At 41.7% G+C, this 72089-nt stretch overlaps 1 protein-coding gene across 1 annotated transcript; it reads right to left on the bottom strand.

Moving 5' to 3' along the window:
• Positions 1-40960: 40960 nt before the first annotated feature.
• On the bottom strand, positions 40961-47217 carry LOC144586620 (uncharacterized). Its single transcript, XM_078385104.1, has 5 exons — positions 45745-47217; positions 44804-44894; positions 44391-44481; positions 42504-42714; positions 40961-41273 (listed from the first exon to the last, which is right to left on the bottom strand). Exons 1-4 carry the CDS (start codon positions 45747-45749, stop codon positions 42572-42574), a joined length of 330 nt encoding a protein of 109 aa, XP_078241230.1. The 5' UTR covers positions 45750-47217; the 3' UTR covers positions 40961-41273; positions 42504-42571.
• Positions 47218-72089: the final 24872 nt, after the last annotated feature.

The following is a 72089-nucleotide window of genomic DNA, read 5'->3' as shown; positions in this document are numbered from 1 at the left end:
TTGAACAATTAATAAATAATGATCACATCTGTATTGATTGTAGAAAATATACTGCATAGATTTTAAAATTTTATCTATTTTAAAGAATAGCTTGCTGTCTCCCTTGAGGTCTGGGTCTAGTCCCAGCAAAGAGACAGTTTTTCGATTTAAGAATGGTCTCATTAATGGACAATTAAGTGAGGTCAGAGATGATGGGCCAGTAAGAGGTAGGGGAGTAAGAAAAGGTAAAAATGAAGGAAATGAACTGAACTTGGAGACTTTGAATGTTACTGAATGTCATTGATACCAGCACAATATTTTCCTATGTGTAGTCTATTATTGTTATGTTCTGTAGCATATCTGGATAGATGGAAGAGAAGGCCAGTTAATCCTAAAACACAATGCAATCCTATAACACTTGAAGTGATAAAGAGACTTGAGTGAGGAATCTAACACTCACAAAACCATTGCTTTCTTCAGACTGTTCGGCAGGAAGAAAATGCCTTCAGGTTATTTAGCTTGAGCAGGGTGGCAGGGAGTAGATAGATTACCACAGACAGCATCTGAAGTCCTCCACAATGCTTTCGACCTACATTCCTGTCAGCACAGCCAGCCTTAGTAACAGTGAGGAATTGTGGTAGCTGTAGTCCAAAAAAGTCTGAAGGGCCACAGTTGCCCAACTATGTAACATAAGTTTGTATGTTAACATGATGTATTACATGGAAGAAATGAGCTGCTCAGTGAAACTGAGGGCACAATTACACAATAAAAATGTATCAGCAGATGGATTGGGGTTTTTTAAAAGTCAGTTTAAAGTCATGTGGTAGTGACATAGTTTTTGGGTTGATGTGTGTGTCCTCTTGGGGACATTTGAATCCATTTTTACACTCTGTTATGTATTATTTGAGCAGGCTACACAGATTTTTAAAATCATTTCATTTGACACTTTCTCCAGTGTCTACCCTCCCTTGTGCTCACTGCCTCTCATACCCATTATCCACTGCTGCTGGTGCCATTTTTAGTACGTTTAAATATATTTTTTTTAATTTTAGTTTCTTGCAATCTGGTATAGTGCTAGTTCAATATGACAAATGGGGAAAAAATAAAACAGATAGGACCAAAGGTTTTCCCTGCAGCCAGACACATGTATGTGGAGAGGGTCACTCACAGAGGAGTAGACGGTGCTTGCAAGAGGTAAAGCACACCAGCAAGTGGCAAAGAGAAACTGGCCTGAGAAATTGACAAGATAGGTAACTTCTAGATTTGTGAAGGAAGGAGTGCTTTTCCCCACCCAACATTTCTCTTTCTGATGGATCTCTTTTCAGATCAGACTGCAAGACTTACCTGCAGCCCAAAACCTCTGATCCCATTACTTGGCAAACTCCACAGTTACAATTTACATCAACACAGGCATTCACATATGCCAAAATGATTCAAAATAAATCAGTTTCACAGGCAATTTAAATAAATGGCTCTCTTGAGGCTGAGTACAATACCCCATTTTCCAACCAAAAACATTCTTCCCGGACCAAAAATAAAAATAAAAATCCACGCTTCCCTGTGCATTATGTAGGCAGAATTTTTAAAATCAATTTCAAACATGCTAAAGCTAATTTAAAAACAGATTTCCCCACACATATACATTTAACTAAGTCCTGATTTGCACTCAGTTGCAGTTGCAGTATACGATAAATTGATGGAATTAATTGAAATCAATTGATTCCTTAGTTATGGACATAGGCTTGGATAGCTTTGGAATTAGATTAAATCAGCACACAGAGGATAGTCCGGTCAACACGTATTCACACCAACAGCTAAATCAAATCTGGGCAAATCTTGTGGTTATTGCCTCCATCCACAGCTGTGTGCTTGTGTGCTTTCTGATGGCATCTAGATGAAGAATCTTTGTTTTTAACCAGAGAGATACCTTTGTTATATTGTAACAAAGAGTGGTGCAATTGGAGGGAGGGAGAGGATTCACGGGATCCAGGGGCTGAACAGGTACATAGCTACTCACCTCCGTGTGCATCACACATACACACACACACACCACATAATTCAGCAAAAGGGATAGAAAAGTGTAACCCCTTTCTCTGTACTCACTAAGATTTAAGAGGAAAGGGATGAGGGCCCCTGCCATCCATCAGTGATCAGTGCTGAATTCACTGCTATTAACAGCCAAAATGTTGTTGTTCCATCCTGTCAAGTTGCCTCCAACTTATAATGACCCTATAAATGAATGACCTCCAAAAAGCCCTGCTCAGTTCTTGTAAACATAAACATGTGGCTTCCTTTAGGGAGACAATCCATCTTATATTTGGCCTTCCTTTTTTCCTGTTTTGTTTAAGTTTGCCCAGTGTTATTGTCTTTTCCATAGAATTTTGCCTTCTCATGATGTACGCAAAGTAGGACAACCTTAGTTTTAACGTTTTGACTCCAGGGACAGTTTAGCCAAAAAAAAAAAAAAAAAAAAAAAAACCTGCAAAAATGGATGGAGATACACCAGCTTCAGAGCAATGGCACACAGGGAGCTGCATTAGGCTGGAGGGTCGCATCTTATGGACCCACTTGTTGTGCACCATCAGAATATTAAAGAATTTTAAAAAGTGTTTAATAGTTTAATCCAATTTACTTCAAAATCTTTCTGTTTACCTGAATGGCCGTTATGTTCATAGTGCCCACTCCAGAGGGAATAAAAGATGTAGCAGAACTTAACATGCTAGACTATGTTGTGGAGGTTTCATAAGCAATGTTCCTTCTACTTTTCTAGCTCACTGCATGGGGGCCTCGCCCAGAGCACATGAGGGCGGGGCTTCATCCTAAATAGGAAGCAAACAAACCGGCTGCCAGCTGTTTATGTGCTCTGGGCATGCATATATAGTATATCACATAAGTGAGTACACCACTTCACATTTCATAAATATTTTAGTATATCTTTTCATGTGACAACACTGAAGAAATGACACTTGGCTACAATGTAAAGCAGTGGTTCTTAACCTTTTTGAAAGAAACGCCCCCTTGAGCCATTGAGAAAGTTATCACCGCCCCCCTCCCCACGGTGATGATATCTTTCTTATTTATTTATTTATTTATTTATTTATTTATTTATTTATTTATTTATTTATTTATTTATTTATTTATTTATTTATTTATTTATTTATGACACTTAAATCCAATGACCCCTGAAAACAAAATTCAATTCCAAGAAAATAAAATGCCCCAAAAACATTTAATGATTTAGTTGCAAGCGAATTTTAAGACGCAAAAAGAAATATAAAAAGGGCATAAAAACAAACCACAATGCAGGAACTAAACATTTCAAGACAAAAAAATCTGAAACTAAATTAAGATTGGAGGAAAATATATATTCATGCACACTGTAAAAAGGCTGCAGCCATCTTAACAGGTTTGGCTTGCTCCAGGGCCCCCCTACCGCCCACCTTCTGCTCCAGCACCCCCACACCGCCCCTTTTCGTTCTATCGCCCCCCTGAAAAATGAAATCGCCCCCTGGGGGGCATTATCGCCCACGTTAAGAACCACTGATGTAAAGCAGTCAGTATAGAGCTTGTATAACAGTAGAAATGTGCTGCCCCCTCAAAATAATGCAACACACAGCCATTAATGTCTAAACCGCTGGCAACAAAAGTGAGTACACAGCTATTGTGGTATAGAATCTGTCAGTGCTGGGATGTGGCACACAATGACAATAAATCAGTCACATCCACATCTTTGGCTCCTAAACATCCTTGGCTCCTTATTTGACATGTACAGAGAATCTGTACTCAAGAGGATAGAGAATCAGGGAAGCAAGAAACTTACACAGTTCTTCCATACCTCCCATTGGTTACACTTCAGCTGGTGGTTGGATCTGTGAGCAAATGTGTCTGAAAAGGTTCAGGTCCTGATTTATACATGTGCAGCTTTGATTCCCCCATTCCCCTGCGACAATTCACTCCATTTCATAGGGCCCCTCAAACTGTCAGGACTGAATTAGCTGTTATGAGAAGGAAGGAGGGACAGGAATTCCTTCTTTACCAGTACATTTCTCCTTTTCTGTTGTTGGATCCAGTCCATCTGGAGGAACAGAGGGGAAAACAAACTCAGACATCACTTTTTAAAGTTAAGTAGCACTTCTTACAGCAACATGTTACCCTTTTGGTCTGCAACTTCCCAAATCCCCCAGCCATTGGGAACTGCCCAGTCCTTAGTGCTTCATCCCTTCCTAGCCTCTTTGTAGGCTGATGGCCACACCCACCAAGGTACATCCTCCTTCCTTAACTCTTGCCTTTTGTATCCCACTTTGGGAATTGTCAGTAGCTAGTTGCCTCACCATGCTTTCTATTGAGATATCTGAGGTGATTCCCACTCTGGAATTATTTGAAATAGTTATTTAAAATATTTCTGTCCCACCTTTCTCCTTTAAAAGGATGCAGGCGATTCCCACTCTGCATGACACATTCTATTAAAAAGGAAAGTTCTTCGTCTCCATCTGAAGTGTAACATCCTGCTGAGGCATAGAAGAATCTGTCCTCCATCAGCTATTCGGATGGTGTTCTGTGCTTCGGAAAGAACTTAATAACATGGGTGTGTGTGATTTACAGCTCTTTCAATGTTACAGTGAATGGGAAACAAGCATTTAATAAAAGGACATAACTCACCAGCCTAGGAAGCAGGCAACTTTTGTTCTCCAGTAAATTCTCCTGATTATCTCCAAAACAGAGAAGTCAATATTTCTTTCTGTTTGGAAGGTAAATAAGGGTGCGCTCTATTTCACTTGACAGAGTGTACCCCAGATACAGGGTGTCCTTCCATGCACAATGCCTGAAAAACTTGACTTTGTGACAGCACAACTTTTGTGTGCTGGCAATTATATTGTGGACATCCTGTCCAATTATGACATTTAAACAAGATAAATAACACGTATGCTTTTGCTGTAGTGTCTGTCTGTACATTTCTTTCACTTTCAGATATACCGGCAGAATGCCATAGACATTCATGTAGGATTGATGTAACCTGTTGAGACTAATTGCAGCTTCTTGAAGAGGTTCTGAGGGGCACCTTGGTTATGTAATTGGTTGCATAAATAGGCACCCCAGCACCTCATCAATTAACCATAATTAGCCAAGGCAAGTTATGCAAAATTTATTCAAAGACCAAAGGTATTCTGGCTCCATGTATCATTATACTTCTTTTTTTTTTTTAACACAAGCTACTATGCAGACTTATGGGTCTTCCAGATTGACAGACCAGATGGGAGGGGGCTCAATTCTCAAATATTTTGCAGATTTTTTTGAGTTCCCTTAATATAACACTTGATTATCTCCTTCCCTCCATTGTTTACAAACAAGTTCTCTTTATTTTGTACTGGAAAGAGACTGGCCCTTTAAAAAAAGGGCCTTCTTCTTTCAGGGCAACAGAAGATGAGTTGTGGGGAATCACAGAATTCAGTTTAGGATCTACAGGCTAGGTTTAATGATATGGCCAAGCATTTCAGTGACTTTCTGTTGTAAATGGGTCACAACCCCCTATTTAGTCTCTTGAGCTCCAATTAACTGCCAAGGATTCAACAGTATAGGATTCGGCTCATGTGTGGTCTTACTGCACAGTTTTTGATGACCCATCAGATAATCTTGCTATGCAGATACCCTCTCCAAGAGATTGTGCTCAGGAGCAACTCCTGTCGGAAGCATTTGCAGATTCAGTCAATACTTTCCTGACCTTATACCATGTCATGTTATTGTTATGTCCTGTCAAGTTACATCTGACCTACAGTGACCCTAGTAAGGTTTTCAAAGTATATGAGATATCTAAGGAGTGGTTTAACCATTGCCATCCCAAAGAATTTCCAGAAATCAACCCCAGGTCTACTGAGTCTCAGTTTGTTGGTCTGTTCACTACACCTTACTAGTTTTCATATGACACCACATCCTACTCCCCTATCAAGATGGATGGGCAATGGGCAGACTGATAGACTTCTGGAAATATTAGAAAGCCAATGCACCCAAAACCAAACTAATCATTGCTCCCTTCTTCTATTGTTTGTTGCGGGAGAAATAGGATATCTAACTTTGAACCAAAGCCTGTTCCTATAAGTGCCTAGACTTATCTCCAAGTCATCGCTACAAGACGTTCTTGACAAATTATATGAGGAACAATGGTGCTTCATCAAATATAGAAGGAGGGCACAACAGTCCAAGTGATGACCTAGATTGCGCAAACACTTTCAACAGACAATTGGGAACTGTGGCCCCTGTGCTAGCATGATAACAAAGCCATCTGAGCCACTGAAACCATCTGTCCCTCCAAGCCATTCTTGGCAGAACGTTGGCACCAACCTATTATACTTAAGTTACAAATTCTACCTTCTGGTGGCTCACTGTTTTTCAAATTGTTTTGAAATTGAGTGAGCTGCATCGTACAACATTAGGGGCAGTTATCATTACAGTAAACACTGCCACCTCTCTCTCTTTGGCTAGGTTTGGAGTTTCAGAGGTTTTTCATTTCAGATGTTGTTGTTGTTATGTGCTATCAAGTCAAAAATGACATAGCAACCCTAACAGGGCTTTCTAGGTAAGTATGGCATTTAAGGAGCAGTTTTATCAGTTCTACTCCCCTAGTGAATTTCCATGGTTGAGCGGGGAATCGAACCCTGTTCTCCAGAGTCCAAGTCTGTCAATCTATCCACTGTACCACACTGGGTACAGACAGTGATCCACAATTTTTCTATAACTGTTTAAGGTGATTTGCAGAGGCCTCAAGGGCATTGTTCTCCCAGAATAATGGGGAACCAGAAAGTATAGTCAAGTGTTTAAAGCAGCCACACTGGCTTGGAGATTTGATGACCTGCCATTCAAAAAGTAACTTTTTTAGTTTTTATTGTTACACTCCACTACCGGTGTTCTTAAAATCGGGTATTAATTGCAATGTGGTCAAAATAATGTCTCTGCCCATTTACAATCCTTTTTGAAACTGAAAGGAGGAAATGTCCATTGCAATCTTCAAGTGTACAAGTTTCAGAGTATTTGTCATTAAGGCTACAGTGCTACACAGAGTAAGTTCCACTGAACTGCTAAGTAGGCAGGCCTAAAACTACACTCTAGTACTTTTTTCTTTAAAAGTTCTTTTCAAACTTTTGGAAACATTCTAGCCTACTTTACAGTTCCAGATTTAACAGACTGATCGCCGATTCAGGAATGATTAATGTACTGACACCAGCAATCAGCTCAGGTTTTCCAGGACACCTCAAAATAGTATAAACGTTCTGGGAAGACTCGAAAAACACTTGTTAGTTGGAGGATGTTATCCTTTCTAGTTAAAATGTCACGTTACATCATAACACTGAATCCAAGGCCAACTTTCCCAAATACATGATAGAGGGCAAGCAAAATATACAGAGATGAGAATGGGGATGATGAAGGAAGACATACAGCAAGTGAATTCAAGAAGTATTATCTATATTCTACATATGAACAGCAAAAGCGCTATTCCAGTGCTACAGCTTAAGAGCTAGTAAGATGTAGTCCTGTTGGGGGCGATACACATAACACCCAACATACCCCCACAACATACCCCTGTGAATAACCATCAGGCCCTTATAGGCTCAGCAGGTTTGAAGAGTGACAGGTTTGAGCTAAACCTGAAGGAATTGTTAAATAAAGTTTTGTACATAGCAATAAGTATTTATCAGAATCAGTACTGTAGAAAGAAGCAAGGCAAGAATTTATACAGCTGAGTAAATTGTAACAGCTGAGAGAGCAATCCCAGGATTGGCTAACCCTGGGATAAAGCTAGCAGACCTAGCACACAGATTCTGTGGGTTGTTGGTGATGTGGGTTGCTGTCATCGTGGTATCCTGGAAGTAGCTGTGTCTTCGTGCTGTATATTGGAAGAAAAACTCTGGCTACTGGACTGAACATATGGTATATGACTGCTGAACTAATTTACAAGGACTTTGATTCTGATTTATGCATTGAACTCTGTGAAAACTGCTGTGTATGACTTCGGGACTAGAAATAAGGACTAAGCTGTACATGTATGTATATATCCTGTAAATAATACAACTATTCTGCTATCAACACTGCCTTAGTGCTTGACGTCTTCATCTCTCAGGGAAGTTCTTTTGGTTAGCGCCACCTGGTGCATCCTGGTAATACCGCAACTCTGAATGTGCACACAAGAGCCTCTTCCAGGCTTCAGGATTAACATACAGTGGTCTGATTAATTAACCTCTGGAGGGAAACATATGTGGGGTTTATTTGTGGGACACTTTCCCCGACTGCACAGTTCCAGTCCTACTTGCTTTCAGCTGTAACCCCTGAACACAGCTAACCTTATTCTCCAGGTGCAGATGCTTTTCAGCTAAGTGTCAGTGTCTCTGCAAAAGAGGAAAGTATATCGACATACCTGGGAAAACACAGAGATTAGCAAAGCCCTAAACAGTTTAGGACCTCAATACTAGGCGGAATGCCTCCTCCCACCTAGATCTACTTGTATCACCCGATCTAGCCAGGAGGGGTGACTGAGGAGCCAAACGCTGAGGGAGACCCAGGAGAAAAAAAAACAAGACACTGGGCCTTCTTGGCAGTGGCTCCCAGGCTCTGGAACAAACTCCCCCCTGAGATCTGTTAGGCTCCCTCACTGGCCATTTTTAAAAACCAACTTAAGACCTGGTTATATAGACAGGCCTTACCTACGGGCATTACTTAACTTACTACTTCTCTTCCTCTATTTTTAACTATCATCTATTGTGTAAATGTTGCAAATTGTCATTATATATTAATTGTCTTTACTCTGTGTTTTGTGAGCCACCCAGAGTAGACTATGTCTACATGGGCAGCATATAAGTTTAATTTTTAAAAAAAGTACAAAACATCTTTTTTCTGTTGGGAGGACTAAGGTGAGGCCACAGGACACAGACATTCTGTGAAGATTCAGCTTTCTCATTGACAATGACAACCTAGATCAGTGGTGTCGAACTGTGGCCCTCCAGATGTTCTTGGACTTCAACTCCCAGAAATCCTGGCCAGCAGAGGTGGTGGTGAAGGCTTCTGGGAGTTGAAGTCCAAGAACATCTGGAGGGCCACAGTTCGACACCACTGACCTAGATGAAAAAGACAACGTGACCAACTAGCTAGAATTTTAAATATTGATATTTTATACACTATGTCTATGTTGGCTTGTGCATGTCATGAGAATGGCTGACAGTCAGATTCCAAGAGATCTCCTTTATGGAGAATAATGCAGGGAAAGTGCCCCAGAGGGAGAACAGCTGCGATACAAGGATATCTGCAAGTGGGATCTGAGGGCCTTAGGAATGGACCCTCAACAGATGGGAAACTCTGACATCTGAATGTTCAGCCTGGAGGCAGGCGGTGCATCATGGCCTCTCCCAATTTGAAGAGACCCTTGTCCAGCAGGCCAAGGCAAAGAGGCAGTCCCGAAACCAGCAAAATCAGGGAGCTGGACAAGGGACAGATTGTATTTGTCTCCAGTGTGGAAGGCATGGTCACTGTCGAATTGGCCTTCTCAGCCACACTAGACGCTGTTCCAGGTCCTCCATACAGAGCACGGTACCATAGTCTCTCGAGACTGAAGGATGCCTACACACATACAGTAATATTTTGTTGCAGGTCCCATTTCTACCTCTCTAATGCTGCAATTATAGCAGCAGAGGGTTTACAAGATCCTACAGAAGACATGACAGCTGAATATTATCTTTTCCCCCCTGAGGTTTGGGTAAAACAGCATGGTAAGCGAAACATGGTGCATGTAGCTAAATATAGTTCTTTTTGTTACTTTAAAGCAAGGATGGGCAAGCTCTGAGTACCCGGGCTTTGGTGGGCCAACCACATCCTCTATTCTCCCTCAACCCCACTTGGCAAAGCACTCCTCCAGAAACACAGGATGTGTGGTTTGCCCGTTAAATGTCCCTTTCATCTCCCGGTCCTCATTTGTTTTAAAGAAATTGTCAGGTGAAACTTCTTTTAGAAACCAGAAATGACCCCAAGCAGTCACTTTGGAGTCTAAAGTATTTATTTATTTATTTATTTATTTGACTTATATCCCGCCCATCTGATATATTCTACCACTCTGGGCGGCTTACAGAATATCAAAAACAATTTTAAAAAAACATAAAAACATTAGCATACAACAATAACAAATAGTGCAGGAATAAATAAATAATAAATGGCAAAGCAAAGGAATCAGTAGTTGACAGGAGGGAAGGCCTGGAAGTACATTCATGTTTTCAGTTGGCATTTGAAAGTACCCAGCGTTGGGGCCTCACGAATTTCTGGAGGAAGGTTGTTCCAAAGGCGAGGAGCCACCACCAAGAAGGCCCGGCTTCAAGTCTTTTCCCTCCGGGCCTCCCTTGGCGTCAGGCTCCTCAGCCTCACTTCCTGACTCATGCGGGTGATCCGAGTACATCTTGGTGGGAGCAGGCACTCCGCCAGGTATTAGGGCCTTATAGGTAAGCATTAGAACTTTGAAGTCAATGCGGAAACAGATGGGCAGCCAGTGCAGCTTGGCCAGAACAGGAGAAATATGTTGGTGTTTTCTCACTCCGGTAAGGAGTTTGGCTGGTGCATTCTGCACCACCTGAAGTTTCCGCATCAGCCTCAAAGGTAGCCCCACGTAGAGCGCATTACAGTGGTCTAGTCTTGAGATTACAAGCGCATGTACCAAGGTAGTGAGCACCCCCATGTCAAGGTAGGGTCACAGCCGGGCAATCTGCCAAAGGTGGGAAAAGGCGGTGCGAACTACCGACACCACTTGGGTTTCCATGGTGAGTGTCGGGTCCAGATGTACCCCCAGGCTGCGAACCCCATTCTTAGCAGCCAGGGTCACACCCCCCAAATGTGAGAGAGCCACCCAGGCCACCAACCCCAAGGGCGCCCACCCTCAGAACTTCCGTCTTGTCCGGGTTCAGCCTCAGCCCATTTTCCTGCGTCCACTGCAGTACGGCCCCCAGGCAGCGCTGGAGGGACAGGACGGCATCACCTGCAGTTGGTGAAAAGGAGATGTAAAGCTGGGTGTCATCAGCATACTGATGACGCGAGGCTCCACACCCCCTGATGACCCCACCCAGCGGTCTCATATAGATGTTAAAGTAAGTGTGCAGCTCCATGATCCATATTAAGGTAAACCTCCACAAGGATGTGCAGATTTAAATTCTCCTCTCTATCTTTTTTTTAAATATAAAAATTCATCCACAACCCCTTGCCTAGAGGAACAGAAAGCAACCAGAACTCAACTGGTGCCGATGTATTTCTCTCTAAATTTTTAAAAGCCCTTGAGCTATTGGGGCCCCCCTGGAAAGACAGAAGTTTAGACTGAATATGAGTACAGGGAGATTGTGAAGTTCCCCCACCCACATGCACTGGTCACAGTAAGGACTGGGTCTGCACACTTACTTCAGTGGTGAAAGGGATCTGTGGCAGCACGCCATTTGTGTAACATATTGTGTAGCCAGACCCTCAACTGCAATCACGCCTCTAACAAGTTAACTTCAATCTGTCAGGTACAAAGTGTTGTGTCCTCATAACTGGTCCTGTGGTGGTTAAAAGCCCTTTCGGGGATCTGCCTTAAGTGAAGCAGCAACAGCCTCACTCGTTCCCTTGGCCAATTTATATCTTTGCAGAAGCCATCCTTCGTGATTTGTCTTCCTTCTCCACAGGATCCCAAGACAACGTGCTCCCGCACAGCACTCCATTTATTTTTATTCCTTTAGCACTTCTGTGCATATCCTAGTGGCAGGTTGAGGATGATATTCAGGTACTGACACATTTTATTGCACATTAAATGTAATAAATGGATTAAAGCATACACAGAGGGTGTGTGAGAGACCAGGCATAGTAGAATATAGGATCTATATTTAATTGTAAAAGATGCAATGATGATCATGTTGCTTTGTCAGAGGGGGGAAATCTACTCCACCTTTATTAGGATCCATGTGCACTGAGAAATGAAGACAGTTTCAGCCACCATCTTGGGGGCAAGGTTGCCACCTCATTCTCCAAGACAGCAGGACTTGGACCAAATGAAATTTCACAAATATTTGGACTAGGTAAAAGTTGAAACAGAAAGAGACCAAAAAAAAGCACTAATTCACAAAGATTGATGCCAGAACTGGTAGAACATGATGGATACTGTTTTCAGCAGAAAATCTATATTGCACAGCTTGGAACAGCGACCTCCCATGTACTGGAAAAAGCTTCAATAGTAACTTTTGAAAAAGAAAAGCCAACTTCACTCACCATATACACAGGTCTCAATGAGAATGATTTGACAAACCATGAAAGTTTCAAAGAATCCACATTCTACTTTCTCTTCTTGTTCTAAGTACTGTACCAGCTTCTAACAAACTGCCTAAAGGACTTCTCGATAGGGCAAACCTACCAAGTAGACCCACCTCTTGGATGCACACCTTACCAAGGAGAGGGTTTTGAGTGTATCAAAGAAGTCAAGATGAATGCTGTCAGGAATCTACACTCCATTAGGAGCCTGGATTCTTAGCAGGGTCATTCAAGGCAGAATGGTCTGAGATACCAGAGTAAAATGCATCTACTGTACCTTCTTCAGGATTAGCAGTCAAACCAGCAGAAAAGAATGGTTAGTTCCAAAGGTGATGGGGGCAAAGAAATCCTGGAGGGGCAGCTATTGCTCTTGTTAATCCACAGGGGTGAACAACCCAATATCTTCTAGCTCTACAGAGAAATAACTCAGTGGACATAGTTGACCTACAGATTTCTTCTAGGCATTTAGATGACTTTGTGCCCCAAGCAACAGTTATCTAGAGAATATGTGGAAAAATAGCCATGACAATCACTTTGTGTTTGGGTGAGTAATTATGACCTAATGAAAAAAGGTTTTATTTATTTGTTTATTTATTTTATTCTATTTATATCCCACCTATCTGGTCATTGCGACCACTCTAGGCGGCTTACAGACATGTAATATAACAAAAAATAATTTAAAAGGAGAGTTATTACATTAAATATGCAATGCTTGAAGATGGGAAAGAAAAAATGAAAGATAAACCACAAAAGAAAAAAGGAAAGAATCAGATCAGGTTGATGTCTGTATGTAGACTATAGTGAGCACAAGAGGGCACTTTGTAGACCATCTTGACTGCTGACATGGGTGTTGTCAACAGGCTGGCCTGTCCAATGCTGGCATGATTTTTCAAGGTAATGTTGGATCATTTCCTGGAGTTCTGAATTACGGATACCCAACCAATATCCCTTGATCATAAACTAGAGGTTTTCTGCACCATCCATGAAGGAGGTTTTGCTTAGCCTGAGGAAGTGAATCCCCTTCAGCTGTCAATCCCCTTCTCCTCTAGCACTCTCTTCTTATGGTACAATTTTGACCCCAATGCTGCTGAAGCAATGTTGTATGATATGTTGGTCAGCTTCCCTCACAGGCAATTGGTCATACTCTATCCTGTTATTGTCCAAAAAGGTACAAATATGCTTGATCTTGTAATACAAGATATATTCTTGATCCCACCACCCTCATCAGTGCGCATGGTGGGGACACAGTAGACAGACGGCCTTCTCTGTTTTTGCTCCCGGATGCTGGAATTCCCTCCCACGGGAAGCCAGGCTGGCCCCATCTTTGCTGTCCTTCCACAATCAGGCAAGCCCTTTCTCTTCAGACAGGCTTTTCCTTAGAGACTGGCTATCTGAGAGGGATTTGTCAAATTCGGTTGTTGTGCTCTATTGCTCTATCCCCTTCATGGATTGCTGCCTTGTCGTGGCGAGGGGGCTTGAGTAACTCAGAGAAGCTACGGGCTATGCCGTGCAGGGCCACCCAAGAAGGACAGGTCATAGTGGAGAGTTCCGACTAAACGCAATCCACCTGGGGTAGGAACCGGCAATTCCACTCCAGTATCTTTGCCAAGAATGACCCATGATCAGAAACAAAAGGCTAAAAGATATGACGCTGGAAGACGGGACCGTCAGGTCAAAAGGCGTCCAACATGCTACTGAGGAAGAGCGGAGGACAAAGACAAGTAGCTCCAGAGCTGATGAAGTGGATGGGCCAAAGCCAAAAGGATGCTCAGCTGTGGACGTGCCTGGAAGTGAAAGGAAAGTCCAATGCTGGAAAGAAAAATACTGCATAGGAACCTGGAATGTAAGATCTATGAACCTTGGGAAGCTGGAGGTGGTCAAACAGGAGATGGCAAGAATAAACATCGACATTCTGGGCATCAGTGAACTAAAATGGATGGGAATGGGTGATTTCAACTCAGATGATTATCATGTCTACTATTGTGGGCAAGAATCCCGTAGAAGGAATGGAGTAGCCCTCATAGTCAACAAAAGAGTGGGAAAAGCCGTAATGGGATATAATCTCAAAAATGATAGAATGATGTCAATACGTATCCAAGGCAGACCTTTCAACATCACAATAATCCAAGTTTATGCACCAACCTCCATTGCTGAGGAGACTGAAACTGAACAATTTTATGAAGATTTACAACACCTTCTAGAACTGACACCGAAGAAGGATGTTCTTCTCATTCTGGGGGACTGGAATGCTAAGGTAGGGAGTCAAGAGATAAAAGGAACAACAGGGAAGTTTGGCCTTGGAGTTCAAAACGAAGCAGGGCAAGGGCTAATAGAGTTTTGTCAAGACAACAAGCTGGTCATCACAAACACCCTTTTCCAACAACACAAGAGGCGACTCTACACATGGAAATCACCAGATGGGCAACATCGAAATCAGATTGACTATATTCTCTGCAGCCAAAGATGGAGAAGCTCTATACAGTCAGCAAAAACAAGACCTGGAGCTGATTGTGGCTCTGATCATCAGGTTCTCATAGCAAAATTCAAGCTTAAACTGAAGAGAGTAGGAAAAACCACTGGGCCACTCAGGTATAATCTAAACCAAATCCCTTACGAATACACAGTAGAAGTGAAGAACAGATTCAAGGAACTAGATTTGTTGGACAGAGTGCCTGAAGAACTTTGGATAGAGGCTCGTAACATTGTACAGGAGGCAGCAACGAAAACCATCCCAAGGAAAAGGAAATGCAAGAAAGCAAAGTGGCTGTCCAACGAGGCCTTACAAATAGCAGAAAAGAGAAGGGAAACAAAATGCAGGGGAGACAGGGAAAGTTACAGAAAATTGAATGCAGACTTCCAAAGAATAGCAAGGAGAGACAAGAGGGCCTTCTTAAATGAACAATGCAAAGAAATAGAGGAAAATAACAGAAAAGGAAAAACGAGAGATCTGTTCAGGAAAATTGGAGATATTAGAGGAAAATTTTGTGCAAAGATGGACATGATAAAAGACAAAAATGGAAGGGACCTCACAGAAGCAGAAGACATCAAGAAGAGGTGGCAAGAATACACAGAGGAATTATATCAGAAAGTTTTGGATATCCCGGACAACCCAGACAATATGGTTGCTGACCTAGAGCCAGACATCCTGGAGAGTGAGGTCAAGTGGGCCTTAGAAAGCCTGGCTAACAACAAGGCCAGTGGAGGTGATGGCATTCCAGTCGAACTATTTAAAATCCTAAAGGATGATGCTGTTAAGGTGCTACATTCAATATGCCAACAAGTTTGGAAAACTCAACAGTGGCCAGAGGACTGGAAAAGATCAGTCTACATCCCAATACCAAAGAAGGGCAGTGCCAAAGAATGCTCCAACTACCGGACAATTGCACTCATCTCACACGCCAGCAAGGTTATGCTCAAAATCATACAAGGTAGGCTTCAGCAGTATGTGGACCGAGAACTCCCAGAAGTACAAGCGAGATTCCGAAGGGGCAGAAGAACTCGAGATCAAATTGCCAACATGCGCTGGATTATGGAGAAAGCCAGAGAGTTCCAGAAAAATATTTACTTCTGCTTCATTGACTATGCAAAAGCCCTTGACTGTGTGGACCACAGCAAACTATGGCAAGTCCTAAAAGAAATGGGCGTGCCTGACCACCTTATCCATCTCCTGAGAAACCTATATGTGGGACAGGAAGTAACAGTTAGAACTGGATATGGAACAACTGATTGGTTCAAAATTGGGAAAGGAGTACGACAAGGCTGTATATTGTCACCCTGCTTATTTAACTTATATGCAGAATACATCATGCGGAAGGCTGGACTGGAGGAATCCCAAGCTGGAATTAAGATTGCAGGAAGAAATATCAACAACCTCCGATATGCAGATGATACCACTCTGATGGCGGAAAGTGAGGAGGAACTAAAGAACCTTGTAATGAGGGTGAAAGACGAGAGTGCAAAAAACGGTCTGAAACTCAACATCAAAAAAACTAAGATCATGGCCACTGGTCCCATGACCTCCTGGGAAATAGAAGGGGAAGATCTGGAGGCAGTGACAGATTTTACTTTCTTGGGCTCCATGATCACTGCAGATGGAGACAGCAGCCCCGAAATTAAAAGAAGCCTGCTTCTTGGGAGGAAAGCAATGACAAACCTTGACAGCATCTTAAAAAGCAGAGACATCACCTTGCCAACAAAAGTCCGAATAGTCAAAGCTATGGTTTTTTCTGTAGTGTTGTATGGAAGTGAGAGCTGGACCATAAAGAAAGCTGACCGCCGAAGAATTGATGCCTTTGAATTGTGGTGCTGGAGGAGACTCTTGAGAGTTCCCTGGACTGCAAAGAGAACAAACCTATCAATTCTAAAGGAAATCAACCCCGAATGCTCATTGGAAGGACAGATCCTGAAGCTGAGGCTCCAGTACTTTGGCCATCTCATGAGAAGAGAAGACTCCTTGGAAAAGACTTTGATGTTGGGAAAGTGTGAAGGCAAGAGGAGAAGGGGACGACCGAGGATGAGATGGTTGGACAGTGTCATCGAAGCAACCAACATGAATTTGACACAACTCTGGGAGGCGGTGGAAGATAGGAGGGCCTGGCGTGCTCTGGTCCATGGGGTCACGAAGAGTCGGACACGACTAAACGACTGAACAAACAAAATTGCTTTTAAATGTGTTTTAGTATTGATTTTTTAAAACTATTTTAAATATAATTCTTAATTTTTTTTAATATTTGTGTACTTATTGTTTTTAGCTTTAAAATGTATTGCTCTTTTAATGACATAAGCTGCTTCTGGTCCTTTTAAGGAGAAAGGCAGGGTAAAAATGTTTTAAATACACAAATAATAAGAAATATTCCTTTTCCACCTTGCTTCCAATGGGCTCAAAGTAGCATACATAAGAGTCCCCCTCTGTGCTTTATCTTCAAAGCAACATTCTGCATGGCCAACCCAACATCACCGAAAGACTTGCATGGCTCACTGGAAATAAGAACCTTCTAAATTTTAAGTTCAAAATCCATCATCATAAACTTGATATTAGGCTGTCAGAGCTTGTTGCTGGATTGTTACTACTGAGGAGTAGAGGTTCAGAGAAGCTTTTCCTGACTCCTTCCATGACACAGATTGAGCCTGATCTTTCTGTTCTTTAAAATCTCATTACAGGTTGTGATCACACTCTCAGTTCCAAAGAACGTTGTGCTACTATCAACGCTGCTTTGTGAACAGTCACATTAACAAAAGCTTTCACTTAATTGTCATAATTTCCACTGTTTGCATCTTGTTTTCCTCTGTTCTCTCAGTTTACAACACGCCTTGTCTTTCTACAACTCCTCCTTTCTCTCAGTGTCCATTAATGCTAGTACTTTTTTTAATGTAATAAATACTGCACAATGTCTTTAAGGTACCCCAAATGTTCTATTTCTTCCTGCTTTCTACTATAGTAGGACTTTCTGGGAGCCTTTAAATAGGACCTATTCTTTTATTGATCCATTCCATTCATTTCAATATTCGGGAGCTCAGAATGAAGAAGATCCAACCTGAGATCAAACGGAGACTCTTAAAGTTTCCTAGAACTAATGAGAAAAGAAATCTCCCTCATTATGAAGAAGGATGTTAAAGGCGAAAGCTCCGTATCCTCTGCCCTCGGTCAAGCCCTGTAGCATGCCAAGACCAGATGTCTGCAGTCACTGCGTTCTGTCAGTTCCATTCCTATCAAGTAGGTGGTGAGTGAAAAGTTATTCAAGGATGGTGTTATGTAGCCTTCATGAATTATGCATCTTAAACAAACTTACATGATCTGAAGCACTCGAGTGGAAGCCTTTTAGCTAGAAGTTGGCCACAGGAGAGCTCAGCTAGAGATCCATGATGGGTTAAAATAGCTCACTGGAGTATGCTCACTCTTGGTCTTTGTTTGACTCCGTGGCCCACAGTTCACTTCGTTCGCTTACTCGCTTCTACTGTGGAGACTTTCTCCCTTCCAAATGACCCTCCAGGCTAGAACCACCTTGCAGCTTTCTTCAGTGATTAGCAGCACCTCTGTCTGTTAAAGCTTCATCTTCCACTGATGCACTTTTTTAAAGAGAAAATAAAATAAAACCAAGGTCTTTTTTTTCCTTGAGGGAAAAAAAATATCCATGAAGCAATAATGAGTGCTTGCTTAATGTTTGGCATCAGTCAGGGGGCTTTTTAAGAAACAAAACAAAACAAAACAAAAACTGATTTTCCTGAAGTAAAACTATTAGAAGCAAGGCCAGCCATTTTGTCCCTTGTTTAAAATATTTCTGGTTTCATGAAATCATTAGCCACCAGCTATGCTTTTTCTCACATCACCATGAACTCACCTGGCTGCCCCGACCCACAACTTTCCAATAACCTTTATTTAAAGAAGACCCAGAACACAAGGTCTTCATGCTCAGCATCTCCTAAGGAACGAACGCTTCCCATTTTGTTGACTTCTTCCTGCGAAAACAACAAACACAATGGAGTAACTTCCATGAAACTTCCTTGAGGAGATTTAGGAAGAAACAGGACAGGCAGGTAAATCAATCAATCAATCAATCAATCAATCAATCAATCAATCAATCAATCAATCAAACAAACAAACAAACAAACAAACAAACAAACAAACACATTTATTGTCATTGTAAGTCTATACATAGTATACACATACAATGAAATTCACCCAGACACCCAGACACCAGACCCACATGCACACACACACACAAAATCCCCAAACACTCCCCCCCCAAAAAAATCCCTCAGTAAAAATACAAACATCTACACCGCAGGCTAAATAACACTGTCAACTGTTCAATATTAGTGGTCTTTAAGTTCATTATTAAGTGCAATTGTAGCTCTAAGATAAAAACTATTCAGAAAACGTGTGGTCCGAGTCTTAATTGTTTTGTATCTTCTGCCAGACGGCAACAGTTCAAAGAAGTTGTAAGCAGGGTGGGAAAAGTCTCTAAGGATGTTGTGTGACTTCCTCAGACAGCGGGATGTGAAGATGTCATGCAGGGTTTATAGCTGGAGTCCGATGAAGTTCTGGGCAATTTTAATGGTTCTCTGTAGAGCTTTTTTGTCCACTACAGAGCTACTCCCAAACCATACAAGAATGCCATAGGTTAGGATACTCTCAATGGTGCTACGATAGTAGGACAGAAGTAAATGCTGAGATAAATTTAACTTCCCAAGCATTCTCAAAAAAATACAACCTCTTTTGTGGGTCTTCTGGTAACACAGACATGGTGGCATAGGTTCTGCTGCATGACTTGGGATGTTTATATGGGCACCTTTTTTTAATGGAAAAGACTTTTAACTCCTTTAAATTATTATGATATTATATGCATTTCCCACATATCCTCCATTTGTACACTCTGGAACTAAAACAGATAGGATTTACCTTGCTAGGCAGGAATGTGTTTTCAGAAAAACACCAGTCTCTTCTCACATCCCCTCCACTCTGATTATTTTCAGAGAAATGAATACAGTACTAGCGTGAGAGTCTCCCCCACCCGCCCATTGTTCTGAGGTCCAAAGCAGTAACAAAGCTTCACCTACAGTTCTATTTTAGTTTGTTTCACTTTGAAAAATCAGAGTCTGTGGCGTTTGCCCTAGTGGCCCTTGCTTGTTTTTTCCCTCACAAAGGCTCATGTCGCATTTTCTTCTCACTGCCACCAGTGGACGTTTGTCACACTTGTGAACAGAAATAGAACTTATTTATTGAAGTGAAGCAGACTGAATAATAACAGAAGTTTCTCAGATACACATTATACACAAGCAAATCATCATCAGTTCTCTCAGTACATACTTCTGTTCTCTTGCTATATAATTACCACCTTCTCTACCTATTTTCCTAACCAGCTTTATTTCTCTCAGTATCTGTTCCCTCTCTCTCTGACTAATCAGCCCTATCTCTATCTCTATTTGCCGCTCATCCCAATCTCTGACTCCTCTTTCTTCTGACAAGCCTCATGAAACTGCTGACTCCGCCTCTCCAGTCCTCTCATAGGTTCATGCAAATCAGCTCATGAATATGAATGACATGAGTGACGTGTGCGATCGCACAGAGTCCATTTTACTTTGGGAGGAACAAGTACCAGTCTATATAGGTTTCAGATGTGGAGCTTCAACTAAATCCAATACATGTAACTTTTCATTTCTTACATTTATATTGTATTACATTTATACCATGTCTTTCTACTACACTGTAGCACTCCAGGCAGCTTATCATCTTCATAAAAGAATAAAAACAAGTACCATCACATTTAACCATAAGATCATTAAAATCAAGTAAAACCAACTGCACCAAAAAAAAGCAAACTCACAACTTACTGACGTCAGATAAGTATACTGCTTAATACAATGCAGCACGATATATTATTTTATTCTTAAGATTATTTATTTATTTATTTATTTATTTATTTATTTATTTATTTATTTATTTATTTATTTATTTATTTATTTATTTATTTAATTTAGCTTGTTAAGTTGTATTTAACAGTGATTGATGGTAAACAGTACTCTGGACAATTAATATCCAAAGAGAAACAGCCTAATATAAAACAAAATTTAAATGTAATAGAAAACAATCACTGCATACAGTCAAAGAAAGCAGTCATTAAAATTCACTGGGAAACTGAACGACAACAAACAAACAACACAAAAATAGTCCATACTACATTAAGAGACGATGCTCTCAAAGGCATCAGTAAACAGCCTTGTTTTGAGCATCCTCTTGAATGTTGTGAGAAGGGTGGCTAGGCATACGTAGCTCCACCAGAGGCCACAATGAAGGGGAAGGGGCCACAAGGAAGAAGGCCCTCTTTCTAGCGAATGACTTCCTAGCCTCCCTCAGCATGGTAACCCAGGAGGTCATAGCCTGAGAGAAGGCCATTAAATTCATACAGCCAGAATGCAGAGCAATCTCAATGTTAAAAAAAAAGACATTAGCCAAGATGAGCAAGTGTAGGCAGGTGATAAGGAGCACTTAGCCAACACAGGCTGAGGCAACATTTAGCAAAAGATATAACGAAACAAACAATAATAAAAACATAGGAGTAGCTGTTTCTTTGCCATTACTCCAAAAGCATTTGTATCTCCTACACTGTAGTACTACCAAAGGCTAAAGGATGCCACTATTTTTTCAGGAGAAAAATATATATCCGTTGTCTAACATCAATTGTAAAGTGTCCTATATAATTCCAAGTGACAGTTTCTTTTTAAAGAAACGTTGCATAGAATAGAGTAGCATAACGTAGTGTAGCGTAGCATAGCATAGCATGGCATGGCATAGGTTTTTGCTTTACAGAATTGCCTGTTTGTAAGAGAGGCTGTCTAACCCTCTGTGACATGTCACTGCTGCATTTGAAATGTATAAAATAAACTGCAGCTCCAAGAAGCTCCGGCGGCAGTCTGCAATCTACTTAGAACTTGCTAAAGGTCACTCCCAAGGTGGCAAACCTACCATGAGGCTCTGCTTTCTGTCTCTTAGGAGCCCCGATCCCCATGCCAAGCGTTCCTCCACTAATTCTCTCCTTCCTTCCCACCTACGACATTCTGCAAATGCAGCTGTGACAATCCAGATGAGCATTCGTGTTCAGCATCTTTGGTTCTGTGATATAAACAGAAGTGATGTCCAAGGCATGCACAGAGAGAAAGAGAGAGAGTGTGGGCTAGAGGAGGGAGGGAGGGAGAGAGAGAGAGAATTCCATTTCACAGAAGCTAGATGTGTTGCTTGCTGCCACATCATTTCTAATAGAAATTTCAAAAGACAAAAGGATCCCAGCATGCATCTAATTGCCAATGTGTACTCAAGAGCCAAACTATCTTTATTGAGTGCAAATGGTGCATGTGGAGGTTATTTTTTTTTAAGAAAAGGAAAGAACAAAGGAGTAGTTTGACCCTTTCTGGTGCCCCCTTAATCACTTCTTTGATCGAGGATGTCCCCAAGGAACTCCAGCGGCCTGCTGAAACATCTTCTTTGGCACGCAAGCTGTCTCCTTATGGAATACAGCGTAGCAATCAGTCAGACACCAAGCATTGAATACTGTGTTCTTTTCAACTTATTACTCTGCCAGTGCTGGCTTTTCTAAGCCCCCCCCCCCCACACACACACACATACACACACACAGCCACTCGGCTGTCCTTTTGGAGTTCTATAACTTTCTCAACTTTCTCTGCTGGAGAAAAGGACAGCAAATCCATAACCATCTCTTCCAAGCAATACTCCTCAGCTAATGGGCTTCTTAATTAATAAACAGTACAGCGAGATGTCCTTCACCTAAACAATTTCATTGGAAGTTCAGTGGAGTTTCAAAGAAAGATCCTGGTCAGGGAAGTAGAAATTCAAAGGGCAACCAAAAGATCTAACAATAAGTGAAAATTATTGCATTAGACCCAAAACATTGGGTGGGGAGAGAGAGTGAGAGAGACTGTGGCAGATTAAAGATAAACTGCTGTTTTTTAATATGAGCTTTCATGGATCAAGTCCACTTCCTCAGACAAAGAGTGATACAATATGACTGTCATATTTATATGTGGTTTGTGATCAAGTGAGGATACAGATAATGGTCCAAGTGACAATGGTTCATTAGTAAAGAAATATTACGATCAGGCTGCAAATAATTTCAGTTGAGTCTGTTTACACAAGTGGCAAACTGTGGAAATCAGTGTAGGATTTCACACTAGGTAATGGCTTACCTAGTAAGGCCCTTGATAGACTGTTTACAGTGTGCCATCAGTATTTGTATGAACCTTATTTTAGCTATTTCTCTTTCCATTCTTGTAGTGGATTTCCCCTAAATTGATCACTTTCAGGTTGTTCAAAGACGGTCCAGGTTGACTGAAATGTTCTAAAACAGATTTTTCTTGTGTTGCCTTTTTGGGGGTCAGAGTTATTGATTCTTTTGCACAAAGGTTGTCTTGTTTGTTGTAGATCTCTTGTTTTTATCTCTTGGTTTTTTTTTTCTTTCCCCGTCTGATATGCTTGCACAGGCTACTTTTTCAAAAGCTACAACTTGAGCATTGTGTTCTTCGAACCACAGTATGTATTTATTTATTTAATTTATTTATTTGATTTATATCCTGCCCTTCTGGTATATTCTACCACTCTGGGGGGCTACCAACAGACATATACACATTAAAATACAAAGCCATTAACATAATCAATAATAAAAACAATGCAAAATATAATAAATGATAGATAGCAAAAGAAAAAGAGTTAAGTGCTGGCAGGAGGGAAGGCCTGGATGTACATCCATGTTTTTAGTTGGGTTTTTAATGTACCCAGCGTAGGGGCCTCACGACTCTCCGGAGGGAGGTTGTTCCAGAGTCGAGGAGCCACCGCCGAGAAGGCCCGGTTTCGTGTCTTTTCCTTCCGGGCCTCCCTCGGCGTCAGGCTCCTCAATCTCACCTCCTGGCTCGTGCGGGTGATCCGAGTAGATCTTGGTGGGAGCAGGCGCTCCGCCAGGTATCGAGGTCCTAAACCATTTAGGGCCTTATAGGTAAGCATTAAAACTTTGAAGTCAATGTGGAAACGAATGGGCAGCCAGTGCAACATGGCCAGAATAGGAGAAATGTGCTGGTGTTTTCTCACTCCAGTAAGGAGTCTGGCCTCTGTGTTCTGCACCTCTTGAAGTTTCTGCATCAACCTCAAAGGCAGCCCCACGTAGAGCGTGTTACAGTGGTCTAGTCGAGATTACGAGTGCATGCACCAAGGTAGTGAGCGCCCCCGTGTCAAGGTAGGTGCCACCTGTGTTTCCATGGTGAGCGTTGTAAGCAGCCCCTTATCTCCAAAGAGATTTATGGGGGGTGCCGGAGACTGGGATGAGTACGAAATCCAGACAAACCTCTAACTGCTGAGCAGAGCCACTTATTTCCCAGCCAGGTCTTGTCTAAATTTCTTCCTCAAAAGCCAATCCCCTTTTTTAAGAAAGCAACACAGACATAACCATGAGATATACTCAGATTAATCTGGGCTCTAGAAATCTTTGGTAGCGAACATATAAGGCCAATTAATATTCCTCAGCTAGTCTGAACAAGAAACAATGCTTCTAGATAGAAATCAATCATTACTGTTTTATTGAAAAGAACTGCTTTAGAAAATATTTCAGTTGATAGTAAAATAGTTTAGTAGGTACATTTTCATTCAAGACCAACGGAACACTCCACTCCCCCCACTCCAGCTGAAAAAATAAAGGAATGAAACTATGCTAACTAATATAAAGGATAACATAGTCCATCTCACGTGTCTTGGGTCTTCAAAGGCTGATGCTAGATGAAAACCAGTCCATGGTAGGAAAGATAGTCCATTTAGGGAAAAGCACGTGTCTGCCCCTTTCTCAGGCAAACTCCATCTTTCTTCTTCTTCTCCTCACTCTTCTTCTTCCCAGAATGCCTCCTGGGTCTTGTTGTCCCACCTAACTTTCTCATGGAGCTTCAGTTGTTATCATTCTTTGTGGCAGAATTATTTTGACTACGAAAGTCTCTGCTCTCTACTCAGCTTAGCAACGAGATAACCAGAGAGCGAAGCTTCTCTGAAACAGCATGTAAAACTTTCCTACTACAGAACAGACTTTAAATCAAAATGGATGCTATTGGGACAATCTTAGGACTACATATCCCATTCTAATACACATAAAAACACAAATCATCACATGCCCCCCCTGATTATCGTTAAAATTCAGAGCAGTTAATCTGATCTAATTTTAAGAAATCAAGTAAAAGTAACTAAAAAGTAATTCAAAGTAATTAACTGGTTATATCTCAAAACCCAACTACAGATTAACTATTACAATACTGAAACATAGCACACTGTTGAATACATCAGTTCAACGTTCAGGTTCATAAGAATCTTCACAGCACATTCTAGAAAGACCATCTGCCACTACATTCAATTTTCCAGGAATGTGTTGAACTTCAAAATCAAAATCTTGCAAGGCTAGACTCCATCTCAACAATTTTTGGTTGTGAGATTTCATCTTCTGCAACCAAACTAAAGCTCTGTGATCTGTTTGGAGTGTAAACTTACGACCCCATAGGTAAGGCCTAAGTAAATTGAGAGACCAAAATATAGAAAGAGCTTCTTTTTCAGGTACTGCGTAACTTCTCTCTCTATCCAAGAGTTTTCTAGAGAAGTATGAGATAGGGTAAAGGTTCCCATCTTCTCCTTGCTGTAACAAAACAGCTCCCAGTCCTAATTCAGAAGCATCAGTGTGTAAAATGAATGGTTTGTCAAAATCAGGGGATTTCAGTATAGGTGCATCCATAATCTTAGCTTTTAAAGCTTCAAAGGCACCTTGACACTCTGGTGTCCACTTTACCTTGACAGGCTGTCTCTTCCTAGTGAGCTCTGTCAGAGGTGAAGCCAAATGACTGAAATCAGGAATGAATTTTCTGTAGTAGCCAACTAGGCCCAAAAACGAGCGTACCTGTTTCTTAGTTTTTGGAATAGGCCAATCATTAATAGATTGTACTTTAGCTTGCAAAGTCTGAATTTCTCCTTGCCCAATCAAATGACCTAAGTACATGACTTTTCCTTGCATCCACTGACACTTGCTGGCTTTGACTGTCAGTCCTGCTTGTTGAAGTCTGGACAAAACAGTTTCAATGTGAGACATGTGAGAATCAAAATCAGAACTGAAAATGGCAACATCATCAAGATAAGCACTTGCAAAAGGTAAACCTTGTAAAAGTTTATCTATCATCCTTTGAAATGACGCACCTGCATTCTTCAAACCAAATGGCAATCTGCGGAAACGGAAAGTTCCCACGTGAGTGATGAAAGCGGTCTTATCTCGTGAATCTTCAGCTAAATCAAGCTGCCAATAAGCATTCTTTAGATCGAGAATGCTGATAAACTTAGCCTTTGAAAGATGTTCAATTAAATCATCCATTCTAGGCAATGGGTATGGATCTGGAACAGTAACACTGTTTAACTTTCTGTAATCAACACAAAATCTTACTTCCTCGAGAATTTCACCCAAAGCGTTACGTTTTGGCACCAGAACCACCGGAGAAGCCCAAGGGGAGAATGACGGTTCAATCACCCCCAAAGATAACATCTTTTGTATCTCTTGTTCAATTTGGATAGCATGATTACCAATTGCTCTATATGGGCTAGACCGTATGGGCTGGGCATCGTTCTCAGTAGTTATCACATGACTGATCAATTTGGTGTAACCTGGTTTATCTGAAAACACATCTTGGTATTGTTCTAAAATTTGAAACAACCTTTCTTTCTGATCAACGGTACCTGTTAAAACAAGATTATCAGACCAGGTACCTGCATCTTGCAATTCAGATAACATATCAATAGGTTCATTTGCAGCATGAAAATATTCAGCATGACATTGAAAAACCATTGCAGATCTATCTTTGTACAGTTTCAAACTATTGACATGGTAAAGAACAGGTTTCTTATTAGAATCCAATATTTTGACAAGATAATTGACATTTCCCAATTTTTGAACAATTTCACCTGGACCTTCCCAGACAACTTCTAGCTTAGAAGGTCTGAGTGGGTTCAGAACAAGTACCAAATCACCCACAGAAAATTCCCTGTGTCTGGATCTCTTGTCGTGGAAGAACTTCTGACTTGCTTGAGCGTCCAACAAATTGTCTCTGGCTAACTCCTGGACAGCCAAGATTTTCTCTTGAAGTTTTCTAACAAAATCAGCAACTGGCACAGTACTACTTTTAACCACACCTTCCCAATCGGATTTCAGGAAGTCCAATGGTCCTTGTAGATTTCTTCCAAACACCACCTCACTTGGAGAAAAGCCACCTAGTGAAGAATGGGCTGAGCTACGGTAAGCAAACAAAGCAAAAGGCAAAAGCTCATCCCAAATGTTTCCATATTCTTGGGTCAAAGTTTTAATCATCCTAAGCAAAGTTTGTTGACCTCTTTCCACCATACCATGAGATTGAGGATGATGAGCCGTGCTAAAACTGATGGTTATTCCACTTATTTCGCAGATCTTACGCATAAGTTCACTTGTAAAGGCTCCTGCTTGATCACAAATTATTTTGGATGGTACTCCAATATGCGAGCACAAGTCCACAATAATTCTAGCTATGGTGGTAGCTGTCAGGTTGCTAATAGCGTAAGCCTCGATCCACCTACTGGCAGAACAGATGAAAGAAATGATGTATTTCTTCTTAGATTTAGTAGGAACAAAAGGTCCTAGCACATCCATTTGCAAACACTGGAACACTTGGTCAGGAATTTCCATAATCTGCATTTCGGCCTTTACCTTGTCAGTTTGATGGCCTGTGCGTTGGCAATAGTCACAAGAACTGACATAGTCCTTTACAGTTTTTGAAATACCAGGCCAGTAAAAATGTTGAGAAATCCTCTTTAGGGTTTTTTGTATTCCCTGGTGCCCACTACTTGGATGGTCATGAGCCATTTCTAGTATTCTCAGTCTATATTCAGTAGGCACGACTAACTGTTGAACAGGTTGGGCATCCAAGTTGGATTTGGGGAAATATTCTCTGTACAAAAGTCCATTTTCTCCCCACAGGAAACTAACTTGCTGATGCGCAGGGCGTTCAGCATAGTTGTCTGCTTGTGACCTCAAAGAAGCTAGAGAGGGATCATTAAGTTGCTTCAGTCTAAAGTCCTCTGATCCCTTAGGTATCACCTCCTCCATTTTAGTTTCTGTTGTAGCTGCATTACCAGGTTCGGTCACAAGAGGCTGCTGTTGGGTAAGGTCTCCATCTGAGCTATCCTCAGTGGATTCCTGCTCCCGTTCAGGATCATGCATCTCCCTACTTTGAGAACGCGTAACTACCGACATTGAAGTTGCATTTTGACTCTGCATGTGATCCAAAAAAGCAAGATCATTTCCAAGAAGAAAATCAGGTTTTCCCTCATGGGTTAAAATATGTTTTGCACCTGACCAGCTCTTATAGGAAATTTTGACATAAGCTAGGGGAATGAAACGCTGATCAGTCTCTATAGATCCATAAGTTTTTACTGGACACCTCAGGTTGTTCAAGATTAAGGTGGGGTCTAGAAAATGTTTGCTTATCGAAGAAATGTCGGCACCCGAGTCACGAAAAGCACTTAAAGCCATATCACCTCCAGGTGTGTGAAGAAAAACCACCTCAGAAAATGTGCGGGTTGCCCAGTCCCTTTGCGCAGTTGGTACTATGCAATCAGGATCCATAACAGAAAACCTCTCTCCTGATGCAGTCTCTTTTACAATTTCTGAGGAAATTGAAGCAATTTGTAAGTCCAAAACTCTAGGCACATATTGGTTTACTGCTGCCTGCATTCCACTGGCTTGCGAAGGGGTTACAGTTAAGTTAACTCCTTCATGACTCTGTGAAGGCACAATGCTTGACTGGTGAGGCACAGAAACTGCATTACTGGCAGCTGGCACTTGCTGAGTTCCAGCTGGCACAGAACTTACATACGCCATCTTGGGTGTGCCTGCTTTAGATCTGCGTGGAGCTGGCACAGGTGTTTTCCTAGCTGGCTCCTTAACTTGGCTAGCTGGCACATTCAACTTTGGGCAATCTCGTCGCAGATGAGAGCCACCACATTCAAAACATTTAAGAGGTGTTTTACTCTGGCTAGGAGCTAGACTCCTGCGTTGCTCAAATGAACTTTGCTTGGGCTCTTGAGGAAAAGACTTTCTAAATTCAGGCTGACTCTGTCTCTTAGGGACTACTGGTGTAGTCTTTGCCCTAACAGGTAGGTCATCATGGTAGTAAGGTAGATTGCTTCTATCAACACTGGCTATTGAGTCCTCAGACTCCTCTTTTTCCTTCAGCTTATTAACCAGACGCTCCACCTCTGCCTCTCTGTACTGCTTCAATAACTCATCATCAATGTTCTGATTATGAATAGATTGAGTGTGACAAGCAACAAAATCTGCAAACATCATTGTTAACTTATCCACTTGTGATAAACTCTTGTTAGGATCAGGACGCTCAGCACCGGCTGCTGCTGCTGCTGCTGCTCCTGCTGTCCCATCAGAAATGCCTCTGCCTGGCACTCCCCTCCCTACTGGAGTGCTGGCACCCGCCATTTCCTCTGCCTGATCCATCTGTTGCAACTTAGTCCAAGTCTGATCTGAATCAGATCTAAGTAGATCCTGGACGTCCTGTTCTGGGAGTTTAGCCATTATATCTCCCTTTTGTAATTCCCTTCTCAGTTGTGAAGAATCATAAGTAATCCTTTGCTTGGCTCCACTTGGAGTCAAGACGTCGTGCTCAAGAGCCTCCAAAAGCTCTTGGTGCCAGGGCTTCGTATCTGTACTAACCAAAGGCAGCTTAGCAGATGCACTACCAATCTTAACTTTCCTCTGAGTCACAAACAGCTCTCCAGGCAATTCCAAAAATTCTTCTCCTGCTAATTGTTGCTCCATATAAGCTGCAACCAACGCAAACGCCAAGCTGACCCAAAAGGAAAAATCTCTCCCTGCCCATGTAGCCGAAACTGTAGGGCGAGAGCAAAGCCATAAAACACTCTGGCAGGAACAGCCCTAAACTGGAGCTTCAGAAGGGCGACCGTTTACTTGCATGAAAATGCCCACTCATTAAACAGCCCAATTAAACAGATTTTAATGTCTGTTAAAACCTAAGCGTTGTTTCTTATCAGACCTCACTGCAGCTAAGTCTTTCCGTAAGATCCTTAGCTGGAAAGAGAAAAGCAATTTGGCTAATTTACAGCCTGTCAGCATGCACGCACTCCCTCAGCCAAGGCTTCCGGAAGAATGCCTGCAGCTTCACTTACAAAGCAAGCACCATAAATCCATAAATCACACTAAAGCACGTGTTCCGTCCCACCGCTGCCACCATGTAAGCAGCCCCTTATCTCCAAAGAGATTTATGGGGGGTGCCGGAGACTGGGATGAGTACGAAATCCAGACAAACCTCTAACTGCTGAGCAGAGCCACTTATTTCCCAGCCGGGTCTTGTCTAAATTTCTTCCTCAAAAGCCAATCCCCTTTTTTAAGAAAGCAACACAGACATAACCATGAGATATACTCAGATTAATCTGGGCTCTAGAAATCTTTGGTAGCGAACATATAAGGCCAATTAATATTCCTCAGCTAGTCTGAACAAGAAACAATGCTTCTAGATAGAAATCAATCATTACTGTTTTATTGAAAAGAATTGCTTTAGAAAATATTTCAGTTGATAGTAAAATAGTTTAGTAGGTACATTTTCATTCAAGACCAACGGAACACTCCACTCCCCCCACTCCAGCTGAAAAAATAAAGGAATGAAACTATGCTAACTAATATAAAGGATAACATAGTCCATCTCACGTGTCTTGGGTCTTCAAAGGCTGATGCTAGATGAAAACCAGTCCATGGTAGGAAAGATAGTCCATTTAGGGAAAAGCACGTGTCTGCCCCTTTCTCAGGCAAACTCCATCTTTCTTCTTCTTCTCCTCACTCTTCTTCTTCCCAGAATGCCTCCTGGGTCTTGTTGTCCCGCCTAACTTTCTCATGGAGCTTCAGTTGTTATCATTCTTTGTGGCAGAATTATTTTGACTACGAAAGTCTCTGCTCTCTACTCAGCTTAGCAACGAGATAACCAGAGAGTGAAGCTTCTCTGAAACAGCATGTAAAACTTTCCTACTACAGAACAGACTTTAAATCAAAATGGATGCTATTGGGACAATCTTAGGACTACATATCCCATTCTAATACACATAAAAACAGAAATCATCACAAGCGTCGGGTCCAAATGCACACCCAAGCTGCGGACCCTGCTCTTCGCAGCCAGGGTCACCCCCCAAACGAGAGAGAGTCATCCAGGCCACCAGCCACCCTCAGAACTTCCATCTTGTCCGGGTTCAGCCTCAGCCCATTTTCCTGCATCCATTGCAGTACGGTCCCCAGGCAGTGCTGAAAGGACAGGACAGCATCACCTTCAGTTGGTGAACAGGAGATGTAGAGCTGAGTGTCATCTGCATACTGATGACACGATGCTCCACACCCCTTGATGACTCCACCCAGCAGCCTCATGTAGATGTTAAACAGCATTGGGGAGATAATCAACCCTTCTGGAACCCCGCAATTGGAACTCCACGGGGCCGAAACACTCTCCCCAAGCTGTACTCTCTGGGGATGGTCCTCCAAGAAGGAACGGAGCCAGGCAAGCGCCGAGCCACCAATTCCCAACTCGGAGAGCCTCCCCAGGAGGATACCATAGTCAACGGTATCAAAGGCTGCCGAGATGTCGAGGAGGACCAACAGAGACGTTTTGCCCCTGTCAGCCTCCCTCAACAGGTCATCATACAATGTACTGTATGTACATACATCATACATAGTGATGGTACAATAATGTGCCACCTGTGTTGTGCACAGAAAAGTTAGATTTCACTGACCTTAGTAGAATTAAAGGAGAAATGTGATAAGTATTTGTCCTGATCTTAATGCCATGTTCCTCTCAAAAGTTATTTATCAGGTACATAAAGCTAGTACTAGTCATAATTTCTGTCTCCTATTTTTGGTACGAGTATGCTGAATATTTTATTCAGCTGGCAAGTCTTCTGGAATTTTGTTGTTGTTACTTTTTGGGGGCATATCCAGATGACATCATTGCTTGGAAGAGATGGTATGGATTTACTGTCCTGTTCTCAGACAGAAATGTGATTATTCAATTTAATATTGAATTCTTTGGAAAAACCCTCCATTTTATGAATGTGGGATATTGAGCTTCCATATCCATGATTCAAAATGCCAGGAAATTGCCTGATATTACTGCACAATATCATGACCATGTTGCCAGCAGAGAAAAAGGATGCCAAGCTTTACATAGCAAAGGGTAGCCTGAATTTCAACAGCACCAATGGCAGCACTCAAGATGGTCTACAACAAGAATTTCTAACCTTGGGTAACCCAAGTGTATTGTATTGCAACCCCCGGAAACTCTGGCCTGCAGAGCTAGTGGTGAAGGCTTCTGGGTGTTGCAGTCCAAGAATATCTGGGTAACCCAAGGTAGGAAATCCCTGGACACCCTCTCACTACTACCATTCAGAAATTGACACCCAGCAAGAGTAAATCCCAGATACTGAATGCTTTTTTTCATCAGTTAACCACTTCTCACCCAAACACAATGCAATTCAGGACTGTTTTTCAATTAATGTGATGTCCAGATTTAAAGTTCTAATTTTTTGTTTGGGCTCCCCCCCCCCAAAAAAAATTGCCTTTTAGAACATTGCCTTGCCAGCACACTAACATCACTTCACTCTCATGCAGTTTGTGTGTGTGTGTGTGTGTGTGTATAAACATAGTGCTGAAATGGGAGACAAATATGTAAAATTACATAATTCTACTTTTTTTCTCTCTTAATTTTTCTCCTAGTTTTGCCTATTTTTCTGTCTTCATTTAGCACTATAGCACTAAGCTGCTGCAGTGTAATTCAAATCTCTGTGTCCATTCAGCATTTTTTCACTTGCATTCAGTAGGATTTAGAACTACAAAATTTTAGATACTATTGATACTCTGGGATAGATTACATCTTAACTTCCCCTGTTATGGCTGGGTGATTCTGGGAATTGCAGACCAAATAAGTTACATTTCTATCCTGTGAACACTAAATAGCATATTGGTCTGAGTCTGATGGAAGGGGGGGGGGGAGATACTATTATGGCCAAGAGGAAAAGAGACAGAGAACTGGGGTGAAGGTGGGCCTGACACTTTTAATCAATGCTGGTACAAGTTGCATGAGTACCAAAAATGAGAGTGAAAGAGAAAGGTCTGAAAAAAAGAATGGGGAAGGGAAATATGATAGAAAGCATTGATCTGAGGGTGGGATTAATGTTTTTCAACTCTGGCAAAGCTGGACATACTTGCTAGTAGTAACTTTAGAGCACTGTGATCCCTAGATTCAGATTCTGGTCTTGGTTTCAAACTCTTGATTTAAAAAATCTATTTAGAGTTAACCAGTGTTAAGGCCAATGAAATCCAACATCTTTTAGAATGTTGAATATCAGGATAAACTTCCTAACTGTTAGAGCAGTGTGACAGTGGAACCAGTTACCTCGGGAGTTGGTGAATGTTCCAACACTGGAGGCATTCAAGAAAAACTTAGATAATCACCTGTCAGGTATGCTTTGATTGTATTCCTGCATTGAGCAGGGGTTGGACATGATGGCCTTGTAGACCCCTTCCAATTTCACTTTTCTATGATTTCTATGATCTTACTATCAGACAATGGATAGCAGGATAGGATCTTCCTGCTCAAATGCAGTTGTCCAGGCCATGTGAAAATCTGCTCCGGAGGATTTTCCTGCCTGGTCATTCCATCTGCTGGAGAACACAATTCTTTGGAAAGCTAGTGTGGGTAACCTGTGACTGTCAGGGTATTGTGGAGCTACAATTCCCATCAGATCTCTCCATTGAGAGTACTGGCTGATGGGTTTCAAATCCAGTAACATCTGAAGGGGGCCACAAGCCACCTGCATAGCAATAGGCTCTTCGTAGCTAAGAATATGTATAAAGGAATGTCCAAACCCTTGGCTTAGTTGTTATTTTCGAAACCCTAAACACTCTCTTTGCTACAGAATTGGAGAACCGAAACTTAATTTCATTCACTTTGAAGTAACTATCCCTGGAATCAAGGTATCTTTTGCTTTCTTATTAAGAACAGAAAGGAAGCTAATCATAATAGTGAGTGAGTGCTTTGATACTGACTTCAGTGAATACAACTCTGCTCATCTAACACTGAAAAATGAGGGATATGTTCTGAAAGAATCCTCCAAAAATTGCTCTTAAGGACCTTGACCCAGAACAGGATTGAGGAAGTTTGGATTACCCAGGTGTTTTGGACTTTGAGAAGGCTCAGCTAGCATGATTAAGGATAAAAAATTATGGGAGATCCAGAACAGTATGGATGTATCTTGGGGTCTTCAGGGAGAAGATCAGCCAAAAGGATTTCCTTTTACCTGTCCTTCCTCCAGTGGGACTAGTAGTAGCACTGAATAGATCAGTGACTTGGGTACCTGGCTACAGAGCATGTACCATATTTTTCCGTGTATAAGACACCTCCATGTATAAGATGCCCTCTCACTTTTCTAACCCAAAATTTCTTTCTTTGCAAGAAAGTGGAAGGGAAAGGCAGGGATAAAAGCGCTTGGATTCCTGCTTCCCCCTTCCACTTTCCTTGCAATAAAGTGGAGGAGGAAAGGAGGAATCAAAGAATTCTTGCTTTTCCCCTCCACTTTCCTGCCAAGAAAGTGGAGGAGGAAAGCTCTTTCTTTGCAAGAAAATGGAGGGAGAACACAGGAATAATCAAAGCGCTTTGATCCCTGCCTTCCCCTCCACTTTCTTGCAAAGAAAGTGGAGGGGGAAAGCAGGGATCAAAGCACTTTGATCCCTTCCCCCTTACTTCCATGCATAAAACGACCCTCAATTTTTAATCTAAAAATTTTAGACAAAATTATCATATTATACTTGGAAAAATACAGTAGTTGAAAATTTAATTCCCCAGTGGGCCTCCTGGAAGAAGAGCTGGTCTAGGTAGCCCTGGCTGCATAATCCCACAGTACCACAAGAGGTAGGAAATAGTAAATTACCTTTGCGTACCTTATACCATGAAAACTTTGGTCACCATGAATTGCATTTGACGTGATGGGATGTAATTAGTTATTAATTCCCTTTACAGAAGACCAACTCTTGATTCATTCCATTGAATAGTCTGCATTCCAGTTATGTGAGAATTCTGTATTACATGCTCCTCTTTGCCATCTGTGACTGATCAAGCTACAAGCAAGCCAAACTTACACACCGCACAGGAATAGGACTTACTCTGCTGCCAGCTCTTCTTGCCAAAGAGCTTTCCCTGAGTGGAAATCTGTTACCTCTTAATAGTATGTTTTAAAATATTTAAGCAGAACTGTCTTCCTATTCTTTCAGATGCTCTTAGATATAATCATTAAAAATGCAGATAAAAAAGGAATTATATGTGCTGAGTGGCATTTCAGCATATAATCATAGATTCCAGACAGACTGTTAAAAACTCAGCCTTTCATTCTATTATTGCTCAAGCTAGACTTATATAGAAAAATAAGTCCAAAGATAGGTACCGGGTTAGCATGCAAAGAAGAATGAAAGATATAGAGACAGGAAAGGAGATGGAGAAAAATAAAAAGAACAAGAGAAAGAGGGAAAGGTACAGAAAATATAGGTAGAGTTAATACAATAAAATATCACTGTTGCCTTAAAAGGGGGGGGGACTGATGCTCTGTATTTGACAGAAGTATACCAATGTGCCGACATTCCCATTTGAAAATTATTTTTTTAAAAAAATTAAGGGAGTTGAACAACAGTGGGTGAGGGAGGTCGGACTGCATGCCAAATGCATAGGAAATGAATCAGTTTCGGAATACACAGTCAGTGGGATGTTGGTTGTACTACTCAATGAAACATGAAAGAAATACAGTAGTAGCCTCCCAGCGTGCTGGATTTGATGCAGAGATAGCATGGAGAGGAAAACAAGTTAATTGAGAAAGGCTTTGCGTCATCTGAACCCTAACAAGGATCGAAATTCACGAGGAGTGGCTAAAAAAAAAAAGCTGGTGTGACAGCAGCTCTGATGGCCAAAGAGACTACCAGTCGGTTATCCCTTTCTGCCCCCACAGAGCTTAGCTCCATCCACCCATTTACTTTTTTTCAGGAACAAAATGCCTGATGGAACCCTCATTCCTCATCTGTAAGTAAGTGAAAACACCTGTGAAGACTTCAGTTTATTGGCTAAAGCCCTCAAATTCTAGAGGCAGAATTCCTGGAAAATTCTGGGGGTAAAAGTCCAGGAAAGACCCATGACTACTGAGTACTGGCCAAGCTTGCCTGGCCTCATCCTCATCCCTCATGAAAGGAATTTATTTATTTATTTATTTATTTATTTATTTATTTATTTATTTATTTATTTATTTATTTAATTAATTAATTAATTAAGTAATTAATTAATTAATTAATTAATTAATTAATTAATTAATTAATTAATTAATTAATTAATTAATTAATTAATTAATTAATTAATTAATTAGATTTATATACCGCCCATCTAGAACATGTCTACTCTGGGCGGTTTACATATAACATAAAAATAAACTAAGGTAAAATCCAGATTAATTACAGAGTCCAAGGTGGGAAAGGAAGAAAAGAAGAAGGAGAAGGAGAGAAAATAAAAAGAAGGGGAGATAGGCTAGATAATGGCTGTAGGGAAAGCCTGCCTGTATAGCCATGTCTTCAAGTTAGTCTTGAAGGCCCTCACCGAGGCAGCCAGGTGGATCTCTACAGGTAAGTTGTTCCAAAGGCAAAGGGCCACTGCTGAGAAGGCTCAATTTCTAGACCTGTCTTGGCATTAGGCCCCCTCAGCCACCCGGCCTGACTGGAGCAGGTGATATGGGTAGAAGAAGGTGTTCTCCCAGGTATCAAGGGCCTAAACTGTTAAGGGTTTTGTATGTAATGGTTAGCACCTTGAAATCAATGTGGAAGCGGATAGGTAGCCAGTGTAACGCAGCCAAGGCAGCTTGAAATATGATGAAATCTTTTCACCCGTTAATAGCCTGGCCAATGTTCTGGACCATCTGGAGCTTCCACATCAGTCTCAAAGGAACACCCACTTGGGAGTGTTACAGTAGTCTATTCTTGAGACTTCGAGCGCATGGACCAGCATGGTGAGCGCCTTTGCATTTATAGTGCCCCTGCATCTAGATTGCCCTGCAGCTGGGTAATCTGCCGAAGATGAAAATGGGCAGAATGAACCAAGGATGTTACCTGGGTCTCCATGGTAAGTGCCAGATCAAGATGGACCCCCAGACTGCGAACTGAATTCTTGTGGTGAGAGTCACCCCCCAATAGAGAGGAAGTTCCCCAAACATCAGCGCCACCCACCTGCAGGACCTCCATCTTGTCCAGGTTCAACCTTAGTCCATTCGACTGCATCCATTGCAGAATGGCCCCCAGGCAACCCCCAAGGAACCGAACGGCATCCACAGCAGATGGAGAAAAAAGATGTAGAGCTGGGTGTCATCAACATATTGCTGACACAAAGCTCCACATCCCCATATGACACCCCCATGGCCTCATGTAGATGTTAAACAGCATTGGGGAGATGATCAAACCCTGCGGAACTCCACAACTGAGGGACCAAGGGACCAATACATTCTCCCCAAGCTGAACTCTCTGGGGATGGCCCTCCAAGAAGGACTGGAGCCAAGCGAGAACAAGACCACCAATCCCCAACTAGGAGAGCCTCCCCAGGAGGATACCGTGGTCAACGTTATCAAAGGCAGCTGAGGTATCAAGGAGGAAAAGCAAGGACATTTTCCTCCTGTCAGCCTCCCTAAGTAGGTATGCAGCAGGACAACCAATGCCATTTATGTGCCGTGGCGCACTGTGAAGCCCAACTGAAATGAATCCAGGCCATGTTTCATCCAAGAGAGCCTGAAGCTGGTTGGCCACCACCCTCTCTACTACCTTGCTAAGAAAAGAAACATTGGCAACAGGCCTATAATTGCCAATGATGTCCACTGCCAAGCTTGGTTTCTTTCTAATGGGCCTAATGAGTGTTTCCTTAAGGGCAAGGGGAGCCTTGCCCTCAATAAGAGACTCATTTATTATTTCAGTGGCCCATTCAGTTATCACAGGCCTGGCAGCTTTGAGGTGGTGGTGGCCCGGTAGTGATCAAGGACCTTGTCCACCTCTGCAGATGTCACAGGTTGAAATGGAATAATTCTCAATGGACAAGACACTGTGCTGGATGTCTTGGCTTGCTGTTTTCAAATAGGGTGCAAGATCCTGGCGGATGGCCTCTACTTTTTATTTTTAAAATGCTGCAAATTGGTCACAAGAAATGCTAGATGGAGGCCAATCGTTGTGGCTGATTCTGGACAGGTCACATACTATATGGAAAAGTTCCACCTGCTGATTGGATGCTTTGTTGATCCAGACAGTGAAGTAGGCTTTTCTAGCAGCCTCTGCCTTAGCAAGGTAGAGGTTAGACGCGACCTTGGCAGCTTTTAAGTTATTTTCCATCAGGTTCTGCCTCCAGACGCTCTCTAGCCTTCTCCTATTTCATTTCATAGTCTGCAGCTGCTGGTTAAACTCAGGTGCTGGTTAGCTCTGCAGTATTTAGGAGTGATTGTGTCTACAGTGGCAGCATACCAGCCATCCACCAGGGCCTCGACAGGAGCACCAGCCAGGTCAGTCAGAATCCCACGCATGGCATCCTGAAATCCAATAGGATCCAGTACCCTGGAATCCAGTAATCTGCAAGGGTGGACCACGAAAATAGGTCTCTGCTCTCCATGGGGAGGGAGGGCCACTGTGAAATTGCACGTTATCAGGTGGTGGCCCAACCACAACAAGGGGATCAACTAAAGGTCAGTCACCATTGGGCCACATTCTCTCTGCTCAGTGGAGAAAAACAGGTCCAAAGTGTGGCCACCCACGTGTGTGAGGCTGTCAACATGTTGGGACATGTCCAAGGAAGTAATGGTTTCCAAGAACTCAAGAGCCAAACCAGTAACCTCCACCTCCGCATGGATGTTGAAATCACCTGAGGGAATCAGTCTCGGGGAGTCCAACAAAGCCGCTTAGACTAAGTCAGTTAGCTCCAGTAGGGAGGTGGCTGGATCGTGGAGAGCATGGTATGCTAGCAAGATCCCAATACCATCCCTGGCCCCAATCGACATGTGGAGAGCCTCTAGGCCCGGCAATGCCACAGCAGAGAGTCTGAAAACCTCCAGGGTGTCCTTATAAACAATGGCAACTCCCAGTTATACTGGTCAATGGCAACACCCGGTTATGCTGGACAGCATAACTGGGTGGGGGACAGGCAAGACAGGGGCACACCCCCTTCACTACCCATTCACGTCTTGGTTATGCAAGCCAGATCTGCATCCCTTTCCAGAATAAGATCTTATATTAGCTGGGCTAATACATATGTACGCCCTATATGTTTGGAAAACCAAACATATATGCCATCCTTTCAAGGTCTAATTATTTCAGTCCCAACAGCAAGGGGAGACTATGATACCACAGCAGCTTTTAAAGGGGAGACAAAAAGTCAGTGCTGGAAGAATGAAAAATATTGCTTGATATATACATCAAACAGAACATGTAAGCCTTCCAGCACTGGATCTTTTGTGCCCATCGAAGAAGAAATTCCTTCCTCCAAGCATCAATGTTTTGTCCCACCTCACCATACTAATTATTTAAGAACATATTTCACTCTTCCAGTCCAGTCAATAGAAAGGAAAAGGGTGGAATGGGATTGAGCGATGCCCATTATAATTTAATTTTTTAAAAAATTAAACTATACTGTAATGGGCATTTTAACAAAAAAGATAAAGAAACTGTTGTCACGTCAACGCACCAACCAAAGTAGTAGAGACTTAAATCCATTTGTTATTCCCAAGTGAATAAACCAGGACCTGATAAGTCAACAGTTATATATCTTCTATTGATTCAGGGATTGAAAATAGTAAGTTTTAACTAGAGTAGCCCCCTTGAACCAATGGGGATTTAGTGAGTCAGCTGTTCCAAAAGTTCCACTGATTAAATTGCCCTACTCTATTTGCAGCTTATTACTGGATATCAGCCAGTGAGTGTGTGCTACTTAGGACTAACAACTGGATTTAGGTGCACATTTATAAGCATTTATTGAAATAAAGAATAGGCTTTTGATTTAAAACATCATAAGATCTGCAATCGGAGTGGGTCTACATCAAAACCAGTTACAGCAAGAAGCACATCACCAAGCTGATAGGAACCTGTGATAAAAAGGAAAAGGGGTGAATTGGAGAATGTTTCAATGGGACTGCTTGTAGAATCATAGAGTTCAAATAGAATATGGAGGTCATCTATTCTAGTTCCACACACAATGCAGGAACTGCAATGTAGAAGGAAACTGGAGAGTGCCCAAGAGATCCCCACTCAGAACCCACCAGTCCCTTAGGCTGTCCATTCTACTCTTGAGCAGGTGTAACCGGTGGCCTCAAGGATCCAGGGTTCATTGAATCGAAGTCACAGGACTTTCTCCTTAGTAGATGCAATGCCAACAGAGACTAAGAGAGAGAGAAAGAGAGAGAGAGAGAGAGAGATGGCTTCCCTGCTCCCTCCAACTTTTGCTGCAGTCACAGGAGCTGAAAGAAACTGATTGTTGTAATGCAGAAAATTTGAAAGTTTTTTTTCCTCTTGTAGGGGCTATCAAGAGTCTTTAGCTTTACAAAAAAACCTGGCTCTTATTTATCAATATGAATCCAGCTTCTTGCAGATTTAGACTCTCCTTGTGGGGGTGGTTGGCTTTAGAGAGTGAAAAGATTGGCAGCTGCACTTCCAGATTTACAACTAATGATCTGCCCTAAACCATGCTGTTTCCACCCATTGGTTCACCTGTTCCTTCCACTCAAAGATTCTTTCCCTAAAACCTTTCCACTCGCTTCTAAGCATATATCATCATGGCACCTTAGACTACCAAAACAACAATCCAGAGGCTATATACAATCTTCCATGACAGCAAAAGCTTATGCTTCTGGGCTTACACTTCATCTATGCAGCATCCACTGTGTTTATTTTCAAATGAAGAAGCTGGTAGATTTATCTTCTCCCCAATCTCCATTTTCAACCATTTCAGAGAGCAATTCTGACTCTGATACTCAGAGCTGCTGATTGATTCTTTTTTAATTGCACTGAGAAAATTTTATAGCTTTTGTAGTGGGCATTAAAAATTAAATAAGTTCAGTTAGCAAATAATTTATTTGGTGTGGGGGCAGACAGACGGTCCCCCAAGTACACGAAGAGAGACAGAGAGCTGAGCAAGAGAGACCATATATTAAGCTTGTCTTCTTAATGCCAAGGCACCTTGTGCAATCCCGGAGGGTGAAAAACAGACACTTGGATGCACTCGTCCCAGTTTATTGATCCTATTAACATTATCTCGCAGTAAGATCAATGTGGGAGTTTCAGTCTTCCAGGAGACATATAAATGAGGAGGTGAAAAAATAAACCAGGACAAATGGCTTCTTCCTGATTGAAAAAAATGAGAAATGAAAGAAAACATTTGGCTCTCCCCATGACAGTCCTGAAGCCATGCCCCTCAAAGAGAGCCCCAGAAAATACAGACAATGAATCTGCGGCAAGAAACCACTTCTAGAACCTTTGGATTCTACTCGGAGCACAGAATGTAGCCTGGATAGCTCAATGGTTTAGGCAGAGGTTGGGAATTCAGTTCCTCGCTCTGTCCCCTTAATAAGGCTAGACTCAGTGATCCATAGGGTCCCTTCCAGTTCTGTAGTTCTAAGATTATTATTATACCATTAGATTGTTCACTCATGTACCCCGTATTGGTTACTCAGATTGGCCCAACTAGTTGGAGACATCGCCAGAGGAACCAAACTTTTTCGTCCTCACTGCCATTGGTGCTAAATTTCATCTGGTCAAGCCCATAGGCTCAAGCAGAGCTGGAAAGTTGGACACTTTTGCCCTCCCACCCCAAATCTTAGACCAGTTACATAGTCAACTTTTCTTGGCCAAAATGCTATGGGGTTTCCACGGTGTCTGAACACAATTCTCGTACATCTTGTTGGTGAATTGCTACAAGTCAAGAAATTAGCGTAGGTGTGGATTTGTTTGCTTTTTGTTACTACACAGTACATATTGGACAATGCCTCTGCTAATTTCTTAGATTGCAGCACTTCAACCATGACATTTGTACCTCTTGGGCTATGCTGGCAGGCAGAACTGATAGAAATTTGGCCACTGCCTTTCCCCCCCTTTCATTCATGCCAAAAATACCCATGAGTTTCTTATGTGAAGAATGTAAAGAAGAGGATCAATTTTGGGGGTGATCTAAAAAGGAATCCTTATCAAAATTATTTTATTCTTTTAAAAATGCAAAGAAAACTGGGCCATCGAACACACAGTATTATTTTGACAGGTGACAACTGAGCCATTCAAAGACAATTACATTTTATCTGATTGGCCCATTTCTCCTATATAGTTTTTATGAACACAGCCGAGCTGCTGTGTACATAGACTGTAAAAGCCCTGTTTGTTTTCGCTGATTGAAGTCATTCTTTCCTCCTCCACCCTCTCCCCATGAGCTTTCCACACAAAGGTCATGTTTGCTTTCCCTCAGGGAAACTCATTTCTATCTTTGATGTTGAGAATGAAACACCATTTTGTCACAAGCACTCTACACAGTGCTTCAGCTGCCAATTACATTGGCTAGTTTCCACCAGATTTCAGGAAAATTACCTGAGCAGAGAAAGATCCAGTAGCTAACGCTGGTCACACATTCAAAAGGGGTAAAGATACATTCTGGGCTACTTCCCCCAGAACTCAACAGCAAGCATGGTCAGTGGCCATGTTGAATGTGGGATTCTGGAATTTGAGATGTAGAAAAGGCTTCTGTCCACAGTTGAGGCCATCACAGTAGGACCTTGAGGCAAAAGTACAGGGACGCACTCTGCAGAATGGGCAGGAGAGAGAAGGAGTTAAGATCTCCCATCTAGGAGTGTCAAATTTCTTTTCAGCTGCAGCTTGCAAGCAGCAATTTGCATCTGAATTGCACTGACTTTGAGGACCTTTCTACATACTGAGAGGGAAGAAATGGTAGACTTTGGCCTTGATTATCCATGTCAAAAGAATGCCAGTTATATTAATTGTGCTGTTATTTAAATCATCTTACAAATTTCATCCACATGACACACAGGTAACACCGATTCATTTGGACAGTCAGTTGGTTTATTTCCACCTTACTGTCATGGTTGTTTTAAAATGCACTGATGCCTCTTTTGCTTCAGTCCTTACCATTTCAGAGTGTGTGAACATTGCTGTCAATTTATTTACTTTGTGAATAGGTCATGTTTTTGGCTCTGTGGCCACTGCATGGTCGCTGTGCCCTTAAAAATATTTTTAAAGGCATATATAAAAATTGCTTGCAATAGCAGCAGCAGCAACAACACGAATACATTGCTCAGGAGGTGACAGCCCCCCCCCCGGCTTGTTGGTATAAGAAAGAAAAAAAAGGAAAGAGGATTGAGTAACGAAAGTCTATTTCCTGCTTGGAATTGCTTGAGGGAGGGAAAGACAGGTGTTGCATGAACATCTCTCACTTACTTTGCAAGTCTTTCAAAACCTGCTTCCTCCTCCAGATACCCTTTGAAGGGGTAAAGAAAAATTAAAGCCAAGAACTAAGAGGGAGAGATATGCAGAGAAATAAGGAAAGGGGGATGAGTGAGAAAAGGAGGGAAAGGGGAGGAGGAGAGGAAGAAAAGGGGGAGAAGAAAAATAGAAAGTGGAGAAAGGAATCAGGAAGTAAAAAATTTTAAAAGGAAGGAAGGGCTGCAGGTGATATACGCCACCAGGCTACAAATCGACTAGCAGTAGGAAGTAATAGTAAAATAGCAATATATCATGAGTTATTTTTAAAAGGAAGGAAAGAAAATTTTAGGGAGTGGGGACGCTGAAACAGGATGACAAATGAATTGATTTATAGGGGATGGCACATGTAGCCTAGAGAACCAAAACAAATAGCAAGATATGTACTGATTGAACTGATAGCCATGTGAATGGGCCGAGCAGTATATATACCACTTGGAAACTATATCAATAAATAAAAAAGAGGAAAAAGAAACAATTCAAATGATCCATGAGATCAGGCCCTGAATGCTAAAATATATGCCTGTCTAAAGAACCATTGCTAACCAGAGTAGATGGACCAGCAATCTGCCTCAGTACAAGGTAAGATAAAGTTAAAGGTTCCCCTTGACAAATTGTCCAGTTGTGTCTGATTCTAGGGGGCAGTGCTCATTCCCGTTTCCAAGCCACAGAGCCAGTGTTTGTCCGTAGACAGTTTTTGTGGTCACGTGGCCAGCACGACTAGACACAGAACGCCGTTTACCTTCCCACCGTAGTGGTATCTACTCACATTTATCTACTCACATTTTTACATGCTTTCGAACTGCTAGGTTGGCAGGAGCTGGGACAAGCAATGGGAGCTCACTCCATTGCGTGGATTCGAACTGCTGATCTTATGACCTTGCAGCCCATAGGCTTTGTGGTTTAACTCACAGCGCCACCATGTCCCACCCAGTACAAGGTAGATTCTTGTAAACATGTACTTTCTGTAGCTACACTTACCCTTGTCTAATCTGGCTTGGGAGTAGAGCTGTAGATGGGCAGAGACATGAAGCAATGCATTCAGATCCTGCTTGTGGACTTCTGTAGGCATCTGGTTCGGAACAGAGGTCTGGATTAAATAAGTAATTGATGCAGCAGATTCTGCTGTCAGAAGAGTAAGTATTCTATCACTTTAAATAATCAGTCAGCTTCTAGGGTGATTCCTCTGACAATATGGTAGGACACAGATACTTTATAAGGCAGCACAGGACCAGAATAATATAAAGCATTCAACTCTAACTCCCCATCTGGATTTGGGCCTGAAAGACCAAGGCATGGAAGGTAGATTGTACCCAACCACACTTGGAAACATTGCACAATTTTATTCTTGATCATGGGCATGAATCTTCAGGTTATAAGCCCTAACCCCCCACCTTCATTTTTGCTCCACATGTCAGAATCCCACCAACTTTCTCATCATGTCCACATTCTGTATTAAGTTGCATGCCTTTTTTTTTCTTTTTCCTGCAAGGAAATATGAGCAGTTTGATAAGTGTTCCACAACATAGCATCTTAAAGCATTTTAATATTGATTTTATAATGTACACATTGACTAAATTGTATTTGAGTATGCACATTCTTCAAATATATGTATTATTATTATTTTAGTTGCCTATATTCCCTTGGATATAATTCAGGGAAAAGGGGGAGGGAAAATCTGACATTTGTTGTTCTCAGCAGGTGACTTGATACCAAAAAAAATAATGTATTTCATTACAACAGTCTTACAGGACACAAATTAGATATATTTCTTTAACATTCTAGTTAATGGGGCTTTCCCCCCCCAATCCCTACCTGAGACCATCTTTTGGTCTTTCATTTGAGAGAAATATAGTTTGTTGTGCAAAAGACAAAACATCACCCTTAACAGTCCTAATCTGATTCCACAAAAGGCTCTTCCAAGAGTGGCAAATGTTTTCTCATGCAGGCAAAGACGGCCCCCTGGAACACAACTGGCCCTGGGGCAATTTATTCCTGATCAAGGGCAGAGGGAGCTGCCATGAGGAGAAGTGCTGAATTGCTTCAGGGCACGGCGCTTGTCATGGGGAAGCGCTCTGTGACTGCCAGGGGCAAGCAGCGTTTGAGTGGGCAAAGGACCACCAAACTTCAGTGATCCCCCCCCAAAAAAAAACAGTACTCACTGTCTCACCGTCTTTTGTATTTATGCTTTCTTCATAACAGTTCTAGCACATCCCTGCTGCCACCTCTCCCTTCATCTTCTCCTTGAGAGAAATACCACATCTTCTTCCTGCTGGCATCCTTACTTTTGATTTTCAAATCCTGCCTCAAGCATTGATCTTTAAGTTTTGCTTACCTCATCTACCTAGCTTTTGCCCATATTTTTACGACACCATTTTCAGCACCAGATCTCTCTTGTCAGAAATGCAAAGTATCCAAACATATAGGAAGTGATGCCTATGTGGAAGGAAGGAAAATAGACCAAGAGTAGAGCATGTGTTTCCTTCTTATCTTTTCTAGATCTTATCACAGTTGCTGTGCCCTGGTCTTCCTTTCTTTTTCCTTCTCTGATGTCACTTCCTGTTTCTTTTTGCTCCTTCCTCTTGTGAGAGGAGCAGAATTTCTGCCATGAATATAATTTCTAAGGGCTTCTTAACCAAGTTCAGAAACCCATCTTTTCTCCTGCCCTAATCCATAAGGAGATTTCCTAAATATTAAACAGTGGGGTGAAATCCTGTTGCTTAGCATCATAAGTCACAATAGAGCAGATCCATTGGATTGGGGTGATTTTATTAGTCAACTCCTGTGTAAATTCCATTGATTCAAATGGGCCTACTCTAGCAGCAACATACCATGCTAGGCCAGCAAATTGCTTTGTTTGTCTAATACTTGTTCTTCAGTAATGAGGCACTGATCTAGGCCAATAAAGTATCAAATAAATTTGATCTGGAACATTTATTTTTGTGTCTCCTTCCTAGCCCCTGCAAGACTTCCTTTCTTTTTTGTTTACTTTTAACTCTTTCTCCTTCTTCTGTTTTCTCCTCCCTGTTTAATAAGGTAAAGTGTTTCATTGTCGCCCCTCCCTACTTTGTTTGCATATCATCTTTTTATGATTGCCATCTGCATTTTTCTTTGATTTATCCAAATCTCTAGATCCAGCATGCAATTTCAGGTTTTAACAAGGCAGAATAGGGCCAGTCCTATCACTGGACAGATGGAGGCAATGGTCTCCAGGGATGAAGTCTGAAACCTGCATTCCTGAAATGTGTTTGCAGCCTGCATTTCTGAACTCTCCTTTAAGAAACAGACCTGTCACGGAATCTGCCAAGACCTTTGAGTCTTCCATATTTTTTTCTGCACTGTCCACAAAATATTGGCCACAGCCTGATGAAGACAAGTTTACATCAAAAGCTAGTGGGGGGGGGGACAGTTTTTAGTGGCCCAATAAAGATACATGATCTGATCTTGCTTTTCTATTCTTTAAGGGCCACATGGCTTTGTTTCCTCTAGATGAGGGCATTAAATATATTCTCGCCCTTGTGGTTCCAACTGAAAACACACAACCGAGCGGGAAAGAGAGCAAGATTGCCAGGATGAAAAAAGGGAAAGGAGGAAGGCATGAATATGGAACGATACCCCTCCCCTCACAGCAGAGGAATCCTACAACCCAAGCGATCTGCTTGCTGAAGATGTTGCTCTACCTCTACCATGGTGTTTGCTATTCATGGAAAGAAAAGTAGGGAAACCGTCTTGATTTTCCTACACTGATAATCTTTGATGAAGATACATCCTAAATAACAAACAGTGCTATGTGATATTAATTTCTCTTCCTCCTAGAATCTGGTGTGATCCCTGGATATTAGTGAGAGGAGAGGATTGAGAAATAGCTCAAAAAGAAAGTGAAAGTAATAGAAAACTGCACAGAAGGCAGTTGTTGGAGTGAGAAATGTATACATATTCCTATTCCAAATGTTTTCTTGTTTTGACATCTCAGAAAATAGATACCTTCACCTATCCTGTGGCAACTCCTGATTTGTGTCACTACTTCTTGCCCACTGGGTCATCTTCTGTTTCTCTTTGGCTACATTACTGTTACATACAGCACTGATGGTACCTGTCTGTCATGGGTTTGGAGGGAAAGTTCCATCCTATGGGGAGTGGAAGGCGGGACATCAGGGGGAGGAAAACTGCACAGAAGGCAGTTGTTGGAGTGAGAAATGTATACATATTCCTATTCCAGATGTTTTCTTGTTTTGACATCTCAGAAAATAGATACCTTCACCTATCCTGTGGCAACTCCTGATTTGTGTCACTACTTCTTGCCCACTGGGTCATCTTCTGTTTCTCTTTGGCTACATTACAAATACCAAGTTTCCACATAACTGGGCAGTTCTTGAACTATGGGTGTAATCAGAAGGGGAAGAAGCTTGCATTTTGCACTGCTTGTGGCATGGTCCAGTGTGAACTGTTTCCTGGTGATCACACAACCTATAGGTAGAAGCGCTTCAGCTCAACATTGTTCCATGCTCAAACCTGTCCAATGGCAGGAATACTCTTTTCTGAGGGCTGGGTTGGAGCTGTTCACAATTGCTCCCCAAAAAGCAGCCATTTACCACATAACCAGATATAATCATTTCTGACTGTCTGATCTCACCTCGTGTCTCCAAAGTCTTTGGTGACCAATGTGTTTTCCTCCACATAAGTTACAGCCTTTTGTTTTTAATTTCCTTCCACTATGACCCATTTTCTCTAGTGGCCTATCTAAGATGGAGGGTGAGGGGAAAGCCTTACTACCTGTCAGGCAAGCATACGGAGGCAGCATACGTGTCTAAAAAACAACATTCTACAGCCATGCTTATTCACATTCCAAAGTACACATAGATCTGGAGCAAAATGTTGTGTCCTCACAGCAGAGGTGCTCTTGGTTAGAGCTATTGAACAAGCCATTGTATTCCACTCCTTTGGGATTCTACAGGTAATTTTCAAAGAAATAGCTATGCTAGTCTGTTTCACCATGCAGAACCAGAAGAAATTTATTTTTATTTATTAAATTTATTAATGCACTGGATTATGGAGAAAACCAGAGAGTTCCAGAAAAACATCTACTTCTGCTTCATTGACTATGCAAAAGCCTTTGACTGTGTAGACCACAACAAACTATGTCAAGTCCTTAAAGAAATGGGAGTGCCTGACCACCTTATCTTCCTCCTGAGAAACCTATGTGTGGGACAGGAAGCAACAGTTAGAACTGGATACGGAACAACTGATTGGTTCAAAATCGGGAAAGGAGTACGACAAGGCTGTATATTGTCTCCCTTCTTATTTAACCTATATGCAGAATACATCATACGAAAGGCCGGACTGGAGGGATCCCAAGCTGGAATTAAGATTGCCGGAAGAAATATCAACAACCTCCGATATGCAGATGACACCACTCTGATGGCAGAAAGTGAGGAGGAATTAAGGAACCTTGTAATGAGGGTGAAAGAGGAGAGTGCAAAAAAATGGTCTGAAGCTCAACATTAAAAAAAAAAACTAAGATCATGGCCACTGGTCCCATCACCTCCTGGCAAATAGAAGGGGAAGATCTGGAGGCAGTGACAGATTTTACTTTCTTGGGCTCCATGATCACTGCAGATGATGACAGCAGCCACCAAACTGAAAGACGCCTGCTTCTTGGGAGGAAAGTGATGACAAACCTCGACAGCATCTTAAAAAGCAGAGACATCACCTTGCCAACAAAAGTCCGAATAGTCAAAGCTATGGTTTTTCCTGTAGTGATGTACAGAAGTAAAAGCTGGACCATAAAGAAAGCTGACCGCCAAAGAATTGATGCTTTTGAATTGTGGTGCTGGAGGAGGCTCTTGAGAGTCCCTTGGACTGCAAGGAGAACAAACGTATCCATTCTAAAGGAAATGAACCCTCAGTGCTCACTGGAAGGACAGATCCTGAAGCTGAGGCTCCAATACTTTGGCCATCTTATTAGAAGAGAAGACTCCCTGGAAAAGATGCTGATGTTAGGAACGTGTGAAGGCAGGAGGAGAAGGGGACGACTGAGGATGAGATGGTTGGAAAGAGTCATTGAAACGACCGACATGAATTTGACCCAACTCCAGGAGGCAGTGGAAGACAGGAGGGCCTGTCGTGCTCTGGTCCATGGGGTCACGAAGAGTCAGACATGACTAAACGACTAAACAACAACATGCCCAAGAGGGTTAAGGCAGTGCTGGAAAATAATGGTGGGCACACCAAATATTGACACTTTGTGCCCAATCTGGACATTGTCACTGAACATTGTCACTGGAGGCACTTAGCTCTATTCAAAGCCTCAATTGCTGTTCTTTGGAATCAGGTGCAATAAACTATCCAACCCGTGTGCTTAGCGTTATGCTCAGTTCCATCACACCTAAAAAGCACACCAATTTGACTTTAACATGACAAATGCATGGGGGGAGTTCTTAAAAGGGATAGAGATATTCACAAACTGGATAAAAATAGGAATCAGCTAAAACTGCTCCAAAATAAGAACTCCCATGCCTAATTTTTGTGTGGTTTATATCTACCTCTTGTTTCTCAGTGGACCTGTTTTACTTCCACTTCTGCTGTCATTTATTCCTTATGTTTCCTAATATAAACACGATATGTGTGGATCTGTATTGGTGAAATTGGCTCCCACTTTTAGACTGACACATCAAACTGCAGCTTCAAAAACAGTCCCACTGTCTCCATCCATGGTCAGGGAGATGCAGCATGGTTGGATTTACTGTTGTTCATACCCTGCATTTTAGATGGCAGAGAAGTTGACCTTGCCTCTGGCTCCATCTGCTGATGAGATGCACTGCACAGGTAAACTCCACACAAACACCATTTTGAAAGTAAGAGATATGGGGAAAATCTCCACTGAAAATTTCACACACACCGCAAAAATACCCCAAACCTTATCCACCAGCCAATCCTGGAATATATCATAAACCCAGCTGTTTCCAGCAATTTTTGCCAAGATACCTGAAATAGAAAATCTGCTCTCAGCTTCTTCCTCGATCCTACTGTTCTGCTTTTTTAAAAAAAGTGCAATAATGTACCATGTAAAAGATTCACCAAGGGTTGGGGTGGGGAAACTTCGTGTAGTCTCAGTGATAGCATTTGTAACATTCACCCTTATTATGAAGTAGTCATGCATATTCATGTTGCCGGCTAATGTTGCTAAGAGGCGGAGCCAAGAGATATGTAATAAAGAGGCAGAGACAGAGGTAGTGAGAGACAGAGAGAGTCAGAGTGAGCGAGTGGAGATAGAGTGCGGTATTTTGGGAGATCTGAGGTGTGATTAGAGTGAACAGTGAATAAGAACTGTAATGACAGAAGGTTGAGATTGAAGATAATAGAAGTTACCTATGATTAATAATAACATCTGTAATCAATAAACAAGTTTTATTTAAAAGACAGTGAAGTTTGGACCTGCATCTTCATCCTTTCATAATTAATGTTGATTTAGTGATCAACTGGCGGCAGCAGAGGAAAGGCTGAGCAAGAGACCAGACAAATGGCATTTGAACAGGAAAAAAGAAAAATAGAGTTGGAGTTAAAACAAATGGAATTTCAAATAGAAATGAAAAGATTAGCATGTCCTGGTTCTCAGACCCAAATGAAATCTGAGGTAAATTTTAACAAGCAGAATTGGGACAACAATAAGAAGCCCTTTAATAAAAATTACATCAGCAAAACAACAGGAAAAGAAAGCCAGGGTAGTACTTCACCTGGATTGGCCCGGCCTAGTTCTCAGAACCAAATGAATCCTGAGGAAAAATTTAATGGATCTCCTCAGAATGAGAGAAGGAATTATGGATGCTGCAAATGTGGTGAGCCTGGTCATTTACAATTCAAGTGTGCAAAAAATAAACCTAAAAATGTGGAGAATAATGGCCAGAGCAAGAAAGTATACTGCTTGGGGACTGTGGAGGCCTCTGAGGGAAACCGTGGTCAAGGTTCTGTCTCCATGGCAACCACCGCAACTGAGCAAGAAGACATTCCTGTAGCCCCTATAGTCCAGTGTTTTTATATCCAAAATGACAATACTCTTCTCAAAAACGTTGGTGAAGAGATATTAGTGGGAGGAAAGAAATACATTGCTATAAGGGACACAAGATCTCAAATATCTATAGTACATTCTGATTTGATAGCCCAGAATGACATAATTCCAGGCAGAACTATGACCTTAAAAGGAATTGGGAAAGAATCTGTAGTGTTGAAAGTGGTAGAGGTTCAGATAAACTATGGGAATTGGTCTGGAAGGTGGCAGGTGGCAGGTGGCAGTTTCAGACGAAATACCAGCTGCTTTTCTAATTGGTTGGGACTTAATAGAGCATGTCAAGAGTGCTTTAGTACTTACATGCTCAAAGGGGGACCAAACATCACCCACTGCAGCAGAATTGGATACAGTAGCAGAGGAAGGCCTGGGTAGAGAGAGTCCCTTGGATAACCAGATTAATAGTTTTGCTGAAGCTGATTTCATGCTTCTGAAGAATCATAATAAACATTATTTTGCCCAAGAGCAGAGGGAGGACATTAGCTTGGGGGGTTTGCTTTGAAGGCCCACTGTATTGTCTGTCTCTTCAATGCCCTGAGAGATTTTGCATGGTTAAAGACCTTTTGTATAGGGAAACGTTAGCCACCCCATACAGAGGAAAAGGAGAACCCCAAAGGCAATTAATGGACGCAAGTAAATACAGGGAGAAAATCATAAATCGAGCTCACAGTAGTTTTGTTTGGGGCACACATGGGGATCACACGAACCAAAAGAAGGGTTGCCCAGAACTTCTTTTAGCCAGGTATGGGTAAACAGGTTACTTATTATTGCAAAACTTGTGATGTCTGTCAAAGACGAGGGGCAGGACAGGACTAAAGCCAAATTATGTCCTTTGCCAGTCATCTCTCTCTCTCTCTCTCTCTCTCTCTCTCTCTCTCTGTCTGTCTGTCTGTCTATTTATATCTATTTGATTTGTATCCTGCCCATCTGGTCTATGCGACCACTCTGAGCGGCTCTACCCCATTCCAAAGGCTGGGAATCAACCTGGTGGGTCCTTTGCCTAAAGCCACCAGAAGGGGAATAAGTACATTTGGACCATTATGGAGTTTGCCACCAGATATCCTGAGGCAATTCCATTACATAACATGGAAACTGACACGGTGGTAGATGCCTTAATCAATTACATGAACTGATTGGGATTTGCTAGCGAAATAATCAGTGATTTGGGAACTAGCTTCACCTCCAGACTGATAAAATAGGTTATGGAAGGCCTGTGGGATCACCCAATTCAACTCTATATCATATCATCCCAAGACTAATGGACTAATGGACTAACTGAAAAATTTAATGGCACATTGGTGCGCATGATTAAGGCCTATGTAGCCGGAAAGAACTGAAAGGCTGCCCAGACTAAGCAGAAGACCTGGTATGACAGGAAAGCCCAGGAAAGAACTTTTGGGCCTGAAGATGAAGTTCTTTTACTTAGGCCAGCCAAGGGTCTCAAGCTACAATTAGCTGGGGGGGGGGGGGTCCCTATAAAGTAGTGTCAAAATTGAACAATGTCAATTATGTGATTCAGAAGGAGGAAGATGTAAGCCCTGATGCCTTAAAGAGGGACACATCTAAAGATGTTCATGAGGAGGAGAGGAAATTGCCTACCCTTTCCCTAGCTGAACAAGTGAAGCCCCGAGCCAGACTTAAAGCTGACGTCACTAGAAAATGACCAGCAGATGACATCCAGTGGTCAACCGAGCGGCCGATGACCACCAGTCGACGGAAAAGGTTGTGGAGGAAGGAGCCAGGGATCAACAGAGGGACTCCTGAGTGCCAGCAGACGTGTGTCCAGCTGAAGGAGGCGGTTAAAACCGGACCAGTCCACGGTGCGCTGACTACAACGGGAAGGTGAAAGACTTGGACTTTGCAAATTTGGACTTTGCAACAGAGGCTCAGATCGTGCCTTGAAAGCCCACAACATTGTCGCAGATGCACTTTCCAGGAGGCTAGATGAATGATGCAAGGACTTTTAAAAGAAACTGGAATTGACTACGATTTACTAGTTAATTATTTTATGTAAAGGGTTCCTGATTGTGATATTTCTGTAAGGTTGGTAATGTTAAATGCAAAAAAAGTGTCACTGATAAGGTAAAGTATATTATTGAATAGTAGTGAAATGTTTAGTGTATAAGGTATAGTACTTGTCATACTAAATGTGATATTGCCTATAGAATTGTTATATGGTAAGTAAAGTTTAATGCAATTGTGCCTGTTTGTTTAGGAAGAAAAATGTGTTTCCCCTCCCAAACAAACATATTTAAGGGGGGAGGTATGTAGCTTTCACCCTTATTATGAAGTAGTCATGCATATTCATGTTGCCGGCTAATGTTGCTAAGAGGCGGAGCCAAGAGATATGTAATAAAGAGGCAGAGTCAGAGTCAGTCAGAGTCAGTGAGAGAAAGAGTGAGAGAGTGGAGAAAGAGATAGAGTGTGGTATTTTGGGAGATCTGAGGTGTGTTTAGAGTGAAAAGTGAATAAAAACTGTAATGACAAATAGAAGGTTGAGATTGAAGATAATAGAAGTTACCTATGATTAATAATAACATCTGTAATCAATAAACAAGTTTTATTTAAAAGACAGTGAAGTTTGGACCTGCATCTTCACCCTTCCATAATTAATGCTGATTTAGTGATCAACTGGTGGCAGCAGGTGAAAAGGAGTAGTAGTTTGCCTTCCTGTGCTCTGTGTTTCGAGAGTCAGGCAAGGGGCACGAGGGCAAACGCCACAGCATTCTATACTCAAATGAACATTTAAAGGGTGTCAACCTTTAAACAGACCATCTTCAGAGCTCTAAGTTTACCTAGCCCTAAGCAGCTGCCTGCTAGATCCTAAACCCAGTCTTGAATCACGAAGGTGTGGTCAACTCAACTCCCAGCCTTATGCATATTCATACTTAGAAATGCAGCTCTCCAAGTCCTGTGGATCTTATGCATAATCTAGGTGCTATGTCAAATGTGGATTTTATTTTCCTGGGGTTGGAATGGAGGAGACAATACAGATCAGGGTCACTCTGTATGAATAGGGGAGATTTATACTTCCCCACAGTCAAGCTTTGAAAAACTAAATGTGTACCCCCCTGTTTCACGGGGACTGAAAGAATAAAAACTCTTCTTCCCCATCCCCAAGGAGAGGGGGATTAACCCCTTGCATGAGAGAAGGTATAATTAAGTTTTTGAAAATTGCCCAAGGAAAGAAGTATGGAAGTCCCCTACCTATATGCCATGAGTCTGATCTGAATTAGGCCACTTGTATTTAATTCTGAGTAAAATAAAGAACCCATGGATGCAAAATATGGTTATCTAATGAGTATTATTTAAGAAAGCTATAGCAACAATAATCTTATTTGGTAGCACTTTGGTTGGGCTGCAAGCTTTCAAATATGTTCCTATTTTAAAGTATGTCTTAGGGAAGTACAAAGAATAAGTAAAAGCTATGAAGTGTAAAGAAATTCAAGCCATTGCTTTAGTGAGAAAGATGTTACCCTAATCTTATTTAATTACATTCAGGGAAGCATGTTTAATATTGACTCAGACCAGAATCACTCATGTTTTAATTTAAGATGTGCTAACTGACTGAGCCTCAGACCATCTTAAACGCTGCTTCTCAGAAGTGTTCCTGGATTCTGTAATTTTATTATACACTGAGTTGTCTTGTAAAAATTATTATCTTTCTTTCTGTCTAATTAAAATAAAGATGCAATAAAGAATTTACAGTTTTAATTAGAGCATGGATCTTAAAGCTATTATGGTGTGATTAATAATTCCTTAACAAGAGATCAGGAATAAAAGGTTCTAGTCTCATGAAAAATCAATAAGCATTACTCAATTATGCTAACAAAGTTATACAGAGCAATCTTGGTCCCAATTAAATGACTTTTCTCGTTAAGCTGGTTGGTGGAGTTAGCAGTTATTAATGAGTCTTGATTTGTTTGTTTGTCTTAGCTCTGTTTCAAACAAAGCAAACAATAAACCTCAAAGACACACAAGGAGAAACAGTGGTAGCAGAGGGACAAAATGTGTGTGTGCACTTTACACAAATGGGGAGGGAAACGCTAGGAGTGTTTTGGACTACAGTTTCAATAAATCTTTACTGCTGGCCATCTGGCTGTCAAAGTCAAAACCATGTCAAAGAGAAAAGGTTCCCTTACATGGGATATCACCCAAGGAAAACTTAAGACACGGTTGTATTTCCTTGTTTACAAGGAAGGGTAGAAGTGGCCCGTGGTGACACATGAGACACAATAGGCCTCTGAACATAAATATATGTTGAGGCCTGCAACACCTTTTGTCCATTGACACACATCAGCAGTATGATTTCAAGAGAAAATTGGACAACCATCTGTCAGATCTGCTTTGATTTGGATTCCTGTTTTGAGCAGCGGTTGAACTTGATGGCCTTAAAAGCCCCTTCCAACTCATTTATTCCATGATTCTATAATGTACAATACCCATAACCCTGTTGGGAACCAAATAGGTTTAAAGCCATTGATGGAAGATGAAAAAAGAAAATGTTAAACCAAGATTACAGTTGAATGTTAAGAAGGCAAAACTAATGACTGCAGGACTGCAGAAAATTTGTGTACCTGCAGCGCTGACAGAGAAGAAAATGAAATTGTTAAATATTTTTTGTATTTTAGGTCAATGGTCAGTCCAAATGGAAATGGCAGGCAAGAAATCAAAAGAAGACTGAGATTTTGAGCAGCAAACTGCGAAGGGACAAGAAAAGAGCCTAAAGTGTAAGGATATGTCACTGGACATCAAGGGCAAGATCATCCACAGCATAATGTTCCTACACCAGCTGTGCCATTCTGGAGAGGTCTGATCTGGCCACACTACCACATGCCTTAGTTACATCCTGGCTGGATTACTAGTGTAAGGCACTCTATGTGGAGATGCCTATGGAAAATGTCCAGACACTTCCGTGGGTCCAAAATGCAGCAGCCAGATTGTGACTGGAACTGGTTACAAGGGTCATATAATTCCCTGGAAGAGAACCTCCACTAGCTGCCCATCCATTTCCAGCTCAGTTCAAAGTGCTGGTTTTAACCTATAGGTTTTAACCTCAACAAGCTTGGGTCAAAGCTATCTAAAGGACTGTGTCTCCCTTTATGAGACTGTTTGGGTGCTAAAATCATTAGGAGAGGCCTTTCTTTCAGTCACACCAGCCTCAGTCATTTTTGGTGAGGAAACAACAGAGGATATTCTCTGTTGCTGCTCCCAGACTTTGGAACTCCCTCCCACAGGAAGCTAGTATGGCTCCATCTTTGCTGTCCTTCTGCGAGTAGGTGAAGACTTTTCTCTTCAGGCAGGTTTTCCCCTATTGTCTGAGTGACTAGAAGAGGTTTCGAATTGAGATGATTTGCATTTTGTTGATTCTAAATCCGTTTCGGTAATGTTTTACCTAACATTCTTAATATAATATTATTAACTTGTCATTTAATATTATGTTTTAATGATGTAAGCCACCTTGAGTGCTTTCTTAAAAAGAAAGGCAGGGTAAAAACATATTAAATAAATCAATAAATAAAGTTACTATATATGGGTTTGGAAGCTGAACAATGAAGAAAGCTGGAAGGGAAAAACTTGCATTTGAAATGTGGTATTGAACAATTGCTTACAGAACTAACCTGGCGTGGCCCTGTGTAGCTTCTGAAAGCAAATATGGTCAAGATTGTCTGACATAGTTTTAGAAGAGGTAACAGTGTTAGTCTATGCTAGCATTTCAGGCAGAAACAAGAGAAAAATAAAATAAAGAAGACAAAAACATTGTGGCACCTTAAAAACTAACTGCTGTATTTTAATGTGAGTTTTTGTGGACCGGTCCGTTTCCTCAGACTTCAGATGGTGGGCACTGAGGATGCACCTGGATCATGCATTGCCCCTCTCTGGTAAAAGAGCTGAATCTGATGAAATAATTGACAGTCTCCAACTTAATCTCTTCCCTGCTTTTCATGGTGGTAAAAGTAAAAATTCCATCCCATTTCATTTCATTTTTAATTTTTTAGTATTTACTCCACCCTGACATTTCCATACATTTTGGCAAGTCACTTGTAGGCAGCTGTCTTTGCATTGCAAGTAGCTTGTTTTCCACTAAGCAGCCTTATCTAAGCCAAATGTTAGTGACCTGTAGGGCATGCCTTGAGACAGATTTCTACTCTTGAAGTCTATGATAGATTGCTTGCAAAATGCCACGGCTAATGCACATGCTAATCTTTTGCAATTCAGCAACCGAGCTGCCAGGTGATTAAACGTCCTGGAAACTGCTCTAGCCAAGAAACAAACTGCTGTCTGGATATTTAGCTAATTTTCTATGGTAGAGATTTCACTTGGAATCAGCTTCACAGGGCAGCTGTCATTGCCAATATTTATTAGATTTGGTAGATTTCGCAGACTTGGCTGCTTATTCGCCAATTGGCTATTATTATTCTTTTTAAACTCTCTCTCTCTCTTAGAATTGCACACCCCAAAAGGTGCAGATAGAGCTATCCAGAGGGGTGAACTGAAATTATATAGATATTCAGCAATTCCTTGACTTAATATTTCCAAACCCTAGTTAACCTTGGCTTCGAAACTATGCATCAACATCAAAGATGCAAAGCAAAGCTTGTCCTCCTACATGTGTAGCATCATAAATTAAACTCTATTTGCATGTGTACAACCATGTTCGGCATGGTCACACCCAGCTAAACCTGTCAAAAGAGAAAAGAAATTACTGTGAAATTCCTAGGTAACGATGCCAGAAACCATGGAAGTGTCAAAGCAGGACATTTTTCATCCATCAGTTTTCCCTTTCCTCCCTCCCCCCCACCCAGGTTCTCCTTCCCAAAAAGACTAAAGAACTGAGATTTGTTTGCAGTTCTATGTAATGTCATGCTCCATTTGTAATCTTAATAGCTCTCCAGGGATCATGTGAAATATCTAAGTGCTACCATGCCACCTTTCACAAAAACAGCTACCAGACCTAATTAATAGTGCATCCTAGTTAACACATGCAGACTTGGCATTATTAGTCTAATTAAAAGGGTTTTAGCAATCCCAGTCACCCTCCTTCCCTCCCCCGCAAGCAGTCCGACGTATGCAACTCAAGGAAATTAAACCCATTAATCACCATTGGTGCAAATGATATACGTTTGCAGCGCATGGTCCTGTCTCCGAAAGAGAGTCCCTAACAGCCCTCATCATGTTTAATTTTCTTCCCCAGCCAAGGCTAATAAATACAAATTGTAACATCACAATAAAACATTTAATTATTCAAGAGTAGGTACGGAATGCGACAATTAGCGTTTTGGTGTGATGCCTCCGTCTATGCAATGATGGAAGCAATTTGGGAGCTCCCGGGATTGTCTGGTTCGAGGCGTTTGCTGGAGCCTGGGGTTCCAAATAGGAAACCCCATGGGGAATTTGCCATTTCAGGAGCTGGTGTGGGAGAGAGGTCATCAAACCAGAACAAGGGGGGGGGGCTTGAAACTGAGCCACCACAACAAGGCCTTAAAATTCCTAAACACTATAAAGACATGTCAATATAATGGAAAATGCAAAGTAAAACTGAAAGTGCAGTTGCCTATCTCAGTATTGACTACAACACAGGCAGTGGGCTATTTTTCCACAAAAACTTATATTTTTAGGGACTAGGGCAAAAGTCAGGCATGACTTTTTCTCCCTGACTCTGTCAGCCTTTCCCTCCCTTTCTGAATCTCTTTCTCTCTCTAGGACAAATTGGAGATTAAAGGGGATATTACAATTAATCCCTTCTTCTGGCATACTGGGTTTCCCGCAGAGCTACCGGCCTTAGCAATCTGACTGGAAAATGAACCCCCTGTTTCCAATGACTATTCACAAAAGAAAGCACGTTAACTGCAAGATAAGCAGGTGAGGGAAATTCACTATGCTATGAGAAGCAGACATCCCCCACTGCTTGAGTGATGTGCTAACTGCATGGTCTCACTTGATCCCTTGCAGAAGACATTCAGAATCATGCCTCCCGCCATTCCACTTCCTTCGAAAAGTTTGGCTGCTTCAGTTTATTGAGAAGGATTAGAGACAGGGCTGCCAAGAGGGGTGGGAGGCAACTGGGGAATTTTGCCCTGTGTCCCCATCAAGCAAGGACCTCCTTACATTAGCCCCTTCCCTGACTCCGGCAGTTACTTACCAGAGACCACCACATGCATGGATCTTTTAGGAGAGCAGTGATAAGGTCTCTACCATACTCTGGAACAAGGACTGCATAAATCTTTAGGGTAGGATCCCTGTGAAGATCATACTGTCCTCACCAGACTTCAGTCCTAATGATCCTTTGAGGAAAGCTGTACTAGATAAACTATACTAGAAAACATTTGTTTTATATATATGTTTACTTCATTCACTGCACTATACTGGCTATCAGGCTAGGGCTCAGAAGACCTGGGTTTTATTCTATAAAAAGATATAGAATGTAATGCCGAGATTGCTTTGTTATCAATATATGAGAATGTGGAATATGACAAAACAACTAAAGAATTGATAACTAATTTATTAACAGCAGCTAGACTGATTATTGCTAGGCAATGGAAATTAAAAGCTGAATTGCAAATCGAAGAACAGTACAAAGAAATATGGAATATAGCAATAAATGATAAATTAACTTGTAATTTAAAGATTAAGAAAGGAGAGTTGAAAAAGAATAATTTTTATGAAATATGGGGTAAATTTTTGGAATATGTGCTAATAAGGGGGGAAAGGAAAGCTCCAAATCAAGAATCAATGCAGAAGAAGAAGAAGAAGAAGAAGAAGAAGAAGAAGAAGAAGAAGAAGAAGAAGAAGAAGAAGAAGAAGAAGAATATGGCAAGAGGTCCTGTACATGGTGGTGGGGAACACAGTTATTGTATTTAAGTTTATATGTTCGATGTATATGTTTTTGTTCATGTTATAGTTATAGAAAATAAAAAATATTTTAAAAAAAGAAGACCGGAGTTTTAATTCACACTTGGCCATGGAAAGTCAGTGGGGGTTAATCACTCATGAAATATTTCACATACCTCAAAAACTCTATTAAGGTCTCCTTAAGTCAAAAGTGAGTCGAAAACACAAAACAACATAAATATATTTTAAAGGGATTTATGTTCATGGCCATTTATGTCCTATTTTTCCACTACACAAGAGGTTCCTATAGTAGTGTAGACATGTCCATAGATAGTTAGATTCCAGACTTGGAAGCTATGGGTAAAAATGCTATTATCAGAAATGGCCTTTATACTCTATAGGTATTCAGTGTTCCAAAATGCTCAAGGGGTTTAGTAATGAGAAAGAAAGGAAAGGAAAAGGAAAAGGAAAGGAAACAAAAGGAAAGAAAATCCAAGAATAAGTTCCAAGTGGGCAAAGTGCCTTTTGGCATATACTTAAAGGAATTCATGAAGACCAATAGCCTTTGTAAAGAGTTCATTGATAAAATCTGAACATGGATGTAAGGGAATGCATTGCTCAACAAGTCACAATCCTGGCTTTTGGTTGTTATGTATCTTATGGGACCTCAGGCAGCTTAAGAGTGGATTAATGCCAGAAGAACAACTGAGTTTAGAAATCTGCTTCCAGTGCACACACCAGACATTGTCACCTTTGTTAAGAAAGAAATACTTGGATGGCTCATGCCAAAGGTAAGCACTTGAATAAAAAATGCGAACAGTGCAGTTCAAACAAACGGCATAAGGCAATTAGTGGTTAGGAGGCTGAATAGATTTCCTTGTAGTGCCTTGTACAAAAAGGAAAAGGGAAAGAAAAAAAAACAAGAAGAATTAGGAGGAGGATCTCTGTTTGCAAGGTTAAGGAGGACTGCAATTTGGAATAAATTGAGATTGCCAACTGGAGGGTACGCACGGTTCTTGGAAACACATTTTTCAGTATGGAAGATATTCTTACAACTTATGGACATGAATAATGATGGCCTTCCTAAACACAGAGCTGAATTAGTCTAAGAAAGTATGAATGTGAACAGGCAATCAACATAACAAATGTGGCAGGGGTGTTATTTCCTCCTCTGCTAAGCCTTTCCCCAGCAAGATTTACCATCTTGGGGACTCCTGAAAATAAATTAAATACAATGTGAACCAGATACTTGTTCACAGGGAGCACTTAGTTTCAGGGCTCATTAATCACTAGTTTAAATCCTAAAGTCCCAAGTCATCCTAATTAATGGGACGTGGCTGAACTTTTGGAACACTGGAGGAGCGAAAAGGAACGAACATTTGCTAATCCTGGCTGTAGTGTTTCAGTTTTGGAACAAGATTATGGTGTCAATTTAAGTTAGATTCCAGGGAGAAAGACAGTATTTTGACGCACATCTGTTATGCCATTTCCCTCTTTCATTTACCTTCACAAGTCATTTATGTTTGCTGCCTAACCATGTTGGGTAACACTTGCACTTCTGAAGGTTCCTCATATAGCCACATGGTTTCTTAATTGTGCAGCATATCTTCCAAAACTGTGTAGCTTTGACAAAGGTCAAGCACCTGTCCAGATGATGGGAGATGAGGAAATACATTTGATCAGAAGCCACTAACTTTCATATTATTGCACTTCCAGTTGCCTCACCGGTAGGTGATACCCGTCTGGACTGCAATAATTTGTGTATGTTTTGTGAGAGAGTGGACATGGACCATGTGGATGCCAAGCACTACCTCCTAAACAAATATTATTGTACAGGACACATACAGACACCACAGCACTGAGCCTTCGCACTACTGAGAAAAGGCACAAAAACTGCCTTCGGGGTCACACATTGCCTCCCCGCACATTAAAGTCAATATGTATCATACTGTAAACTTAAGCTTTCTCCTCCTCCAGTTCTGCTCATCTTGAAATTTATCTTCATTCCCAGTGGTTCTAGGAAAATAAGATGCCCAGAGACTTGGCAGACCTATCTAGAGACGTAATGAAAGGTTGTAAAGCTCCTGGAATCATCTTTTTTTCTGAGGGTTTCCACCATAGCTTAGGTCTGCCCCACACCACTTCTGTGACTTTCATCATGGTGACTTCCACAGATAATTACTCTCCAAAGGGTCCTTTCCATAGAAATCTTAGATGGCATTCATTCAATTACACAATCATGGTTTGCACTCTTCTCTGAAGTTCATTCTCTGATAAAAACACGTTACCTGCTTTACCATACAATTCCGTTTTCAAAGGTTTCCCCATTCTTTGTCTTATGCTTGATCAAAGGAACAAAAAGAATTCATTTATCCTCATCTTTACCAGACTGAATGTGCAACAATGCTTTAAACCATCATTTAAATCTCCAATTAGCATTTACTCTGTCTGAAACCCAGCTGAGTAACCAGTTGACCATGGAGACAGACCATTACGTCATAACGGCCTGTTGAGATTCAGAATCACTTTAGACCAGGGATGGGCAATGTACAGCCTGTCGACCATATGTGACATCCAGAGCCATTTTGTGGGACCAAATACCCGCCGGGTGTGGGGGGGTTAATATTGCTATAAGCCTCTAGGTCCACACACACCCAAACTTTAAGTAACTGTTGGGGGGGGGGGAATGGCTTTAAAAGTCCCCTTGTGTCCTCTAGGGACACAGCAAACAATTCTGCCAAATTTTGAAGGACCCATATACTCCCTAACATTTTTATTTTAAAAAAATTATCCAAAGAAACAAGGGGGCTTTTTCAGTTGAAAAACACTCAATTTCTAATCATACCTATTTCTCAGTTAACAAAAACTCATTGTCAAATGAAGGGTCTTCTTCACGGTGGCTCCAAAATTGTGGAATCAGGTCCCAGAGGAGCTTCACCTGACTACCTCCCTGTTGATATTTAAGGGGGAACTGATGGTTTTTCAGGGAGGCTTTCCACTCCAATCCTAGCTGGGTTGAGCTGATTGTACATCTCCATCCAGTTACTGATATATTTACTTTTATCTTTATCTTTATTTTCTTTATAACAAGTAGTGTTTCTATTCTGTTCCATTGTTTATGTTGTTGTTGTTGTTGTTGTTGCTGCTGCTGCTGCTGCTGTTGTTGTTTAAATAAATAAATAAATAAATAAATAAATAAATAAATAAATAAATAAATAAATAAATAAATAAATAAATAAATAAATGGAACATTAGAAAACAATGAAAAATTTACACACGCAATTACTGCCGTCCTTGGGCTGCCAGTTTATCTGGAAATGGCATTTGTTTCTTCTGGGATCTCTTCCCCCCATCGGTTTTTATTTATTTATTTATTTATTTATTTATTTATTTATTTATTTATTTATTTATTTATTTAACATATATGCCACCTACACTACCCAAAGGTCTTTGGATGGCTTACAACACTTAAAATACAATAAAAATTTAAGGCAATTAAAATACAATTAAAATATACACTCTAAAAATACATACTCTTTATGCTGTAATATACTTTTTACTTTTTGGGGGGGGGATGGAATTAAACAAATGGAGGCTGAGATATACCTAAGAACTGAGGCATGGGCTCCTTACTTGTAGGACCCTGAAGCAAAAAACCCCAACTGTCCCTTTCTGGGCAGTTTGGCAGCTCTGCAGTGTAACCAAACTGGGATGGCAAATCACAGCAATGTAAAAGGTCCTGCCATTCATAGGCTTTTGCGCCATCAAAGTCTATGAAAAGGGCCCAGAACAAGTACTCTTACTTCCAGCTCTGCCGTTATAGGATCCCTGACATGAGATGAGGGTGGCTCTCAATGGGTGATTAGGCATCAAGGAAGACATTGCTCAAAATCTCGACTCCCCAGCCACTGTGCTATGTTATGCACAAGCCAAAGCTCAAAAAGGCCACATTTTGACCAGTGGGGATGCACTGTGCAGTACAAGTTTTGCTTTTAATATCTGTTGTTTTGTAGTCGCCCACTGGGCTTAGCTCGGTGCCAATGGCAATTCTCTGCTTATTGGTGATTCATTCATCACTTGGCTTCTGTTGGCACACTCCTCAGCTCAGCACCACAGATACTAACCAGCTCCTAGCTTGCTCACTCCTCAAGCCAGACTTTATGCCAGGTAGGGTTTTCCAGGTAATAGCCTCAGTGGCATCCCTTTCCTTGAGATTTCAGGGTCAAAATAGGAAGTCGGGGAGTGGACCTCTATGATGTTATGAAGTAAGCCATAGTGATGCCATAGGGTGCAGGAAAGACTGAAAAGGAAGAAAGAAATGCTTCTGGGGCAGATTACTGTAGAAGTGGGCTCTGGGAGAATCCAGGGAAATTGTCCCAAATCCATGTAAAACCTAGTGAATCTGTGTGGCGGCAACTAAAAACAAGCAATGTGGAGAAGTCGAGTAGTCAGTAAAATCTGCTCAGTGGTTGCCACTATTACTTTTATGACTCATCTCCCACTGTAAGCCTTATCTATAGCATACCTGAGACATGGGGAGCTTTTCCAGAACCTGGCTCCAAGGGCTTATACAACAAATGGCTGATTTGTTGTGAGGCCGGAACTCCTTACTTTGTTCCATACAGCCCATCAGACCCAGTCTCTTCCTCTTGCTTTTGGCTTTTCCAATGTACCAAGATTGCAGGCACAATTTCCACACAAACACAGTTTCACTCAGACAGCGGGAACGAGCTAGAAAGGGGTGGAGATTTTATTGAAGGTTTTCAAGCCACTGCACCAAACCGAAATAAATGAAATAAGCACAATTTAAAATATCTTGAAAATCCAACTTCTTCCACCACAAGGGCCACTCAGCCTGAAATTTGTTTTCATGCCTGCAACCTGAGGAAACATAGTCATTTCCTGAGAATTCAGGACACATGTATCTCCTGGCAAACCCAACTAGAAGACGTTATTATTGTCCAACTGCACAAAATGACTGTGCCCCTTATCCAAGTTCTCTGTTGATTTCCAAATTGGGGATCGCGAATTCAACCCTATGAAAGGATTGCATTTTTCAGCCAGGTACTGTTAGAATAACTTTAAAACCGACAGAATTGAAAAGCACAGATGAAATTCCAGACATTTCTGCAAAAGAACTGGGGCTTTTGCTCATGGCAAAGAACATGCAACAGGCTGCCCTCCATCATAAGACTATATTTTAATTCCTGTTTGTTAAATATTGGCAACAGTTTGCACTAGCATAATGTGGCCTTGGACTGATTTATTTACTGAAATTCCCCAAAGCACTCACTCAAGCAGCCCAAGTAAGAAAGAGAATAAATTGCAATCTCCTTTCCCCTGCTCTGCTTCCACCATCTGGAAGTTAATTAATTAGAGGATCTTGAAGGTTTGAACCATGCTGTCAAGAGGAAGAAACTTCATTTTAGTACAAGGGAGGTTGTTCCTTCCCCAGGAAACCCTATCTCGGGCATCATCTCGTCGCACAGAGACTCTTTACACAACAGCAGCAGAACACTGCAAATCGTCCCCTTAATTTCTGCATTGGAATGTCTTTTCATTCTAGCTGACTTCAGTAAGCTGCATTTTTACCTCTGCAGGGGCCAGAATTCATTCAGTAATGGCAGCTGGGTTTTACATAGTTTATTTTCCAGTTTTAATTTCAGAATCTCCTGTTCTCAAGGAGACATGAAGAAAGGGCCATTGTGTAGATCAAAAACGGGCAACACATGCAGCTCCCCCCTCCCAGAGCATGTGACATTGATGCTAGCAGAATGCAATCCATGGCTGAACTTACAGCTGATGATGATGGTGGTGATGATGTACCATCAAGTCACTTCTGAGTTATGGCAACCCATTCTAGGAATTTCTAGGTAGAGAGAGGACTCAGAAATAATTTCCCATTCCCTTTTTTGGGGGTGTACTCTGGGATTGTATAGCTTACCCATAGCCATTACAGGCTGGCTTTACTTGAAGAAGGTACAGCAGAGAAACAAACTCCCAATCTGTGGCTCTACAGCAAGATACCATTGAGCTATTAAACACTAATACAGTAATTACCATAGAAAACTCGTATTTCACTACATGTATTGCTTCAGGAAAGCCACTCGGCGATTGTGCAGGAGGATGATCCTTAGATCTGATTACGTCGGTTAGTCGTTTAGTCGTGTCTGACTCTTCATGACCCCATGGACCAGAGCATGCCAGGCCCTCCTATCTTCCACTGCCTCACGGAGTTGTGTCAAATTCATGTTAGCAGCTTCGATGACACTGTCCATCCATCTCATCCTCTGTCGTCCCCTTCTCCTCTTGCCTTCACACTTTCCCAACATCAAAGTCTTTTCCAAGGAGTCTTCTCTTCTCATGAGATGGCCAAAGTACTGGAGCCTCAGCTTCAGGATCTGTCCTTCCAGTGAGCACACAAGCCCCTAAATAAGGTTTCTGCTCAGCCATTATGGAGAAGCTGTGTGAGTCTGTCTCTGCCTAGCTAAGAAGAACATGGAAGTAACATCACAGGAATAAATAAGAAGAGCTTCCTGTTTGGACATAGACTGGGGGGGAAGAGGAACAACAGAGAAAAATGTAATTGGGCTAACAACCTGCCTATTGCCCTCCACTCACTGGTTTAGCCCTCACTGGTTGATACATGTGACAGAGCTCTCTTCCAATATTTCCGGCCATTCTCAGATCCTTGCTTCCATCACTGCTGAATTTGCCAATGATGTGTATGCGTGCATGGCCACATCACCACGAGCACGCTCCTCCAGCAGCATGCACCTCCTCCCCTCTCTTTGAGGTAAAGGTGCCACCAATACCACTGTATCCTTGTTTTGGTGTGAAGTGGATTGAGCACAGCCACTGCCAAGCTTCTTAGATGAGTAAGGAAGCATGATGTCCAACACTATGACATTCATCTCCTTCACAAAGGGGAGAGTGAGAGAGAGAGAGAGAGAATGCAAGTACTGCTGCAACATGATGTTTGGGGTGGCACTATGTCCCTGGGTTGTAAAGAATACATTCTAGATTTTTTGTTGTCATCCATTTAGGATGTTTTGACCTGAGCCCAGGAGGGCCTGTTTGTTGTTGTTGTTTTGGCCAAGGTCTCTGTAATTTGCAGGAAATGCCTTTATGCAAAACAAGCATACTTTCCCTTTTAAGAAGCATAGCATAGGGGAAAGGTTATAAATAACCCCTTTTATATTTGTCATCCTTCAAAGACCAGGAAATGAAGCCATTGTCATTTTGCACAATGTGCAGGATTAACATAGCTTTGCCTCCATTGTCTAAAACCCAGTTCTCCGTATATTCTTCTCTTGCTGGGATTGCCACAAAATATCTCACCCAGTTGTAGAGCAAAGAGATTAATTCTGCCGTCCTCCTTTGTCCTTGTGCGCAAAGGCAAAGAAGTAAGGATTTACATCCCCAGGGATGTGTACATACATTGTTGCCTATGAAGCATGCAGGGAACTGTGCTTTGGATATACAAAGGAAAATCAATACTGAAACACCAATCATAACGAGCAGAAATTTATAAAAATAGCAGTGTGTAAAAGCAACATTTTGTAAAACAACAGCTCTGTTCCTGTCTGAGACTGTGTTCCTCTTTGAAACTTTCATTGGGAAGAGGTCTATCAAAACCCTTAAGAAGGTCATTCCATAACACCTCAACTTTTCCTCAGGCAGCGTTACCATATGCTCCATTCAAGATCAGAATCCTTGCTCCACTGAGTATATCCAGCAAATGAAGCTTGGCATCTACTAGGAGCATATGGCAAGATGGCTCACTGAGTTTTGGTATCTGAGTCAGAAGCTGGAAGATCTACTCCCCACTACACTTTCTGGGAGAAGAGTTACCCTATATAGCCCTGGGCAAGCTGCACGGTCCCAGAGCATCCCTAGAAAAAGGGCATGGTAAAACACTTGTAACTACTCTTTACCTTGAAATACCTGGAAAGGGTCATTATAAATTGGAATCAATTCGACAGCATGGAATTATTATTCTCTACTAGGAACAGCACCTTTTCATAAAATGATTGAATTGTAGAGTTAGAAGAGAAAGCTAGACCATTCTACTCCAACTAGCGGCCAGTGCATGAATCTACAACTGAGGCATCTCTGAAACATCACCAACTAACCTTTGGTTAAAGATCTACAATGAAGGCAAAACCACTGCCTTCCAAGGCAGTCTGTTCTATTCTATTCTTAAAATCAGGGTGTTCTACCCAATGTTTTCATACAATTATGGAGTTAGAAGTTGCTGTTGTTTAGTCATTTAGTCGTGTCCGACACTTCGTGACCCCATGGACCAGAGCACGCCAGGCCCTCCTGTCTTCCACTGCCTCCCGGAGTTGGGTCAAATTCATGTTGGTTGCCTCGATGACCCTGTCCACCCATCTCATCCTCTGTCGTCCCCTTCTCCTCTTGCCTTCACACTTTCCCAACATCAGGGTCTATCCCAGGGAGTCTTCTCTTCTCATCAGATGGCCAAAGGATTAGAGCCTCAGCTTCAGGATCTGTCCTTCCAGTGAGCACTCAGGGTTGATTTCCTTTAGAATGGATAGGTTTGTTCTCCTTGCAGTCCAGGGGACTCTCAAGAAATACATCTATGATGTAAATAGTTTAATTTTTGCTCAGTACAGTAGAATTAAGCACCCTGGGACTGGGATCCAAAGATACATCAATGGTGGACTCCTTACCTCCTCAATATCTCCTTGAAGCAGCTCCTTCTCAAATGACAAAGGAGAAATCTCTTTAAGAAAAAACAATTTAGTGTCATGACTTCTGGCCTAAGGATTCCTATCTAAATACAAATCACCCACTTCTAAAGTGAATTACAGTGGCTTTCCTTATCAAAGAGCCTGCCCAAGAATGAAAATCCCAGGTCATTGATTGCCCTTGTACCTGAATATTTGATGTTGGAATTGAACACTTTTATTCATTCATTTATTGGTTTCATACCCACATCTGTTCACCAAATGTGCCACTCAGGATGGCTAATGATAATAATCATGATGGAAGCAAAGCATTAAAACAAATAAACTATAATACAATTCAAAGCAGAATAAAAGATAGAGCCAGTATCCAGCTAGTTAAGCCATCTTTGATAGCAAACAGGATTATATAAGTAGAGAATGGACTATTTTTTTAAAAGGTTATTACAGAACATGGAAGCATGTAACAGCACTGCCGTCTCCCACCTGGCCATCAAACCTGCTTCCTGTGGTGGCAAGTTAGAGTAAATGTTTCTCCCCCTCACCATGGCTGAAGGTATTTTCTACAAGGGAGTAGGCTTCTTAAAATCTGTTGTTGTTTTTTTTAATGTCAAACCTTGAGGCTTGATCCACTTTCTGTCCTTGGCTTCCACTTCTGCTGGCACATTGGGCTGGTGAAACAAAATTTTTACCCTCTTTCCTTCCTCTTGCAGCTGCCAAGACGTTCTCCTAGATTTCCTGATCCTGGGAACAGAGCAACATTTTCAGCAGGAGAGGAAGGACACTTGAATCCTGGCTTCTGAGGTTTCTTGAACCTCGTGCTAAAACCAGACCCTGCAAACTGATACAGAAGTTCATACAGGTTGAGGGCAAAGGATTTCTATTTGACAGCCCCTTTATTGTCATTATTTCATGGCTTGTACTGCTAGTTACAAAGTGGGATTTGACATCCCTGTGCTTTGATACAACTTGTCTCTTCACCATACAGAAGCAGTATCGCTGCTGTCAGCATGAAGTTGGTGCCCAGTGATGCAAGGCTAGCATCTTAGGATGTGAAATATTTATTCAGCTGCAGGGAAGACTGTTGCCAAAATGTGCTAATGTCTTAAAATAATGGCATCTCCCATTCAAGAGGTCTGCCATTGATACACAACCACAATTACTCTAATGCTCCACCATCACCTTCTTGGTCTATTGCCAGAACCAGATGGGAGCTCCACAAAGGCAGAGGACTCTCTCATCAGCCCAGGCACCTATGTGGTTCAATGCGCATTACCTGGGAATGATGTCCCCCATGAGAAGACTGTGAGCAACCCCACACACCACTTGCTTCCAGCCCTATCTCTAGACCCTTTTCGAGATCATCCAGCAGCAGAAGAGTGGGTTTAAGAAGAAGCTGAGAACCAAAGGAACATTGCACATCTTCTAGCAGAAGGCTGTCCATTACAGATGGGGCACGATTCGGTGTTATGAGCCAGTTTGTATTCAGGCTGAACGTCCATTTTGGCATTTTCCAACCTTGCCCCCTCTGGAGGCAGCACCCTGGCTTCCCTGCCCCACCACCTCTGGGCACTGCCTCTGACTGGGCATCCATCAGAGGAGCAAGGCTGGAAACACTGATCACCTGTTTGGTTGTAATATGAACCAGCACAAGCCACTATCAAGCTGCTCGGTTGGAGTTTAGCAGTTGCTGCTGCAACACTGGACCTGATACTGCTGTCTCTGACTGCTTTATTGGACAGCTCCCTTCTGTTTTGAACCCTTTGGTCCTTAAACTGTTACACAACTCACTGGGAAGAGTGGAATAAGACTGTGTACAAGGGCAAAATATGTAACAAAGAAGTACATACAGCAGTCATCTCTGAAGTATTTACTTCCTGCTCTCCATCTCATCTCTTACATCAGTGGTCCTCAACCTTGGGCCTCCAGCTGTTCTTGGACTTCAACTCCCAGAAATCCTGGGCAGCAGAGGTGGTGGTGAAGGCTTCTGGGAGTTGTAGACCAAGAACATCTGGAGGCCCAAGGTTAGGGACCACTGTTTTACATGACACCAGAAGGGATCTGAATTTGTCCATTCTTTTTCAAGTTAGAAAAGCAGTGACAACACAACTGAAAAGAAATGAAGCTATTTTTTTAAGAAAAGAAAACTCTAGCAAACTATGACATTTCTGAAATGTTTGATCATTCTTGTTTGTACCAAAAGAAAATTTAAATGTCTTTATTTTGACATGTCTTGCTTAAAGCTCCATTGATGTTTTGGACACCTCAACAGAGTCTCTTCTGATTTCTACTGGAAAGTAATTAAGAAATATCACTGTTTCTTTCCAAACAACAACAATTTTCTTGTCAGAATGTGGAATACCATATAGAATGCAGTTTCTTCAACGTGTTTACAACAGTGTGTCAATTTAAAGAGCAGAAGTTCCTGTTTATGTATATGTTCTGCACATAAGCACTAAGTACAATGGAGCCAGGGATCATGGGATTTTTTGGAGTAGCAGAAATGATGACATCATTTCCCCTCCCCATCAGGCTTTCTTGTTCACTTTGAGCTTAGCTGCAAGCCTCTCAATAACTGGAAGTAAAATGGATTTTCTCAGAAATAGTATATTGTTGCACACTATCTCTTTAGTAACGCAAAGGACTTAAGGGTGGTTTGATCTTGATTGGGCAACTTAGAGCTATTGCCTTTAGAAAATACTTGCTCGTTGTTTGTTGATATATACACCACTGCAGTGATCCGCATGTTTCGACCCTACTTTGGAGGTGTTGGTTATGAAGACTCTCATGATGGACCCTTGCACATGAAAATTGACAAGTGCACCATTGCACATGGGCAAATGCCCCCAATTCTTCTGTATTCTAACTCACATGGATTGTTGTTCCCCTCTATGTATTTTGAAGAAATTACATGCCATGATGCCTGAATAGGAGACTATGGCCAAGGTAGTTGAGATTCTGGAAGAGTTTGAAAAACAGAATCCCTTTGTGCAAGTATGTGAGCTCTTCCGATAATTTAATTTATGGTGGGTATTCAGAAACAAACACACAGTCAGGCAAACAATCATTCACACA

Source organism: Pogona vitticeps, chromosome 2, assembly GCF_051106095.1.
Source record: "Pogona vitticeps strain Pit_001003342236 chromosome 2, PviZW2.1, whole genome shotgun sequence".
NCBI lineage: Eukaryota > Metazoa > Chordata > Lepidosauria > Squamata > Agamidae > Pogona > Pogona vitticeps.
The sequence above is the reverse complement of the archived record's forward strand: the minus strand, read 5'-3'. Positions and strand labels throughout refer to the sequence as shown.

Coding starts and splice junctions, on each gene's coding strand:
- LOC144586620 (XM_078385104.1), bottom strand. Junction 44,482..44,803: donor CATGTGGAGCAAAAATGAAG/GTGGGGGGTTAG, acceptor GTTCCGAACCAG/ATGCCTACAGAAGTCCACAA. Junction 42,715..44,390: donor CCAAGCCAGATTAGACAAGG/GTAAGTGTAGCT, acceptor CCCATTCTGCAG/AGTGCGTCCCTGTACTTTTG.